Source organism: Oncorhynchus kisutch, linkage group LG12 (assembly GCF_002021735.2).
Source record: "Oncorhynchus kisutch isolate 150728-3 linkage group LG12, Okis_V2, whole genome shotgun sequence".
NCBI lineage: Eukaryota > Metazoa > Chordata > Actinopteri > Salmoniformes > Salmonidae > Oncorhynchus > Oncorhynchus kisutch.
In genome coordinates this window covers 44,072,339-44,144,427 of record NC_034185.2, presented here as the reverse complement: position 1 = coordinate 44,144,427, position 72,089 = coordinate 44,072,339, and the positions used below count along the sequence as shown (strand labels likewise).

At 41.7% G+C, this 72,089-nt stretch overlaps 1 protein-coding gene across 1 annotated transcript; it reads left to right on the top strand.

The window, feature by feature from the left end:
• The first annotated feature begins 25,856 nt into the window (after positions 1-25,856).
• Positions 25,857-48,457, top strand: map9 (microtubule-associated protein 9). The gene is made up of 14 exons (XM_031837608.1): positions 25,857-26,113; positions 26,413-26,489; positions 33,424-33,508; positions 33,695-34,207; positions 34,412-34,641; positions 36,013-36,124; positions 39,183-39,250; positions 41,545-41,615; positions 43,237-43,399; positions 45,085-45,174; positions 45,459-45,620; positions 46,395-46,540; positions 46,871-47,006; positions 48,207-48,457. The coding sequence occupies exons 2-14, from the start codon at positions 26,415-26,417 to the stop codon at positions 48,324-48,326; spliced, it is 1,971 nt and encodes a 656-aa protein (XP_031693468.1). The 5' UTR covers positions 25,857-26,113; positions 26,413-26,414; the 3' UTR covers positions 48,327-48,457.
• The last annotated feature ends 23,632 nt before the right edge of the window (positions 48,458-72,089 follow it).

Sequence of the window (72,089 nt, the reverse complement as noted above, 5' to 3'; positions counted from 1 at the left end):
GTGTTCTATTAGCACAGCAAAGCTGCCCTCTGCTGATCAGACCTGTGTTGAAATAGCATTTTCTTGAGCCTGCCTGACGTGCCAGATGGGTGGGGTTTTCACTTATGGGACTATTCTATAGGAAAACCGGTAGCACTTTATTTAACTGTACATAAATAACCAGATGACCAGAGGGAAAATGGCGCCAGAGGAGATGGCCGCCGTTTCACAGTCTCCTAACCAATTGTGCTATTATGTGTTTTTTTTTTTGCAACATCGAGAGCATCCTGACCGGTTGCATCACTGCCTGGTACGGCAATTGCTCGGCCTCCGACCCCAAGGCACTTCAGAGGGTAGTGCGTACGGCCCAGTATATCACTGGGGCAAAGCTGCCTGCCATCCAGGACCTCTACACCAGGCGGTGTCAGAGGAAGGCCCTGAAAGTTGTCAAAGACCCCAGCCACCCCAGTCATAGACTGTTCTCTCTACTACCGCATGGCAAGCGGTACTGGAGTGCCAAGTCTAGGACAAAAAGCCATAAGACTCCTGAACAGGTAACCAACTGGTTACCTGGACTATTTGAATTGTATGCCCCCAAACCCCTCTTTCACGCTGCTGCTACTCTCGATTTTTCTTATATGCATAGTCACTTTCACTATACATTCATGTACCTACTACCTCAATTGGCCCGACCAACCAGTGCTCCAGCACATTGGCTAACCGGGCTATCTGCATTGTGTTCCACTACCCGCCAACCCCTCTTTTTACGCTACTGCTACTCTCTGTTCGTCATATATGCATAGTCATTTAAACCATACCCACATGTACATACTACCTCAATAAGCCTGACTAACAGGTGTCTGTATATAGCCTTGCTACTCTTATTTTCAAATGTATTTTTACTGTTGTTTTATTTCTTTACTTACCTACACACACACACTTTTTTCTCCAAACTATTGGTTAGAGCCTGTAAGTAAGCATTTCACCTGTTGTATTCGGCGCACGTGACAAATAAACTTTGATTTGAGATATTAACTAACACAATGATATGATAAAATGGTAATTATATATGTGTAATAACCTATACATTTCATTAGGAATTATTAAAACATTGAATTCCCATTAGAAATAATGGTAAAACATATCATTACATTTTGTCTCTACGTGCTTGATAGTGTTGACTTGAAGATTAACATATCAGCAGTCATAAAATGTGATGCATAAAACTCTAAAGAATTTAGAAAGTTTAGATCAGCAATGTTTGTATTGTATCGGTCTATCAAACACACAACATATTATTGTCACTGTAAACAACAATGAAAGATGCTGAAATATCAAATCTTAGATAGTGTCATGTTTTTTTTCTTCACATCTGCAGCATAACTGCAAATACCCTAGATATGTAGAGTAAATATAATATTGTTATCGGCTGGCCATATCTTCATCACCAGGACGCTCCTTAGCTGCTTTACTGTAGCAGAACATATCTGAAACCCTGGGTCCATTTAGTCTGCATGGCTGCCATGGATAGGCCTGAAGCAAAACTGTGAAGACAGCGTAACAGAATGTTTGGATATTCCTTTGCAACAGTTCTGGCCCAAAATAAGTTACAGCATTTTTTGTACATAGTCCCTGCATTTTAATAAGGGACCAAAATGATTGGGACAAATTCACTTATATGCGTGTTATTAAAGTAGTCAAAGGTTTAGTATTTGGTCCTATATTCCTAGCATGCAATGATTACATCAAGCTTGTGACTCTACAAACTTGTTTGATCCATTTGCTTTGGAAATGAATGGTAAATAATGTATTGTGTCACTTTGGATGAACTTTTATTGTAATAAGAATATAATAGGTTTCCAACCACCTCTACATTAAAGTGAATGCTACCATGATTACAGTACGTTTAGTCCTAAATTAATCGTGAATAATGCTGAGTGAGAAAGTTAGATGCACAAATATCATACCCCCAAGACATGCTAACCTCTCACCATTACAATAACAGGAAAGGTAAGCATTTTTTAGGGGGTAAGATATTTGTGTGTCTGTAATTTGTAAACTGTTCACCCGGTATAGATGATAATACCCTCAATTACAGCTGACAGTCATCATTTTAACATCATTGTATCATTTAAAATCCAAAGTGTTAGAGGACAGAGCCAAAACAACAAAAATGTGTCACTCACCCAATACTTTTGGAGCTCACTGTATATATTTTCTATTTCCCCTCTCTCCATCTGTTACTCCACCACCACCCTTTCATTTTGTGCCCCCCAAAAATGATTAAAAGACAGAACATAAGTGAAGATTGACAATGTATTAACTGAGCGTAGGAACACAGAAAGTGGGGGAGACAACTGAAGCATGGTTTCAGGTACTGCATAAAGCTTTGGCATTTTATCTGGGTGACAGAGGATGGTGACTGATGCTGGAATAATTAGATAATCTATGCCTCAATCCATCAGCGTTTCTCTCAGTGCCCGGAGCCACAAGCACACTGAGTATACATGGCAGCAGTCTGCTTATGGAGGGAGGAGATGTCATCTTCATGCATGGGTAATGACACAAACACAGGCCCGTGCACACACACATAGACACACAAACAAAAGGCACACACATACAGTACCTACTCATTCAAGGGTTTTTCTTTATTCTGACTATATTATACATTGTATATTAATAGTGAAAACATCAACACTATGAAATAACACACATGGAATCATGTAGTAACCAAAAAAAGTGTTGAACAAATCGAAATATATTTTAGATTCTTCAAAGTAGCCACCCTTTGCCTTGATGACAGCTTTGCACACTCTTGACATTCTGTCAACCAGCCTCCCGCATATGCTGAGCACTTGTTGGCTGCTTTTTCATCACTCTGTGCTCCAACTCATCCCAAACCATCTCAATTGGGTGGAGGTCGGGTGATTGTGGAGGCCAGGTCATCTGATGCACTCCCAATAAGCGTAATCCAGATGGGATGGCGAATCGCTGCAGAATGATGTGCTAGCCATGCTGGTTAAGTGTGCATTGAATTCTAAATAAATAACCATCAGTGTCACCAGCAAAGCACCCCCACACCATCACACCTCCTCCTCAAAGCTTCACGGTGGGAACAACACATGCAGATATCATCCATTCACCTACTCTGCGTCTCACAAAGACACGGCGGTTGGAACCAAAAATCTCAAATTTGGACTCGGACCAAAAGGACAGATTTCACCGGTCTAATGTCCATTGCTCGTGTTTCTTGGCCCAAGCAAGTCTCTTCTTCTTATTGGTGTCCTTTAGTGGCAGTTTCTTTAAAGAAATCCGACCATGAAGGCCTGATTCACGTAGACTCCTCTGAACAGTTGATGTCGAGATGTGTCAGTTACTTGAACTCTGTGAAGCATTTATTTTGGGCTGCAATCTGAGGTGCAGTGAATTGCCGATTTCTGAGGCTGGTAACTAATGAACTTATCCTCTGCAGCAGAGGTAATTCTGGGTCTTACTTTCCTGTGGCGGTCCTCATGAGAGCCAGTTTCATCATAGTGCTTGATGGTTTTTGCGACTGCACTTGAAGAAACGTCCAAGTTCTTGACATTATCCTGATTGACTGACCTTCATGTCTTAAAGTAATGATGGACTGTCATTTCTCTTTATTTTTTGAGTTGGTCTTGACATAATATGGACTTCGTCTTTTACCAAATAGTGATATCTTGTGTATACCAAGCCTACCTTGTCACAACACAACTGATTAACTCAAACGCATTAAGAAGAAATTCCACAAATTTACTTAACAAGGTACACCTGCTAATTGAAATGCAATCCAGGTGACTATCTCATGAAGCTGGTTGAGAGAATGCCAAAAGTGTGCAAAGCTGTCAAGGCAAAGGGTGGCTACTTTGAAGAATCTCAAATATTGTTTAACACTTTTTTGGTTACTACATGATTCCATATGTGTTATTTCATAGTTTTGATGTCTTCACTGTTATTCCACAATGTAGAAAATAGTCTAAACAAAGAAAAACCCTGGAATGAGTAGGTGTCCAAACTTTTGACTGGTACTGTATGTAGACAATGGCAGAGTTCTAATAAACTAGCCTGGGTTGAGTCGGCCTGTGGCCTGTCATGTGACCGGGCGAAGCGTTATGCTCAAATCAAACAGCAATCTGCGCCACTTGGTTGTGTTGTCAACAAGGCAGCATGATCCATCGTTCAGAAACATGCATTTCTTTTCCATAAAATATATGGTTAAATTGTCATTAGGAAGGCAGATAAAGCGTTTTTATCAAAAAGCAATCACTTTTGCATGTGAAAACACAGAATCCTACTCATTAGTCCACGTGCTAACCTAAGACACGACTTCGCCATCGGCTAGAATTGGGCTGCCGGCTCATGCCCGGGAGGCAGCCCGGTTCCAAAACAAATGCAATCACTTTTCACCTGGTGCAAACTTCGCCTACCTGGGTGCCCTGGACAGGTTAATATAATCCCCTCACTGGTATGAAAATGTAAACGTCCCTTTAATATGTACATATATTGTTAATTGCAGGCTACATTATTTTGCATAGATGCTTCATGTGTGTAACTAAGGCTATGTTTAGACAGTCAGTCCAATTCTGATATTTTTCACTAATTGGTCTTTTGACCAATCACATCATTTTCAGATCTGATTGGACAAAATACAAATTAGTGAAAATAATATCAGAATTGGATTGCCTGTCTAAACACAGCCAAAGAGGTCTTTTCTGGTCTTACTTATATTAAATGGCTCTGGATATGTTTTGTTTCTCCTAAATGCTGTAGCCAACATCTTAATTGCTTCTTGACACATTGTTAGAAACATAAGTGACTTTAAACGTGTCCCCCACGATACATTAAAAAACAACTGAACTCACTTCCTATTGTGGTTTTTCCATAGTTGGCACAAATGTGATATTTGTCAAAAGAGTAACTGTTGGCAGAAAATTAGGTGATGGCACAGGTGTCGTTGAATCCATTAAAAAAAATGTTATGTATAAGGACAATATCAAGTGGGAACACTTAAACACAAAAAAAGAGCTAGGCACTTATTTTCCAGTTGAAGCGTGGAAAATGTCAGTCAAGTAATCTCACCCATTTTTTTTACAGGATGTGTAAAGTTCAAAATAGAACAATTCTTCTATAAGCAAGTCAGTTTGTTTTTAATGTGATTGGGAAGGAAAACAGGATGTTCATACCAGTGGTGAATTGTGTTGTAAGTGCAGGTATTGCAGAATCTACAGCAGGGAGAGAGGTAATCAACAGTAGTGAAAGATTGTTAGGTATTTGGCGTACTAGACAGTTAACATAAATATATTAATTTTCACAACAGAATAAACTCAAAACAAGTAGTGTTCAATATTCTATTGTTATGGTGTACACTCTTAGAAAAAAGGAATCCAAAATGGTTATTCGGCTGTCCCCATAGAATAATCCTTTTGGGTTCCAAGTAGAACTCTCTGTGGAAAGGGTTCTTCATGGAATCCCAAAGAGTTCTACCTGGAACCAAAAAGGGTTCTTCAAAGGGTTCTCCCATTGGGACAGCCAAAGAACCCTTTGGATCTAGATCACACATTTTTTTCTAAAAGTGTCATTTACAGTAGTTGCTAAAAGATATTGCAGTAACGCTTTGTTTCTAATTTACATGAATATGGATTACCTAGAAAAACAACATAATACTCATTTGATGACACTTACTGGTTCCTGTGGTCAGTCCTGTTGTGGGGTTAGCCAGGAGGCTCTTTAGTCTAAGCTAGACTAGCTAGCCTCATTGACCGCAGCACTGTCTGTTTTAGAATAACCAAGCGACTTAATGCCATGTGTACTGTGTCCTGACAGAGCTGGTGTAACCGAGTCAGGTTTGTAGACCTCCTTGCTCGCACATGCTTTTTCAACATTTTCTATAGGATTGAGGTCAGGACTTTGTGATGGCCACTCCAATACCTTGACTTTCTTGTCCTTAAGTCATTTTGCCACAACTTTGGAAGTATGCTTGGGGTCATTGTCCATTTGGAAGACCCATTAGCAACCAAGCTTTAACTTCCAGACTGATGTCTTGAGATGTTGCTTCAATATAACCACAATTTTCCTTCCTCAATTTTGTGAAGTGCACCAGTCCCTCCTGCAGCATGGCCAAGCAGTTCTATTTTTGTTTCATCAGACCAGAGGACATTTCTCCAAAATGTACAATCTTTGTCCACATGTGCACTTGCAAACCTTAGTCTGGCTTTTTTTAATGGCGGTTTTGGAGCAGTGGCTTCCTTGCTGAGTGGCCTTTCAGGTTATGTCGATATAGGACTAGTTTTACTGTGGATATAGATACTTTTGTACCTGTTTCCTCCAACATCTTCACAAAAATCCTTTAATATTGTTCTGGGATTGATTTGCACTTTTCACACCAAAGTACATTCATCTCTAGGAGACAGAACGCGTCTCCTTCCTGAGCGGTAGTACGGCTGCATGGTCCCATGGTGTTTATCCTTGTGTACTATTGTTTGCACAGATGAGCATGGTACCTTCAGGCGTTTGGAAATTGGTCCCAAGGATGAACGAGACTTGTGGTGGTCTACAGTTTTTTTTTCCTGAGGTCATGGCTGATTTCTTTTGATTTTCCCATGATGGCAAGCAAAGAGGAACGGAGTTTGAAGGCAGGCCTTGAAATACATCCACAGGTACACCTCCAATTGACTCAAATGTTGTCAATTAGCCTATCAGAAGCTTCTAAAGCCATGACATAATTTTCTGGAATTTTCCAAGCTGTTTAAAGGCACAGTCAACTTAGTGTATGTAAACTTCTGACCCACTGGAATTGTGATACAGTGAATTAAGGGAAGAAGAATTAAGTGAAATATTCTGTCTGTAAACAATTGTTGGAAAAATTACTTGTGTCATGCACAACGTAGATGTCCTTATCCACTTTCCAAAACTATAGTTTTGTTAACAAGACATTTGTGGAGTGGTTGAAAAACAAGTTTTGATGACTCCAACCTAAGTGTATGTAAACTTCCGACTTCAACTGTATTTATAAACTACTCCAAAACAATTCATTAAATATATTTGTTGTGCAAAGGTAAAGTGAAATATTTGGTTTGAAGTCATCTTGCAGTGTAGATCTAGAGGAGAAAAAATGTAACACCACAGAAACTCTAACAGAACATAAACCAAATGTACAGTGCATTCGGAAAGTATTCAGACCCCTCGACTTTTTCCACATTTTGTTACATTACAGCCTTATTCTAAAATTGATTAAATTGTTTTTTCCTCATCAATCTACACATAGTATACCTCATAATGACAAAGCAAAAACAGGTTATTCAAAAATGTTGCAAATGTATTAAAAAAATTATAACGGAAATATCACATTTACATAATTATTCAGACCCTTTACTCAGTACTTTGTTGAAGCATCTGATTTTTTACTGTCACTAGCTATTTTATCATCCAATTGGCAACACATTTGGTGCGTTTCCATCAAACTGACTTGTTGCAGATACTAAATCAGTGTGTTATGACGTAGTGCACACAGCATGTATTTTTAATGTATGTTTTCATGTACTGAATACAAATATAAAGTTCAATGTGTTTCCATCGCATTTTCAACTCTACCTATAGTCACAAAAACTGCAAATGTGCCTACTTTGGTCTTGGCACGTGGGTTCTAGCCAACAGCAAGTCATAGATACAATGCGGGTAGGCTGTGCGGGTTGGCTAGTCTACATGATAAGATTATTATAGATAAGAGCGAGAATATTACTACTTGTCAAACGGCAGTCAAGCATCGATCATCCCGTCACCAGAGTAAGACCCTTGATATTTATTGGAAAGGAGCATAATGATCATCATGCCCTTTTCCCACCCTGTAAAGTTCATCATAACTTATTTCATCCGTAGACTAATAAATTGCATCGTTTCTGGAGTCGTAGTGGGAGGACCACACACCAGATCATCAAGTGACTCCAAGTTTACTTTGATATGATGGTTTTTATATCAATATTTGCATAAAGGCTTTTCCACCACCATTTCTCGCATAATGAATTTTACTGACGCAAAAAGATCCCACCATGTCAAGTGAACAATTGATCTTTAAAATTGTACTGAAACAGGACCAGTGGAAGCAAAATAGCTCCCAAACATAAAGATGCACCACCATATTTTACCATAGGTATGAGCTACTTTTCTGCATATGCTTCTGTTTTTTTTTATATGCCAAACCCACCATTGATTTGCATGGCCAAATAGTTAGATTTTAATGTCATCTGACCATAGCACCGCCTGGAGTTTGATAAACGTCATTGGCCTCACAAATACACGCAGAAGAAAATTATAATGAGCCCTTCACAACATATTGTTGGGCCTGGGAGAAGGATAGGTCAAATAATTCTGTCGTCTCCTACTCTTGTGGGGAGAGTAGCATAGCACATGCAGAGCACTCTCGGTGCTATGTAAGATTACAGAAGGCTACATGCTCCAATTCACATAAAGGTCAGCAAGGGTTCAGTGGTGTCATGGTCTCCACGGTAACACAGCAGACATCAAAGCTATTGCAACAGGAAGTAGATTCCCTATTGGCCAAGATTCCCTAGATTCCCTATTCATATGATCCCTCCCTCAAAAACGGGTGAAGGACATTACGGTCAACATTTCCTGATTCCAAAGAAGGGTGGGGGTCTCAGACAGTTCCTAGACCTCCGCCGTCTAAACAGATGCCTAAAGAAGCTACCCTTTCGCATGCTTACATACTACAAACAGTTTGTCCAGAGTATACGTCAGGACAATTGATGTGTGTCAGTAGATCTGCAAACGCGTACTTCCACATTCCAATAGCAACGTGACACAGAATAATTGAAGGTTTGTTTTCAAAGACAAGGTAACATTTTGCCAAAAGCTGGTCAGCTGTCGCTCCATGGATGATGGCACACCTCTTTCTAGCAGAGAGGGTGCTGTTAGGTCCCATTCTGTGTTGTTGTGTGATAACAATGGACGGGGCTGGGGTGCAGTATGCAAGGGCCGGATGGCAAGTGGCCTGTGGAGAGGTACACAGGCACATCTTCACATACATGTGCTGGAACTCAAGGCTTTTCTCTTTCAGTCAACTTTGGTACAACATACTATGGGGAGTCGCATTCTCGTGACTTCAGTTGAAGGATTTACAATCACACCTGACAAGGTCAATGAAATCCACACCTCACTAGAAGTCCCACCTTCCACAGGTGATAAGCGTGAGGCTCAGATTCATTTCCCTTCAAATATTTCGCTATTCACCTCTGTGTGAACAAGAACAATTCACGCTACTACAACAAATTGGAACATGAAACTGTCTTACGTTGCACCAACTAAACTGTCCCTTAGTGGTAGAGGGTGCTCGCCCCCTGGACGTTGTGTGCTGAAGTTTGTATGGTACTCATAAATTTCCTAATCACAAACAATTAGTTATTTTTTTAATCGCTTGGCCTGGCTATAGCAATAAGTAAGATGGCTAACGCGACCGAAACGATAAAGGCTAACAAGCCCGGTTCTGGTTCATGACCATGTTCCAATGAATTAAAATATACACATGTTGGTTGTCTTGTAAGTCTCGGTTCAGGCGCAGGCTGCCCTCGCTCGAATCAGTTCACGTGTGAGACTAGGGGATGGATTGCATTGTTCTCCTACTAGTCCATGGTGCAGGTTCTCTTGACAATCATGTAGCATTCTTTAGGGGGCTTGGTGTTTCCGATAGTGACTTCAGCCGTACCTCGGCTGAGTTTCAGGAGATTTGGGTTTGGGTTGTTGGTATGGTCAAATGTCTCCCGGCTCCTGTGCGCTCTGTCACCGGTTACGGGAGGCTACTCGAAGAGAGAGGGTGACCAGGTTCTGTGGGTATCCCCCCGGCTGTGTCTGCCTTGGTTAAGCACAGCGTGCCTCTCTTCCCAGAAGTGTCTTGGTCCTACCTTGTTGTTCCGGTCCTAAGTAGACTTTCAAGACCAGACTTGCTAACAAACACATCGTAGCGTGCTAGCCAGGTTAGCTAACATGCCAAGGTGAGCTAGCTACTAGTAGCTATTCCTGCCTCCCCACAACTTAGTTTCTTGAGTAGCTCTCTTGTTTAGTACACATGGCATTAAGTCGCTTGGTTATTCTAAAACAGACAGTGCTGCGGTCAATGAGGCTAGCTAGTCTAGCTTAGACTAAAGAGCCTCCTGGCTAACGCAGGCTAGCATGCATAACTTCCGGTGAATGAAGCTTACTAGCGTTGCCCCTCCACTATCGCAACCCCATTCTTATTTTAAATTCCTGTAGTTGGAGGGAGTAGAGAAAGCAGGGTTTGCGTGCTCCTCTGATGAGGAAGTAGACCCTGAGTAGCTGTGCCACTCCACAAAATGATTGTTGTGACGACAGTGCCCCCACGTTTTGTTACGTAAAACAGGGTACTATGTCAGCCGGTGCCCATAAGGGGCCGGGCTTCATGCAGGCTATACAGTCTCATGGAAGCACAACATGTGTTGGAGGTTTGTCCATGTTATATGCCCTTCTGGTACCCTGTGTATTATGGTGTTCTCTCCAGGGTGGGAGTAATAAGTTGGGCGATTCACTCATTGTCCACAAGGGGGCACCCCTCCGCCACTGATGGCTCATTACTGGGATTCATTGCTGATTCCTGCCTATGAGTTGTCTAGTGATACACTTTATGGGCTCTTTAGGCGATTGGTGGTTGGTAGCAAGGTCGAGGGAACAAGCAGGGTTTGACATGTGTAGAGAAATGCTAATTCTTATGTAGGTGACCAAACTATTGTTAAGGGGGGGCTACAACTCAGAGTTGAGCCTGTGGGGTCCCCTACAGGATAGCTCCCGCATTACACTAATGGCCAAAACCAGCGCACACACACATGATCTCCGTTGTAGCTGAACGTTGAATGCCCGAAGAGGATTCTACGATGACGGACAGACTACTGAGCCAATGGCGGAAGACTACAGACTACACCCCAGCTGAACCAATCCAAAGATCCGATCTTCCAGAATCAACCTACTTTCTTTTCTATATAATAGTGGTGTACTGATTGTAACGGCCTCTTCTTCGTCTGCGCTTCCGTACGAACCAGCGGGAGAGCCGTAATTACGCTGTTCTAGATATCTTCACTCTGAATAAACTGTAGCTTGTCATACAATTTACCACCTTGTCTGAATCGATCCTTGACCGACTCGTCCGTCTACATATCCAATTACTAACACATGACCATGCTATTATCCCACACACAGTCTCTGTAGTTTATATGTACCCCGAAATGAGCTGTCTTCACCAGTTTAGACTGAGCCTTACCTTTCCTCGGAAGTTCTTGACATTGGCTTTATTAATTTGTTCGATGGCATTTACATACAACTTTACTGTATTATCCTGGAGCCATACTTACACACCCAGTCTCATTACTATGCATGAATGATATATCTGAACTTTAAACAATGCGATATTCTTATGCAAAATAATTGTTTCGCTTCTTTCTATTCTGTGGCTGCATGAAATAGCAAACAAAATTACAAAATTACTTCATCTTTGTGGCTACCCGATGAAACAGTAACATCCATTAGACCTACAGTAGTTAGGCAGTGAGTTGAAAATAGATTCCACGATCCGGACTTGAGCAAGTGCTTGGCTCCATGCTGTGCACACCTGTATGGGCGCTGAAAGCTACGCCCACCATGAGGTATAGCACCAACCATCCAGCGAAATGGTGTTCAAATCGTGTGTTCCATATAAGACAGTGACAGTGGAAATAACCTCATTCACCTTTCTTTCGCTGAAACATTACAGTGCAACTGGACTGGGTGAGGCTAAAGCGCAAATCATAGTCCACAGTCACTAGGACATGATTGTCCTGCGCCCCTTTATGACATAGCTACACGGATCTGAGACCACCATCTGAGGGGGATGCCCAGCCCGAATGCGCACCTCCCCAAAATTTCTAACGAACATGTCCTTTATTTATTTGTGCTGACAGCTGGACAAATAGCTTGAGCTGTGCTGAGAATTTGAAAAGTATGAAAGCCAACAGTCCAATATTCTAGAACACTGCTGTGCGTAAGCGTACACGTTTTGGACTATGAAAAAACCTTAACTGGGGTGATGTCTCACTTGAAAGATGGATATATGGACCATAAAGTAATGCTAGGCACAGTGTGTGAAGTCTGTGCTCTCTCTCAATGTTCTCTTACCAATGCAAAAGTAGGAGGGTAAAACACCACAACCTCTATAACTCTAGTCCTATAATGGGATTTAATAATCATAGGCTGATACCTCAATATTACCTTAGATTCCAAAGCAGGCATGATCGATTCATGAATAAAGCCATTAGATTCCCTATGCACATGTCCAATGCCAAAGCCAGTAACAAAGCAGTCTTGAGTGACATAACCTATGCCAGTGCATGGCTACTGGGGGATAACCCATCAATAACAACATGACTTGCCGATATGGCGGGAAGATCTACCTTAATAGTGGATGACGATCGGCCTTTATCAAATAGCTCCAGTAAAAATAGTAGTGTGACTCCGATAGGACACTTAAACGGGTACTGACCCTGAGTCCTACACCAATGCGCAAATAATCCCCATTTGAGAGTCTATAGCATCCTAGTAGAAGGTGCTCTAACACTCTGAATAGTGAAAATCTCTGAGAAAGGGATAGCTCACTCCGTCAGTCATTCCAGTTCAGGGGCCAGACCCTTAGCTTCAACCTGCCTGGGTCTGGGTGCCAGATTGATCCTGAGGCAACAGATCTCTGTTTAACACGCAGGACATGAATCAAGGTATCCCACTTTTCTTCCCTAACCTGTTGGAATGTGTGGGAATGGGGGAAACGCATAAAGGTGACAGGAAGGCCACCTGTGTGATAGGACGTCTACTCCTAGTCACTGAGCTCTAAATGCAGAGTTTGTCACAGAGAAGGTGAGTCTGCATGCAGTTTAAAGCAGAGAAGTCTAGAAAAAGGATGCCACAGGACAATAGTCATTCAGCTCTGCTGGATTGTTCTTCTTTGGAACTGGTTGGGTCTCAAATTCCAGAGTAAGGGAACCAACCATGTGTTCTGAGAGGGAGCTGTTAAAGAGAGTGCAGAAGATGTCTGCCAGCTCGTCTTGATAATTTTTTATTTTTTTATTTTTTTTATTTCACCTTTATTTAACCAGGTAGGCTAGTTGAGAACAAGTTCTCATTTGCAACTGCGACCTGGCCAAGATAAAGCATAGCAGTGTGAGCATACAACAAAGAGTTACACATGGAGTAAACAATTAACAAGTCAATAACACAGTAGAAAACGAAGGGGGGGTCTATATACAATGTGTGCAAAAGGCATGAGGAGGTAGGCAAATAATTACAATTTTGCAGATTAACACTGGAGTGATAAAAGATCAGATGGTCATGTACAGGTAGAGATATTGGTGTGCAGAAGAGCAGAAAAGTAAATAAATAAAAACAGTACGGGGATGAGGTAGGTGAAAAGGGTGGGCTATTTACCAATAGACTATGTACAGCTGCAGCGATCGGTTAGCTGCTCAGATAGCTGATGTTTGAAGTTGGTGAGGGAGATGAAAGTCTCCAACTTCAGCGATTTTTGCAATTCGTTCAAAATAATCAAAATTACAGTAAAAAGTATTGGGTTCATTGACACAACTGTTCCTCGTCCTTTATGTTTTTCCATTGAGTTTTCTTATTGGCTTGCCTGGTGGGGATTGCCAGGCTCTGCCAGGCCTGCCTGAGACTCCCTGTATGGAACATGGTTTCCACTTTCTTTTTGTAGTTGTCCTTAGCCTGGTCAATTTGTTGTTTTACTATCCTCTGCAGGGTTTTCACTTCCTCTTGGTTGCCAGCAGAAAAGGCTGTCTGTTTCATCTTAAGTGTCTGTTTAAGCTTCACAGTAATCCAAGGCTTGTTATTTGGATAGCATTTCACCATTTTTGCCCTTACAGAAATTGATATATGCAGTCACCGCTGATACTGACTTCTCAAGGTTATGGTCCATTATAAAAATGTCCCAGTTTGTACAGGAAAAACAACCTTGCAGGCTTTCTGTTGCATCCTCTGACTTTATCCTAGACTGTCTTTTCCTTAATGTTAGCAGTAATTGGAAGTATGTTGGCAGTAATTGAATTACGCAATAGTTTCTATGTTGTCTGATCTTATGAGTACATGTGAGTTCTCCACATATGGTAGAAAGTATTTTGGTGCCAGAAAAAACGTAACGTTATGAATATAACTACTGTTCCCTCAAAGAGGTAAACAAGGTAAACATATTATGGGGAGTCACACTTTCGCGACTTCGATTGAATGATCTACAATCACGACTGACAAGGCCAGTGAAATCAGCACCTTGCTGGAATCACGGACTTCCACAGGCTATAAGCTTGAGGTTTGATCTATTCCTTTAATTTAATACTGCTCTTCGACTGGCTTAGGTTGCGAGATGCGTCCAGGTGAGTGGCTAGTACTCAGAGCTGGAAGGGCCGCATCAACAATAGTCTGTCATCACTGTTCGTATGATCCAGGGCAACACTGCACATGCGCACCATTGGTTGGAGCAGACAGCTACCATCCCGTGAAGTGCCATCTGAATGGGTGGGACGCCACCTCGTGGACTAGGAGATATTTATTCTTCTTCCATTTCCACCACTCTTGACAACTGTGTGTCTGAATGTGGAGACAGGACACTTTTCATTGAACTCACATGTGGGAGACACAACACTTTTGACGCCAGTGAACACAGTGGAACTTGGGATTGAAAAAAAGTGTTTATGTGCCAAGGTCTGCCTAAAGCCCGTCCCAGTCTGGGTACAAGGTAAAATGCATTCTGGTAACCGTCTGCCACCCAGTATTGAACCCCACGCATTAAAATTAGAACCAGGGGGGGAAAACGATGACTACCCTACCGGCCAGTCATAGGTTATGGCGACAAAGCGCCTTGTAACGTACCTGGGAATGGGGCAGAGAGCTCTGAAAACGGTCCCCTTCTGTGGTAACATAGGTGATTCATAATCTAATATAAAGTATAAACCCACCATAGTGATGTCGGTGAAAAAATGATGAATGAGGAGGACGTGGACGCGCATTGGACAGTCCTTGCACTTCGAAACCCACACCTATCATGACTTATAGCACCGCCCACAGGGCGAAATGGCATGAAAGGAGTGTGTCCCATCTTATATCACCCGATTAGACTACAATTACTCAATTAAAGGGAGGAAATCATCATACCAATCACACCAAATATAGGCTGGTATGAAATAAGCTCTAGGGAGTAATTGACAGCGGGAAGCAGCCATTCTGGTGTGGTTTACAATAACTTATAAAATGACGCCCAAAGAAGGCGCATCCCATAAACCAGGGTAACGAGAGTAACCTATATGTTTAAATTGAAGAGGGCAGTACATAAGAGCAGACGAAGGTAATCAAGGATCTGGAAAGATTCTGTATTTAACTAGGCAAGTCAGTTAAGAGCAAATTCTTATTTACAATGACGGCCTACCAAATGTCCTGCGGGGACAGGGGCTGGGATTAAAAATAATAATAAATTAAATAACATATAGGACAAAACACACATCACGACAAGAGAGACAACACAATACTACATGAAGAGAGACCTAAAGACAACAACACAGCATGGTAGCAACACAACATGACAACAACATCGTAGCAACACAACATGGTAGCAGCACGAAACAGGGTACAAACATTATTGGGCACAGATAGCAGCACAAGGGGCAAGAAGGTAGAGACAACAATACATCACGCAAAGCAGCCACAATTGTCAGTAGTTTTGAAAATGGTGCTCACGAGCCAAAACACGTCCTCGTTTTTGGTGTACTATGTCATCCATTTCATGTGATATTTTACAAATTTTCCAATTCGTATGATATCATATGAATTTTGAAATTCGTGTGATATGTTACGAATCCAATTCGTGCAATATGTTGCACATTTCTTGAGCTTAAGTTCCCGGAGTGCATCAGTGCACTTTAAGTGCAGTTTAAAATGGGCAAACTATTTTTTTTATAGATGAGGCTGAGGCAATGTACTCTCAAATTCAAAGAGGGGGCAATGGATGCAGGGTCTGAGTCTGAGATTGAAATGTTAGTTTAAACATGCGTTCAAAGACTCAACCTTATATTTTGGTTTATGATGGGTCAACAGTTTTACTGTTGTTACCTCATGAGGTATTTATATTCTTACCATAAAGATTCAATGTGTGTATAATATTAATTCCACCACATGGGTGATCTTGGATGCCTCTTGGATGCTCACCAGTGTACTAGAGTTTCTTTTCACCTAGAACGAGGTGTATACTATACTTTTTCAATAGTATATCATTAATCAAAATGAAAATTGAACAACTGGAAAAGTATCGTACTTTATCTGACATACACTGAAAATTCACTGATATTCACAAAGAAAAAATCTTGTTCGTAAGGCTACTAAACCTTATACTGTATACTGTAAGAGTGAAATCAGACCAAAACTTAAACATACTATACTGTAAGCATATTTTAGGGTTGCAATTTCAAAATTTGCTTAAATCTTACCTTTTCTACTTCCCTGGTTGACACAAAAATGATCATATAACTCTAATGAAAGCTAAAGAATGGTTATGGTAAAGTCCACGTACATACATTCATGATCGACATACATTCTGATCTTTCATCTACATGGTGCACTGACAAAAAACAGGTCACACTTGGTCAACGAGGTTGTGAAAGGACACTGTATAGGAGGTATGCATATCATCATACACCATCACAGACAGGTAGCATAGTGGTTAGACCGCTGGGCCAGTAACCAAAAGGTTGCTGGATCGAATCCCTGAGCTAACAAGGTAAAAAATCTGTCGTTTTTCCCCTGAGCAAGGCAGTTTAACCCACTGTTCACAGAAGACATGAACGTTGATCATGGCAACCCCCTGCACCTCTCTGAAGATGTATTTAGTTGTAAAACTGACTAGGTATCTCCTTTTACAAATCATCTTATCACAGAAGGTGGCCTCAGGCATTGCCACCATCTTTCTTAGAAACTACATGATTTTGTACCAGACTTACTCGAACATGCATGATTCAACTAATAAGCTGCTCCCCAGCTAACAACAAATGTTCAAACAACTTTAGAGAATTGTTCCCTTACGAGGCTCGTTAATTTTCATAGGAATGTTCCAGTGATGTGAAAGGACTGTTTACAAGAGACCATTCCCTTAATGTCAAACAGAACTTACCTAAAACGTGTCATCATATTAAAGGAGAATTGTCCTATTTCTGAATTAAATATATATGTTTGATGTGAATGTCATGTTAAAGAAGGGTCCAGATAACTTTTTGTGATTCACTTCCTCATTGCTTGTTGTGCATTATAAGGGCACAAAAAGGACATGAACAAAATGTTTTAAAAAACACAAAGATACGTCATTTCAGAATCTGACACGCTCTCAGTATAGTGATGTACAGTGCCTTCAGAAAGTATACACACCCCTGGACTTTTCCACATTTTGATGTGTTACAGCCTGAATTTAAAACGTATTAAATTGACATTTAGTGTCACTGGCCTACACACAATACCCCATAAACGCCATAACGTCAATGTGGAATTATGTTTTCAGACATTTTTTTTGATTAATTAAAAATTAAAAGCTGAAATGTCTTGAGTCAATAAGTATTCAACCCCTTTGTTATGGCAAGCTTAAAACAGTTCAAGAGTAAAAATGTGCTTAACAACTCACATAATAAGTTTCATGGACCATATTGCACAATGTGTGTGCAATATAGGCCAAATCCTAATTTGAGATTTGCGTGTGTAATTAACAATGTCAATACATAATAACAGAAAGTATTCACACCCCTTGACCTTTTCTACATTTTGTTGTGTGACAAAGTGGGGTTAATATGGATTTAAACTGTCATTTTTTTGTCTATGATCTATACAAAATACTCTGTAATGTCAAAGTGGAAGAACATTTCTAACATTTGCAAAAAATGTATATATCTTGATTACGTAAGTATTCAACCCCCTGAGTCAATACATTTTAGAATCACCTTTGGCAGCGAGGACAGTGAGTCTTTCTGGGTAAGTCTTGAAGAGTTTGCACATCTGGATTGTACATCATTCTTTTTAAAATTCTTCAAGCTCTGTCAAGTTGTTTTTTCAAGTCTTGCCAAGTGGATTTAAGTCAAAACTGTAATTAGGCCACTCAGGAACATTCAATATCATCTTGGTAAGCAACTCCAGTGTATATTTGGCCTCGTGTTGAAGGTTACTGTCCTGCTGAAAGGTGAATTTGTCTCTGTTGGAAAGCAGACAGAACCAGGTTTTCCTGCTTAGCTCTATTCCATTTCTTTTTATCCTAAAAAACTCCTTAGTCCTTGTCAGTGGCAAGCACAACAATAACATAATGCAGCTACCACCATGCTTGAAAATATGATGAGTGGTACTCTGTGATGTGTTCTGTTGGATTTGCCCCAAACATGACACTTTGAATTCAGGGAATAAATGTCATTTATTTCCAAATGTTTTGCAGATTTACTTTAGTGCCTTAGTGCAAACAGGTTGCATGTTTTGGAATATTTTTATTCTGTACAGCCTTCTTTTAATTTTAGGTAAACTGTTTTAAAGTCACCATTGGCCTCCAGGTGAAATCCCTGAGTGGTTTCCCTCCTCTGCAGCAACTGAGCTAGGAAGGACACCTGTATCTTTGTAGTGACTGGGTGTATTGATACACCATCCAAAGTGTAATTAATAACTTCACCATGCTCAAATGGATATTCAATGTCTGCCCTTCTTTGCGAGGCATTGGAAAACCTCTCTGGTCTTTGTGGTTGAGTCTGTGTTTGAAATTCACTGCTCAACTGAGGGACCTTGCTGATAATTGTATGTGTGGAGTACAGAGATGAGGTAGTCATTCAAAAATCATGTTAAATACTAATATTGCACACAGTGAGTCCATTCCACTTAGTATGTGACTTGTTAAGCATATATTTACTCCTGAACGTAATTAGGCTTGCCATAACAAAGGGGTTGAATACTTATTGATGCAGGCTGTCACATAACAAAAAAGGCAAGGGGTGTGAATTCTTTCCAAAGGCACTTAGGGTTAAGTATATTAGTAGTAGACTGTATTGCCATCTCTCTTGATATAATCTGTTGTGTGGTTTTCCTTATAAACAGTATATTCTAGGCATTGAGTGACACATTACAATGACTGTTTGTTATGTCAGAACTGCAGAATTTTTTAGGCCATTCAGAATCCTCTCATGAAGAACCCTCTCCAAAGGTGACAGGGTATAACCACAGATGAAGGGGGGGAAACCTGAAGCATCCGGTGGAGGCTTCCACAGAGAAAGTCCAGTGGCAGGAAAAGGGAGAAGATGAGGCGAGATGAAACTGGGCCGACATTCTGCACATTTTCTCTTAGATGAAACATCCAATATCAATACAGTTTTCTGTTCCCAGAACTAAAATCAGTTGTGAATAGAGTGCAATACGTTTTCTACACTTGACCCTTTGCTAAAGTTTTAAAAAATTGCGTTGTTCAAGTTCCTTGACGGAAATATGCAAATACATGCTAAAATATGCCAATAGGATCTCATTAACTCATGCTCACCATAGTTTGCACACCTCCTTGCTTGTTCTTCCCACTGTCTCTCAGTGGTTCCCTATGTAAAGTTAGTATATCCTAGGTAGTTTATCTGGAGGTTGAGCATTTTAAATCAGCTGAGCTGGTTTTTTGTAGAGCAAAGGGTAATATAAGTTACACTTGGTCTTTATTATTACTGACTCCTGTGGAGGCTGCTGAGGGGAGGACGGCTCATAATAATGGCTGGAATGGAGCAAAATATTTGATACCATTCCACTTATTCCACTCCAGCCATTGCCATACGCCCGTCCTCCCCAATTAAGGTGCCACCCACCTCCTGTGACCTACTCAACCCCCAGGTACCTAACCTGGGGGCTGTCCACCAACATAACACCAGAGTCAGAGATTCAGATATTGCCTGTTAAAATAAGAACACCTTTTTATACAGTATACCAACGCTGTTGAGCGGAACAAACTACCATGCTGACCATAACTTCATTTTAAAAGAATGTCAAATGATCAAACAATATAAAAAATGTATGTCTGTAATTTAGAGTACCAGTCAAAAGTTTGGACACACCTACTCATTCAAGTGTTCTTCTTTAGTTTCACTATTTTCTACATTGTATAATAATAGTGAAGACATCAAAACTGTAAAAATAATACGTATAGAATCATATAGTAACCAAAAAAGTGTTCATCAGATTATTCAAAGTAGCCACCATTTGCCATGAAGACAACTTTGCACACTGTTGGCATTCACTCAATGCTTTTCCAAGTCTTGAAGGAGTTCGCACATATGCTGAGCACTTGTTGGCTGCTTTTCCTTCACTCTGCGGTCCAACTCATCCCAAACCATCTCAATTGGGTTGAGGTCGGGTGATTGTGGAGGCCAGGTCATCTGATGCAGCACTCCATCACTGTTCTTCTTGGTCAAATAGCCCTTACACAGCCTGGAAGTGTGTTGGGTCATTGTCCCGTTGAAAAACAAATGATAGTCCCACTAAGCGCAAACCAGATGGGATGGCGTATCGCTACAGAACGCTGTGGTATCCATGCTGGTTAAGTGTGCTTTGAATTCTAAATAAATCAACATTTATTTGGGCTCCAATCTGAGGTGCAGTTAACACTAATGAACTTATCCTCTGCAGCAGATGTAACTCTGGGTCTTCATTTCCTGTGGAAGTCCTCATGAGAGCCAGTTTCATCATAGCGCTAGCTGGTTTTTGCAACTGCACTTGAAGAAACTTTCAAAGTTCTTGAAATTTTCCAGATTGACTGACCTTCATGTCTTAAAGTAATGGGCTATCATTTCTCTTTGCTTATTTGAGCTGTTCTTGCAATAGTATGGAATTGGTATTTTACCAAATAGGGCTATCTTCTATATACCAAACCTACCTTGTTACAACACAACTGATTGGCTCATACGCATAAAGGAAATAAATTCTGCAAATTTACTTTTAGCAAGGCACACCTGTTAATTTAAATACATTACAGGTATTTCCAACCTTGTGAGGCTGGTTGAGAGAATTCCAAGCATGTGCAAAGCTGTCAAGGCAAAGGGTTGCTACTTTGAAGAATATCAAATATATTCTGATTTGTTTAACACTTTTTTGGTTACTACAATACATGACTCCATATGTTATTTCATAGTTTTGATGTCTTCACCGTTATTCCATAATGTAGAAAATAGTTAAAAAAAAAAAGAAAAACACTGGAATGAGTAGGTGTCCAAACTTTTGACTGGTACTGTATGCATCTATGTAATATAACTTATCTAAACAAGCATACAGTCAATAAGACAATGTACAAAAATCTATGTACAGTGTGTGCAAATGTAGAAGATTAGGGAGGTAAGGCAATAAATAGGCCATAGAGGTGAAATAATTACAATTTAGCATTAACACTGGAGTGATAGATGTGCAGATGATATGCAAGTAGAGATACTGGGGTGCAAAAGAGCAAGAAGATAAATAACAATATGGGGATGAGATAGTTGGGTGTGCTATTTACAGATTGGCTGTGTACAGGTACTGTGATCGATAAGCTGCTCTGACAACTGATGCTTAAAGTTAGAGGGAGATAAGTCTCCAGCTTCAGTGATTTTTGACGACGAATATGTAGTGAGGGCCAGCCAACGAGAGCATACAGGTCGCAGTGGTGGGTAGTATATGGGGCTTTGGTGACAAAACGGATGGCACTGTGATCGAGTACATCCTTTCTAAGGGAGTTTTTCCTAGCCACCGTGCTTCTACACCTGCATTGCTTGCTGTTTGGGGTTTTAGGCTGTGTCACGATCGCCCTATTGAGTAGACCAACGCGCAGCGTGGTGTGAATGCATGATTTAATGAAAAGACGGGAAAAAAACACGAAGTACACTAAAAACAAACGTGCCTGCTAAAGAACCACTGTGCTAACAAGCAACATAACATAGACAATAACCTACGAAATACCCAAAGAAGATGGCTGCCTAAATATGGTTCCCAATCAGAGACAACGATAAACAGCTGCCTCTAATTGAGAACCAATCTAGGCAACCATAGACATACATAAACACCTAGATAGTAAACAACCCCATAAACCTACAAAACCCCTAGACAGTATTAAAACACATACATCACCCATGTCACACCCTGACCTAACCAAAATATATAAAGATAACAAAGAATACTCAAGGCAGGGCGTGACAGGCTGGGTATCTGTACAGCACTTTGAGATATCAGCTGATGTAAGAAGGGCTTTATAAAAAATAAAATACATTTGATTTGATCCAGTTTGTTGAGTAGAGTGTTGGAGGCTATTTTGTAAAGGACATCGTCGAAATCAAGGATCGGTAGGATAGTCAGTTTTACGAGGGTATGTTTGACAGTATGAGTGAAGGAGGTTTTGTTGTGAAATAGGAAGCCGATTCTAGATTTAATTTTGGATTGGAGATGCTTAATGTGAGTCTGGAAGGAGAGTTTACAGTCTAACCAGACACCTAGGTATTTGTAGTTGTCCACATATTCTAAGTCAGAACTGTCCAGAGTAGTGATGCTAGTCGGGCGGGCGTGTGCAGGTAGCAATCGGTTGAAGTGTATGCATTTAGTTTTACTAGCATATAAAAGCAATTGGAGGCCACAGAAGGAGTGTTGTATGGCATTGAAGCTCGTTTGGAGGTTTGTTAACACAGTGTCCAAAGAAGGGCCAGATGTATACAGAATGGTGTCGTATGCGTAGAGGTGGATCAGAGAATCACCAGCAGCAAGAGCGACAACATTGATATATACAGAGAAAAGAGTTGGCCCGAGAATTGATCCCTGTGTTACTCCCATAGAGACTGCCAGAGGTCCGGACAACAGGCCCTCCGATTTGACACACTGAACTCTATCTGAGAAGTAGTTGGTGAACCAGGTGAGGCAGGCATTTGAGAAACCAAGGCTATTGAGTCTGCCGATAAGAATGAGGTGATTGACAGAGTCGAAAGTCTTTGCCAGGTCGATGAAGATGGCTGCACAGTACTGTCTTTTATCGATGGCAGTTATGATATCGTTTAGGACCTTGAGTGTGACTGAGGTGCACACATGACCAGCTCGGAAACCAGATTGCATAGTGGAGAAGGTACGGTGGGATTCGAAATGGTCGGTCATCTGTTTGTTAACTTGGCTTTCGAAGATTTTAGAAAGGCAGGGCAGGATGGATATAGGTCTATAACAGTTTAGGTCTGGAGTGTCTCCCCCTTTGAAGAGGGGGATAACCACGGCAGCTTTCCAATCTTTGGGGATCTCAGACGATACGAAAGAGAGGTTGAACAGGCTAGTAATAGGGGTTGCAACAATTTCGGTGGATGATTTTAGAAAGAGAGGGTCCAGCTGATTTGTAGGGATCCAGATTTTGCAGCTCTTTCAGAACATCAGCTGTCTGGATTTGGGTAAAGGAGAAGCGGGGGAGGGTGGCTTGGGCAAGTTGCTGCAGAGAGTGCAGAGCTGTTGCCCGGGGTAGGGGTAGCCAGGTGGAAAGCATGGCCAGCCGTAGAAAAATGCTTATTATCATAGATTTATCGGTGGTGACAGTGTTTCCTAGCCTAGCAAGTGGGCGGCTGGGGGAGGTGCTCTTATTCTCCACGGACTTTACAGTGTCCCGAAATATATATGATTTGTATGTCAATCTCTTATGGCTCAAAGTGGAAAGAGAACTTGACTTCATCACTACTTGTTTTTGTAAGAAGAGTTGACAGACTATTTGTATTGAGCTGTCTATTTAATCTGCTAGCACACAGCTTGTACACCCATGCATATCCCACAACACATGCCACCAGAGGTCTCTTCACAATCCCCATGTCCAGAACAGGCGAGGTGCACAGTCCTACATAGAGCCATAACTACATGGAACTCTATTCCACATCAGGTAATTGATGCAAGCGGGGGCTGTGAAAAGAAACACACAAAGGTGCAGACACACGTATACGCACATAGGCGCTAGCACACGAACTCTACACACACGCACATTGTAAAATTGTTGTGTACTGGTATTATGCATTTTGTATTGTGGATATGTAGTGGTGTGGTAATGTTTTATGATGTACTATTTTTAATTTTTATATGGTGTGTTTGTACCCCGGGAAGAGTGGCAACAGCTAATGGTGATCCTAATAAAAACAAATACAAATTCCCTGACTTGGAATAAGCAGTAAAGTTACATGATGAATGGTCAAGTCTTCAAATCAAGGCAGATACATGTAACAATGACAGTACGCTTGCAATATTCTAAGTATCCCAAATGGAATAATAATAACACTTTCCTGTTTATCCAAAATTATATTGATTGATTGGCAGAAAAGTGGCCACCACTTGACATGATGTAGTGTTTTGTATGGATCAGTGATGTCCCACACATTTTCCCTGAAAGTACTTTTTGAAAGTGATAAGAGACAATCACAAAAAGATCACAAAGTGTTAGAATTGCGTCAATTCGAATCTGGTATCAGTATAAATATGACAATGAGTCACCGATTGTATACTATGTATTTTTTATTAGCTAAGCAATAAGTGGTAAATGCAATTTTCGTATATACGGGCTCTCTGTCCCACCTCGCAGGGCAAAACAGAGAACTGACTTGTTCCTGACAAAGATATTATATTATACCCTGATGACAGTAGTAGTTCCGGCTTCCGAGCCGGCCTGTCAGAGTAGAGGCTGGGCGTGGTTTAAACTTGCTCAGCCTATTGCAGGCGCTCAGGCGGTTCCCCGCCTCTTGGCGCTTCTGTTGATAGATGTAACTGTTGCTGTGAAGAACATCCATGCTCCATACCGTTATCTCGCACCTGGCTCCTGTTATCTAACAAAAGACCGCTTGTTCTGCAACCCCACGCTCTGAATGTGCCCCCCCCCCAACTCATTGGACAGTTCCTGTGCTTCTGTATTTTTCCATCATGAGAAAGGCCCATGGCCCTGAAGCTTTTAAACAATGTTTCAAGTCAGCTATGTTGCATAACACATACATACATCCACACAAGCCAACAGCAGATAATATTCAATCATATATATGGTAATGGCTATAATGTAAAACACAGAAACCTCATAAAAGAGACTATCACAACGATAACAATCTACTATACATTAAACTTGCAATACTAGGTATAAGGGGACTTCGCTATTGTTGTCAATACTTCTAGAATTTGTATTTATTTATTCAATATCATGCATTTTATACTGATTTCTGATTCATCATATAGGGCTAGGATCCAATTTTCTATGTACAGTCCATGTATTGTGCTTAGGATACTTCGGGATTTTTTAAAATTAAACTTCCCCAGAGTTGGATGAACTCGTGCATACCATTTTTAGGAAGTTGCTAAGTAGCGTTAGAGCAATTGCTAACTAGCAATTAACTAACTAATGAATGAATGAATTTATGTATTTATTAAGTAACCAGCGCAATGATTGGAAGTCGATGGGAACCGATAGCATGCTAACTGTTCCTGTAGACTTCTAGTCATTGGACGAATGCCTGTTAGCGTTGGCTGACGAAACTACCTCTAACTTCCTTTATACTGGACGCAGAGACATGCAATGGCATCCACAAGTTTATCGGACTCTGGGGAAGTAAAATAGATCAAAGTACTTCATTAAGTGTACGTGTTTTCCTTTAAATTTCCTTTAAAAAAATGATTTTTTTATATAAAATATTGTTGCATGAATGTGTTTTACACTTATGTATAGGGAACCTTTATTATGAAATTCCAACCTTGAGGAAAAACGTGACACGGAAGTGATCCAGAAACAGTTCCTTAGTTACGGTGTATGACTTTGTGTTTATGGTAACTAGTGACGATCCAACAATTGCAGAGTTCTGTTAAATACCCTGGCCAGCGTTGAACCAGCCTATGGTTTGTCGCGTGACACGGGGGGTGGGGGCAGTCTGGTTCCAAAACGAATGCTATCGTTTTTTACCCGTTGCAAACTACGAAAACCCGGGCACCGAGGCCAGTTTAAGAGAATCCCCTCATTCAGTGAAACATGTTGTTTTAGCAACAAACTACCTTCTTGACAAACAAGATCAAATCAACTGAGGTATAAAGATTAAATAGCTAACGTTAGCATACAGCTAGCTAGTTGTTTTTCATGAGATAGCAGGATATTTCTTGCAGCTTTAGCTAAATCACGTTTTCCCTAGAAAGATAAAGTGGGCTGGGTGAGCTAGCTGACGTTAGCTTATTCAAAACCAGAGATAACCAAGGTCCCATTGATTTGTATGGCAATGCGTTTTGTCTAATACAAATAGCTACAGTAGCTTGCGAATTAAACTAGCTTGGCTAGCTAACTAAGCTATTCACATGGCTGGCATCTCAAAATAACTTTTTGATTTCCAGGAATGGCAGATAAAGACTTCAGCACAACACTGGCTTACACCAAGAGCCCGAAGGCGTCGAGGAGAACACATTTTCAGGTAGCTATAAACTGCTTATTCAACACCTGTTTTTTACTGTCTCTGCTCAGCACGCATTACTAACGTTCTCGTTGTATGCCTAACGGCCTATACCAACATTAAAAAATACTATATACCATGATATAAATACTATAGTATTCACTGTAGTATTTTTTGCTGTATTTACTGTATACTGTAGTATATACTGTAGTATTTACAGTTAACTATATTATAAATACTGTTGTAAAATAACTAGTATAGTAAATGTCATGTTTTTGCAGATTGTAGTATTTACTGGAGTGTTTTTGCTGATGTACTGTAGTGTTTTTGTTTTATTATCTTTGACATAGAAGTGATTCTCCTTGTGGAAACCTACTGGAGTTTTTAAATATGATCAACTTCATAGATAAGAACACTAACAATATGGCAGAAAATTAAACGTATTCTACCAGAATACCGTCTCCTGAGTGGTGCAGCAGTCTAAGGCACTGCATCTCAGTGCTAGATGCGTCACTACAGACCCTGGTTCGATTCCAGGCTGTATCAAAACCGGCCGTGATTGGGAGTCTTATAAGGCGGCACACAATTGGCCCAGCGTCATTAGGGTTTGGCCGGGGTAGGCCATCATTATAAAATCAAACAATATCAGTTCCTAAAAACACAACCTTAAGGAACAATCCTTGGATAGCTTTTTTTTTTTTAAACCTTTATTTAACTAGGCAAGTCAGTTAAGAACAAGTTCTTATTTTCAATGACGGCCTAGGAACAGTGGGTTAACTGCCTGTTTAGGGGCAGAACGACAGATTTGTACCTTGTCAGCTCGGGGATTTGAACTTGAAACCTTTCGGTTACTAGTCCAATGCTCTAACCACTAGGCTACCCTGCCGCCCCTAAATGATTTTTATATGATAGGGAAGATATACAACTGACAGTCTCCTTGAAAAAAATATCAACTATTGTAACCAAGAACTGATGTTGGAACATAACGAAATTACAGTTAACGAAAATGTACACTTAATAAGCAAATTTATTATACAAAAGAGACGGTGCTTGACTTGGGATGAAAGAAGTCTAGGAGCTGTCTTTTTCCATGTTGATCCATTAGAAAATGTTCACCAAAATTCACAAATGACATTATGCAATAGAGACTTCTGATTATTCACTGTTAAGGATTTATACCAATTTCCCATGACTTTTAACCAAATTTGAATGACTATTATATGTCATGTCTAATGTGCAAGTAAGCATTATTGACACTGGAAGGTTGTCGTGCCTGATCCCATCCGATGATAAGTATTTCTGTCTTAAATAAAGCCCTTTTGTGGGGAATAAGTCATTCTGATTGGCTGGTCTTGGCTCTCTAGTGGGTGGGCCCACACCCTCCCATGGCTGTGCCCCTGCCCAGTCATGTGAAATCCATAGATTAGGGCCTAATGAATCCATTTCAATTGACTGATATACTTACATGAACTATAACTCAGAAAAATAGTTGAAAATGTTGCGTTTATATTATTTAGGCTATCTACAGTGCTACAGTGCTGGTGGAAAGGCGACAATGACACCAATACTAATAATAATAGCTGTAGTTAACTAGCAAGAAATTGCTACAAGTTATGTTTTGAATTGGCTATCTAGTTCGACTGTTGTCTGTCATTATTTCATACCTAACTGCTGAAATGTCACGCTCTCTCTCCTCTGGCAATGGCCCACTCACATTAGTGAACCTGTGTTATTTTGTTTGTTTTTTCGCATATACATAATGTTGCTGCTACCGTCTCTTATGACGAAAAGAGCTTCTGGACATCAGAACAACGATTACTCACCTTGAACTGGACAAATAATTTTTCTTTCATGGGTTGGATGAGATGGATTTACTCGAGACACCCGACAAGGCCCTCATCCCCGTCATTCGCAGGAGGAAAAGAAGGAGATATCGTGGACGACGGTCCGGGTGCTTCGTAAAGATCTGTCGCCAAGAGGGTAATCTACCTTTACCATCGGTCCTATTAACCAACGTACAATTAATCGATAATAAAATAGACGAACTACGAGCATGTATATCCTAACAACGGGACATTAATAACTGTAATATCTTATGTTTCACCGAGTCGTGGCTGAATGACAACATGATTAACATACAGCTGGTGGGTTTTAAGCTTTTTCGGCAGTATAGAACAGCGGCCTCTGATAAGACAATGGGCAGCCTATGCATATTTGTCAACAACAGCTGGTGCACAAACTCTAAGGAAGTCTCAAGGTTTTGCTCACCTGAGGTAGAGTATCTCATGATAAGCTGTAGACCACACTATCTAACTAGAATTTTCATCTGTATTTTTTGTATCTGTCTACATACCACCATAGACCGATGCTGGTACTAAGACCGCACTCAATGAGCTGCACAGACTGGAATATGTTCCAGGATTCTTCCGATGGCATTGAGGAGTACACCATATCAATCACTTGCTTTATCAATAAGTGCATCAGTGACGTAGTCCCCACAGTGACTATGTGGATACCCCAACCAGAAGCCATGGATTACAGGCAACATCCGCACTAAGCTAAAGGGTAGAGCTGCCGCTTTCAAGGAGTGGGACTCCAACCTGGAAGCTGATAAGAAATCCCGCTATGCCTTCCGACAAACCATCAAACAGGCAAAGCGTCAATACAGGACTAAGATTGAACCATACTACACCGGCTCCGTCGCTTGTTGGATGTGGCAGGGCTTGCAAACTATTACAGACTACAAAGGGAAGCACAGCCACGAGCTGCCCAGTAACACAAACCTACCAGACGAGCTAAATTGCTTCTATGCTCGCTTTGAGGCAAGTAACACTGAAACATGCATGAGAGCACCAGCTGTTCTGGATGACTGTGTGATCACGCTCTCTGTAGCCGATGTGAGTAAGATCTTAAAACAGGTCAACAGACCGATTACCAAGATATGTACTCCGAGCATGCACTGACCAACTGACAAGTTTCTTCACTGATATTTTCAACCTGTCCCTGATTAACATTGTAATACCAACCTGTTTCAACAGAGTAGCATAGTCCCTGTGCTCAAGAATACTAAGGTAACCTGCCTAAATCACTACCGACCCATAGCACTCACGTCTGTAGCCATGAAGTGCTTAGAAAGGCTGGTCATGGCTCACGTCAACACTATTATCCCAGAAACCCCAGACCCACCCCAATTTGCATACCACCCCAACAGATCCACAGATGCAATCTCTATTGCACTCAACACTGCCCTTTCCCACCTGGACAAAAGGAACACCTATGTGAGAATGCTATTCATTGACTTACAGTTCAGCGTTCAACACCATAGTGCCCTCAAAGCTCATCACTAAGCTAAGGACCCTGGGACTGTACACCTCCCTCTGCCACTGGATCCTGGACCTCCTGTCAGGTCACCCCCAGGTGGCAAGGGTAGGTAACGACACATCCGCCACACTGATCCTCAACATGGGGGCCCCTCAGGGGTGCGTGCTCAGTCCCCTCCTGTACTCCCTGTTCACTCATGACTGCACAGTCAGGCACGACTCCAACACCATCAATAAGTTTGTTGATGACACAATAGTCGTAGGCCTGATCACCGACAATGACGAGACAACCTATAGGGAGGTCAGAGACCTGGCCGTGTGGTGCCTGCACATCAACCTCTCCCTCAAGACAAAGGAGAATGTTGTGGACTACAGGAAAAGGAGGACCGAGCACGCACACATTCTCTTCGATGGGCTGTAGTGGAGCAGGTTGAGAGCTTCAAGTTCCTTGGTGTCCACATCACTGACAAACTAACATGGTCCAAGCACACCAAGACAGTTGTGAAGACGGCACAACAAAACCTATTCCCCCTCAGGAGACTGAAAAGAATCTACAGCAGCACCATTAAGAGCATTCTGATGGGTTGCATCACTGCCTGGTATGGCAACTGCTCGGCCCTCGACCGCAAGGCACTACAGAGGGTAGTGCGTACAGCCCAGTACATCACAAGCTTCTTGCCATGCAGGACCTCTATACCAGGCATTGTCAGAGGAAGGCCCTAAAAATGGTCAGACTCCAGCCACCCTAGTCATAGACTGTTTTCTCTGCTACCGCACGGCAATCGGTACCGGAGCTTCTACCCCCAAGCCTTAAGACTCCTGAACAGCTAATCAAATGGCTACCCAGACTATTTGCATTGCACCTCCGCCCCTCTTTTTTTACAATGCTGCTATTCTCTGTTATTATCTATGCATAGGTCACTAACATGTACATATACCCCAATTACCTCGACTAACCGATGCCCCTGTATATTGACTTTGTATCTATACCCCCTGTATATAGCCTCGCTATTGTTATTTTACTGCTGCTCTTTAATTATTTTGTACTTTTTTTTGTGTACTTTTTTGTATTTTTCTTAACTGCATTGTCGGTTAAGAGCTTGTTAGTAAGCATTTCACTGTAAGGTCTGCAACTGTTTTATTCGGCGCATATGACAAATAAAATTGAATTTGAAATTCATAAATTCTACAGCACAATGGCAGTCACGTCTTAAGTGTAATAATCCATGGTTTCTGGGAATGGTAGTTTTGTGGGCGGAGCTAGAAAGTTGGCTGTCAGAAATATCACTATGTAAATGTACTTTTCATCCGTTTGTCTGCATATTTCAAGACATGCCATATGGGGGTGTAGTGAGATACCCGATGGGTTGGACGATTCTCTTCTCATAACTCATCTTGAAAAAAAACGTATACTCAAAACATGGAAATCAATCTGCCATCATTAACACAATGGAAAAATCAAATGAATTATTATTTAAATATTGAAAGTACTTGGGCTATGGAGAGAAACAAAATGGTGCAGTTTCAGGCCATGTGGCGGAAAGTAATGCGCACTCTGGAGATGGGGAGTGTGTGCTCGTGGGTCTGGGCAGGGGTGATGTATGATGCTGTTTGTTTGTGTATTGTTTATTGTTTAAAAAAAAAATAAGAACCTACTGGAGAAATACTAAAAGAGCAAATTTTCCGTAACCTGTAGGTAGGTAGGACTGGGATCTAAACAGATAGTTAAGAGCTTCTGCTCTTTTATAACCTGTAGGGAACACTATATGGTCTACACTTGGCATGTATGTAGGTTTCTCACTTATGGGTGGCACAAATTGGGATATGCGGGAGGGGAATGGGCAGGGTAGGCCTTTATACAAATTGTATACCATAGTATTTATAATACAAGTGTAGTGTTTTTGCGGACATTACTGTAGTTTAACTACAGTGATTTTTGAGTCGATAATACTGTAGTATTTACTTTAGTATTCTACAGTATACTACACTTTACTACAGAATTCTGTAGTACTATAGTATTCTATGGTAAACTGTAGTATTTTTTTCAAGAGGTTAAGTCATAGGCTAGAACAAAGAGAACCTTTCATCTGTGGCTTGAAGGTATAGGTATAGGCCTAGCTTAGTAAACACAACTCTATTATAGGCCCAAATCTCAATGGAGTTGCAATGAGTGTCTGCGGAGTGTACCGCTATCAGTCGATACTTATAAAAATGTCCATTATTTAATGCTTACCTTGTACCTATGTTTGTCCTGTGTAACTTTAAGCTTTTCTTTGGGTGCTGAAATAAAAGTTGCATTTTACACAAAAGAAAGCTAATTAGCACTAGTGGTCCCTCTGTCTTTCGGCTGTCTTCCGTAAACAGGCTGTAACATGGAGATATGGCCATGAGGGAACACTAACCACAACCCTATAAAGGTGTGAAGTAGTTTAAAATATATATCATTTATCGCTGATTTGAAAGTTAAGTTCCATATGTTTCCAAAACTGTATCAAACGCAAGGAGTATTTGGGTTTAGAAAGAGCTTTGGTTAATCAAACTGAACATGAAATGACTCAAAGAGTCATGACAAAGGCAAAATGATCTGTAATCTGTCAGAATGTTTGCATTAACGTGATACTGTTATGTGCACCAGGTGTTTGATGTGTACCTTGGAGACAGCAAACTTACTGGTTAGGTTTCGCCCCACTGAGACACATTAACATGGATAAAATTGTATGACGTACATCGTTGTCTGGTTTTGTCCATCAAAAGTACAACACAAATCGGACGAGTTGAAAGAGGGACCGTTTTTTTGGGTCGGTCAGTCATGATCCGTCATGATCCGTTGTCAATCATATGGCAACACATATGACTCCTATTTAAAAAGCTTTGTCTCCCATCCAAAATTCTCTGAATCAAAATCAGTGTCTTGGCACACTTTAAGGGCCAGCTCAGTCTCGACTCTAGTTGGCCAGCCCAAAAAGGTTAGAGTTCAAATGGTTGGTGACGAAATCATATATATAAAAAAGAGGTAGTGTGCTGTATATCTAAGCCTCAATTTTCAGCTGGCGCTAAGTAGACGCAAGTGTCAAATGCACGTTGGTTTTATAATTTCGTAATTTTCCAGCCCCAACGCCAAGTATGGTAATTTACCTGTCTAACATCAGCACGCTTGCGCTGAGGTAGCAGGGGTGGTAATATTTGAGGTGTCCTTACAAAGAAGCGCAAAAGGGACAATTTCAAGCAGCGCTAATGAGAAGTTAAGACCCACAAAAAGCAGGTCTTAACATAGTAACACAGTTGATAATGTCATGGATTTTGAGAGCAGAAGCGCAGCCTATCCATCCATGGCGCGCAGTGTCCATGGAAGGAGAGATGTGCCGGTGAATCTCGTATTTAGAAACATAACAAAACAATTGGTCCCCCCCCCCCCCCATTTGGTTTCTCCCCAAACCAAGCATAGCCTACCCTCCTCTTAATCAAGGCTGATTTAGCAGTATCGCATAGATGCGTCTTTTTTATCCTGGCCATTAGACAGAAGTAGCCTATGAACAAAAGGGTTTTTAAATGGTCTACTAGGAGTGCTTTGAAATAAACTGAGTGTACAAAACATTAAGGACACCTTCCTAATATTGAGTTGCACCCCCCCTTAGGATGAGCTGGAGGCAGCTGTTTCTGCTAGAGCAAGTAAAAAAAAGACTGACCAATACTCCTATTCGGATGACTTTGATGAAGATGGTAAGACATTAGTCATACTAATGAGTGGCACATACATCGATCACTTGAAATCTGAACTTCAGTGATCTTAAATCTCCCCTATTACACAATATCAGTTCATATTGGCAAGCTACATTTTACATTAGGCAACACTGTTATAAGTTGACCACCAAATTACTGACAGATGTGTTTGTATTATTTTCCTAGATGTGTTGAAAGAACTTCTCAATTCAAGAAAAAAGAGAATCGATACCTTCAAGGCTGGAAAGAACAAAGCCAAGATCAACGACTTTAACCTGTCGGACGATGAGGAGGAAAGCAAAAGGCCGACGAGAGTGTCGTTCATGAAGACGCGAAAGGCCACTTCCCCCTTACAAGATTTGGCGACACCTGACCCACATAAAAATGAACAAACAGACGGCTTTATTGGAGGTAGCAGCGACCAGAAGGATTCGGACTCCTCACTGCACTTTAAAAACCCTCATCAAGCTCCTCTTTCCCTATCCTCGCAACCAAGTCAAACAGAATCCCCATTACAATCAACTTCAGAGAACAACAGCCATTGGGATTCTCCCTTGCCCCTGCCATCTAATGGTGGTCTGTTGGAAACCCCATTGCCCTTGCCGTCTGAAAATAGTGTGGAGAGAAAAGAATCGGGGACTGGAGGAAAAGGAAAGCTAGCTACTCCACTGCCACTCATCAGATGTGCATCCTTGACAGGTTTCTTCAAATCTCCTTCAATTCCTAGCTTGTTCCTGTCATCAATATGCACAATGTTATGTATGATGTATTTGATATGGTCATGACACAATTTGTGGGCGACATTGGTTCATTGTTATCTTATTTGTGTCAGCTATCATATCTGTTTGTAGCTATAGTCTTAGGAATTATTAGGTATTATTGTCTAATCCCTTCCCCATTCAGACAGCGTTGTCGAGAATGAGCCACCCAGACCCAAACCCAGGCAGAGGACCCTGAGGGTGAGCAGTCAAACCGAGGCGGAGCCTGTCGCCGTGGACAAGGAAACTCCTCCTAGCAGACCCTCCACCTCCTCTGTGTCCATTTCTCTTTCCTCTATTGACCAGGGTGAAATGGCCAGCACCCCCACTACTTCATCTTCTAGCAAAACATCCGCCAGGAGTCATAGTCGACAAGTGAGTAACGTGATGTTGTCTTATTGATACTTTGACCTGGACCAGAAACGGGTAACTTGGTTCCAGGTTTGTTTGTGCCAGTTTGTGCCTGTTTGTGCATGTTGAAAGACCCAGCCATGTTTCATCTTCAATACCCTTGCTGATGGAAGGAGGTTTTCACTGAAAATCTCACGATACATGGCCCCATTCATTCTTTCCTTTACACGGATCAGTCGTCCTGGTCCCTTTGCAGAAAAACAGCCCCAAAGCATGATGTTTCCACCCACATGCTTCACAGTAGGTATGGTGTTCTTTGGATGCAACTCAGCATTCTTTGTCCTCCAAACACGACGAGTTGAGTTTTTACCAAAAAGTTATATTTTGGTTTCATCTGACCATATGACATTCTCCCAATCTTCTGGATCATCAAAATGCTCTCTAGCAAACTTCAGACTGGCCTGGACATGTACTGGCTTAAGCAGGGGGACACATCTGGCACTGCAGGATTTGAGTCCCTGGCGGCGTAGTGTGTTACTGATGGTAGGCTTTGTTACTTTGGTCCCAGCTCTCTGCAGGTCATTCACTAGGTCCCCCCGTGTGGTTCTGCGATTTTTGCTCACCGTTCTTGTGATCATTTTGACCCCACGGGGTGAGAACTTGCGTGGAGCCCCAGATCGAGGGAGATTATTAGTGGTCTTGTATGTTTTCCATTTCCTAATAATTGCTCCCAAAGTTGATTTCTTCAAACCAAGCTGATTACCTATTGCAGATTCAGTCTTCCCAGCCTGGTGCAGGTCTACAATTTTGTTTCTGGTCTCCTTTGACAGCTCTTTGGTCTTGGCCATAGTGGAGTTTGGAGTGCGACTGTTTGAGGTTGTGGACAGGTGTCTTTTATACTGACTTGCCTATTTAAATAAAGGTCAAATAAATCAAATGAATGTATAAAAATGCTGGGCAGGCCCAGTTGTCCATTATTTTTGCTACCATGGTGGGAAGGAGAGATCTCAGTGACTTTGAAAGAGGGGTGATTGTTTGGGCACGTTTGGCAGGAGCTACAGTGACAACGACTGTTTCACGATATGCCATGGCCGTCTCAGTCACCAGAGATCAACCCAATCGAACACTTATGCACCACCATCAACAAAACACAAAGTGATGGAATTTCTCGTGGAAGAATAGTTCCAGACACTATGCCAAGGTGCATTGAAGCTGTTCTGGTGGCTTATGGTGGTCCAACGACCTAATTAAGACACTGTTTGTTTCCTTTATTTTGGCATTTACCTATAGCTGGCCCTTATCACAACCTTTGGGTGATGACCATATGACAAAAATGCACATTTCGGACTCACATTGGACAATAAAGTCATATTGTATTTTTGTATTTCACCACAGGGCCCCGTAGGAGACCACTCCATCTCATCTAAACTCCGCAAATCGTCCTCTTCAACCGTAGGTCGGCAGTCAAACTCGCTGTACAAATCTACTGATGGCACCTGGAGTAGAGGTAAGAAGCATGGGTGACATTTTCTGCTCGCTAAACAGCACTTGTGTGCAAAGTAAAACAACTGATATGCCTACATCCAGCTGCAAGTATTGTTTAGCTATCTGTAATTTAAGCAGAAATAAACATTTGGAGCGGTTTCCTAGACACAGATTAAACCTAGTCCTAGACCGAAAAGCAAGTTTAGGTTGGTTTCCCAGGCCCAAACCTAGTCTATTGTACTAAAAAGCACGCTCAAGGGAGATTCTTTCATAAGCATGCTTTTTAGTCCAGGCATAGATTTATTCTGGGTCTGGTTGGAAACATCCCCTTAGTGTTTACCTCAGAGCCATATAGAGAGAGAGTTAGGCCAGGTTTTAGAATGGCCACCATGCTAGTGCCCATATAACCTTGAGAACTTTATTCTTGTAATGTTGATGATGCAATACAAGAGCGCCTCTGACAGTTCTCTTATGAAATGACCCGCTGTAAACAAGAAAAACAGAGCAGCGAATTTAAGACTTAAAAAATATATATATTATTGATTAGCATTCATGTGTTGTAGTGTCAACAGTGAAAGCATATCTGCTTTTACTGGACATCTTCATAGGTTTTGAAAACTATTAGAAATGAACAGCACAACGCAGAAGCGTTGAATATCACTTAGCAAGGGCTATGGAGGAAAAAGTGGCACTCGACACGTTCAGCCACATTGGCCTAACTCTATTTACAATGAGTGTACAAAACATTAGAAACACTTTCCTAATATTGAATGGCAACCCATTTTGGCCTCAGAACAGCCTACATTTGTCAGGGCATGGACACTACAAGGTGTTGAAAGCTTTCCACAGGGATGCTGGCCCATGTTGACTCCCAATATTTCCCACAGTTGTGTCAAGTTGGCTGGATGTCCTTTGGGTGGTGGACCATTCTTGATACACACATGATAGTTGAGTGTTAAATACCCAGCAACATTGCAGTTCATGACACACTCTAACCGGTGCGCATGGCACCTAGTACCATACCCCGTTCAAAGGCACTTTTTTTTTCTTGCCCATTCACCCTCTGAATGGCACACATACAGTGGGGCAAAAAAGTATTTAGTCAGCCACCAATTGTTCAAGTTCTCCCACTTAAAAAGATGAGAGGCCTGTAATTTTCATCATAGGTACACTTCAACTATGACAGACAAAATGAGAAGAAATAAAATTCAGAAAATCACATTGTAGGATTTTAATGAATTTATTTGCAAATTATGGTGGAAAATAAGTATTTGGTCAATAACAAAAGTTTATCTCAATACTTTGTTATATACCCTTTGTTGGCAATGACAGAGGTCAAACGTTTTCTGTAAGTCTTCACAAGGTTTTTTCACATACTGTTGCTGGTATTTTGGCCCATTCCTCCATGCAGATCTCCTCTAGAGCAGTGATGTTTTGGGGCTGTTGCTGGGCAACACGGACTTTCAACTCCCTCCAAAGATTTTCTATGGGGTTGAGATCTGGAGACTGGCTAGGCCACTCCAGGACCTTGAAATTCTTCTTACGAAGCCACTCCTTCGTTGCCCGGGCGGTGTGTTTGGGATCATTGTCATGCTGAAAGACCCGGCCACGTTTCATCTTCAATGCCCTTGCTGATGGAAGGAGGTTTTCACTGAAAATCTCACGATGCATGGCCCCATTCATTCTTTCCTTTACACGGATCAGTCGTCCTGGTCCCTTTGCAGAAAAACAGCCCCAAATCATGATGTTTCCACCCCCATGCTTCACAGTAGGTATGGTGTTCTTTGGATGCAACTCAGCATTCTTTGTCCTCCAAACACGACGAGTTGAGTTTTTACCAAAAAGTTATTTTTTGGTTTTATCTGACCATATGACATTCTCCCAATCTTCTTCTGGATCATCCAAATGCTCTCTAGCAAACTTCAGACGGGCCTGGACATGTACTGGCTTAAGCAGGGGGACACGTCTGGCACTGCAGGATTTGAGTCCCTGGCAGCGTAGTGTGTCACTGATGGTAGGCTTTGTTACTTTGGTCCCAGCTCTCTGCAGGTCATTCACTAGGTCCCCCTGTGTGGTTCTGGGATTGTGATAATTTTGACCCCACGGGGTGAGATCTTGCGTGGAGCCCCAGATGGGAGATGGAGGGAGATTATCAATGGTCTTGTATGTCTTCCATTTCCTAATAATTGCTCCCACAGTGGATTTCTTCAAACCAAGCTGCTTACCTATTGCAGATTCAGTCTTCCCAGCCTGGTGCAGGTCTACAATTTTGTTTCTGGTGTCCTTTGACAGCTCTTTGGTCTTGGCCATAGTGGAGTTTGGAGTGTGACTGTTTGAGGTTGTGGACAGGTGTCTTTTATACTGATAACAAATTCAAACAGGTGCCATTAATACAGGTAACGAGTGGAGGACAGAGGAGCCTCTTAAAGAAGAAGTTACAGATCTGTGAGAGACAGAAATCTTGCTTGTTTGTAGGTGACAAAATACTTATTTTCCACCATATTTGCAAATAAATTCATTAAAAATCCTACAATGTGATTTGCTGGTTTTATTTTTCTCATTTTGTCTGTCATAGTTGAAGTGTACCTATGATGAAAATTGCAGGCCTCTCTCATCTTTTGAAGTGGGAGAACTTGCACAATTGGTGGCTGACTAAATACTTTTTTGCCCCACTGTACACAATCCATGTCTCAATTGTCTCATGGCTTAAAAATCCTTCTTTAACCTGCCTCCTCCCCTTCATCTACAATGATTTGAAGTGGATTTAACAAGTGATATCAATAAGGGATCATAGCTTTGACCTGGATTCACCTGATCAATCTGTCAGGTTTTCTACTGTATATGACTCGTGTTAACCTGTGTTTACAAATGCACGCTATGCATTTGTGAGCTGCAGTATTCAAAAATGGTTTGAAAATATGAATTTGGACTTGATAGGTAATGTGTGTGCCCAGGCAGAAGGTTATAAGCAAAGACACTGCATAAACATTGCTATAGTGGGTTTAATTGTCTAAGTTGTTTCAAGAAGGACAACATGGACAACATCCAACACATTCTAAAAACTCAATTTCTTTTTAAAGATGGACATACTTCAGAAGACAGCAAGGCAAAGGATGGAAAATACTCCACATCATTTGAAGAATATCAAGTAAGTAATCTACTAGAGGTCGACCGATTTATGATTTTTCAACGCCGATACCGATTGTTGGTTGACCAAAAAAAGCAGATACCAATTAATCAATTAATTTTTTAAAAAGTATTTATTTATTTGTAATCATGACAATTACAACAATACTGAATGACCTCTTTTATTTTAACTTAATACATCAATCAAATCATTTTAGCCTCAAATAAATAATGAAACATGTTCAATTTGGTTTAAATAATGCAAAAACAAAGTGTTGGAGAAGAAAGTAAAAGTGCAATATGTGCCATATAAAAAAGCTAACGTTTAAGTTCCTTGGTCAGAACATGAGAACATATGTTAAAAGGAACCACCAGCTTTCATGTGTCTTCAATATTCCCAGGTAAGAAGTTTTAGGTTGAGGTTATTATAGGAATTATAGGACTATTTCTCTATACCATTTGTATTTCATATACTTTTGACTATTGGATGTTCTTATAGGCACTTTAGTATTGCCAGTGTAACTGTATAGCTTCCGTCCCTTTCCTCGCCCCTACCTGGGCTCGAACCAGGAACACATCGACAACAGCCACCCTTGAAGCATCGTTACCCATCGCTCCACAAAAGCTGCGGCCCTCCGCAAGGGGAACAACTACTCCAAGTCTGAGCGAGTGACGTTTGAAATGCTATTAGCGCGCACCCCGCTAACTAGCTAGCCATTTCACATCGGTTACACCAGCCTAATCTCGGGAGTTGATAGGCTTGAAGTCATAAACAGCGCAATGCTTGAAGCATTGCGAAGAGGTGCTGGCAAACGCACAAGTGCTGTTTGAATGAATGCTTACGAGCCTGCTGCTGCTCAGTCAGACTGCTCTATGAAATATAATTATAACATAATAACACACATACGAGCCTTAGGTCATTAATTAATATGGTCAAATCCGGAAACTAACATTTCAAAAATAAAACGTTTATTCTTTCAGTGAAATACCGAACCGTTCCGTATTTTATCTAACGGATGGCATCCCTAAGTCTAAATATTGCTGTTACATTGTACAACCTTCAATGTTATGTCATAATTATATACAATTCTGGCAAATTAGTTACGGCCTTTGTTAGGAATAAATGGACTTCACACAGTTCGCAATGAACCTGGCAGCCCAAACTGCTGCATATACCCTGACTGCTTGCACGGAACGCAAGAGAAGTGACAATTCCCCTAGTTATAAGAAATTCATGTTAGCAGGCAATAGTAACTAAATATGCAGGTTTAAAAATATATACTTGTGTATTGATTTTAAATGAAGGCTTTGATGTTCATGGTTAGGTACATTGGTGCAACGACAGTGCTTTTTTCGCAAATGCGCTTGTTAAATCATCACCCGTTTGTCGAATTTGGCTGTGATTCAATGAGAAATTAACAGGCACCGCATCGATTATATGCAACGCAGGACATGCTAGATATACTAGTAATATCATCAACCATGTGTAGTTAACTAGTGATTATGTTAAGATTGATTGTTTTTTATAAGATAAGTTTAATGCTAGCTAGCAACTTACCTTGGCTTCTTGCTGCCCTCGCGTAACAGGTAGTCAGCCTGCCACACAGGCTCCTCGTGGAGTGCAATGTAAGGCAGGTGGTTAGAGCGTTGGACTAGTAACCAGAAGGTTGCAAAAACGAATATCCGAGCTGACAAGGTAAAAATCTGTCGTTCTGCCCCTGAACAAGGAAGTTAACTCACCGTTCCTAGGCCGTCATTGAAAATAAGAATGTGTTCTTAACTGACTAGCCTAGTTAAATAAAGTTTTATTTTATTTTTATAATCGGCAAATCAGGTGTCCAAAAATACAGATTACCGATTGTTATGAAAACTTGAAATCGGCCCAAATTAATCGGCCATTCCGATTAATCGGTCGACCTCTATAATCTACTACTGTTTTAATTTGCTTTGTTATTGATGATGCCATCTGTTTGACTTAATCTGATATTTTTGTATTGCCTATCATATACCTGAAGTATTAGCTTCACCCCACTTTGTAATAATTTTGGAAAATTAACAATACTCACCAGTATAAAATTACATCCAACCACAGTTGCAGGTTTCGTTAAGGCTCCATCCAGTAAAAATCATAGACTGCATTGAGGGACATTTTAACCTAAAACTAAACTGAGCTATAACTTTCTCTTTCCTAAAACTCCTCACCACACTGTTTTAGCGAGTGGGATTTACAGAAAATTGAGTGATTAGAAAACTTATTGAGAGTGATTGTGATAAGGTCCAGGAGTTTTCATGTAGGTGATTCATGCTTCTTCTCAGGACGATTCAGAGGATCACCCAGATCATATAAGCAGACTCAGCCATGTGACTGAGAACTCTATCGACACCAGGTAAACACCATATTTCTCTCTACATTTATCTAAATCTTGCAGGGAAATCCTTCCTTTTCTATTTACCCGTGGCCTCAAACTATATTATACTTCGCAAACTATAGGATAGTAGTATGCTTAATGCAAAAAAATCTTCCATTATTGGTAGGTTAATAACTACTACACAGTACTGCAACATGATATTCCATTCTATTTTCAAATACTATGACATTGTTTGTAACTACTGCTTTTAATCAGGGCAAGGCGACCGGAAACATGACCGAATGAATACAAACAGTGTAGCTATTCCCTCCGCAAGGCAATCAAACAAGCTAAGCGTCAGTATAGAGACAAAGTAGAGTCTCAATTCAACGGTTCAGATACGAGAGGTATGTGGCAGGGTCACCTCCACCCTACCTGACACCCTAGACCCACTCCAATTTGCTTACCGCCCCAATAGGTCCACAGACGACGCAATCACACTGCACACTGCCCTAACCCATTTCGACAAGAGGAATACCTATGTAAGAATGCTGTTCATCGACTACAGCTCAGCATTTAACACCATAATACCCTCCAAACTCGTCATTAAGCTCGAGACCCTGGGTCTCGACCCCGCCCTGTGCAACTGGGTCCTGGACATTCTGACAGGCCGCCCCCAGGTGGTGAGGGTAGGAAACAACATCTCCACCCCGCTGATCCTCAACAGTGGGGCCCCACAAATGTGCATTCTCCGCCCTCTCCTGTACTCCCTGTTCACCCATGACTGCGTGGCCATGCACGCCTCCAACTCAATCATCAAGTTTGCAGATGGCACTACAATGGTAGGCTTGATTATCAACAACGACGAGACAGCCTACAGGGAGAAGGTGAGGGCCCTCGGAGTGTGGTGTCAGGAAAATAACCTCACACGCAACGTCAACAAAACAAAGGAGATGATCCTGGACTTCAGGAAACAGCAGAGGGAGCACCCCCCTATCCACATCGACGGGACAGTAGTGGAGAAGGTGGAACGTTTTTTTAAAGTTCCTCAGCGTACACATCACGGACAAACTGAAATGGTCCAACCACACAGACAGCTAGGTGAAGAAGGCGCAACAGTGCCTCTTCAACCTCAAGAGGCTGAATAAATTTAGCATGTCACCAAAACACTCACAAACTTTTACAGATGCACAATTGAGAGCATCCTGTCAGGCTGTATCACCGCCTGGTAGGGCAACTGCTCCGCCCACAACCGCAAGGCTCTCCAGATGGTAGTGAGGTCTGCACAACGCATCACCGGGGGCAAACTACCTGCCCTCCAGGACGACCTACACCACCCGATGTCACAGGAAGGCCAAAAAGATCATCAAGGACAACAACCACCCGAGCCACTGCCTGTTCACCTCGCTATCATCCAGAAGGCGAGGTCAGTACAGGTGCATGAAAGCTGGGACCGAGAGACTGAAAAACAGCTTCTATCTCAAGGCCATCAGACTGTTAAACAGCCATCACTAACATTTTGTGGCTGCTGTCAACATACTGACTCAAATCTCTAGCCACTTTAATAATTCAAAATTGGATGTAATAACAATAAATGCATGGGGATCATTTTCATTTCTGGTAAACCTTGGTCATTCCTATTTTGTTTTTATTTCCTTAGGCCCTCAAGTTCTCTGACAAAAAGCTCCCGAAAGTCGCAGAGTGTGTGTTCGTACACAGCAGAGTCCAAATACTTGGGGTCACTGAAAGTTCTGGATCGTAAAGTGCAGCTGAAGGAAGCAGAGCCCGGATCTGCAGATTCTCTCAGGGCGGCCATATACCAGGTATGGGCAGGATTTGATTGGATGACTTTGTATATATGCATGATTGTGATAAGGGGCAGGAGTTTTCCCTGACCGTGTGACCTGAGCAGAAAACCTTTGGGCCCTATGCAGAATATATGAGAAAGATGAAATGGTATCTTTTGTGTCTCCGTTATGATTATTAATTTACGATACAGTGCATTTGGAAAGTATTCAGACCCCTTGACTTTTTCCACATTTTGTTACGTTACAACTTTATTCTAAAATTGATTAAATCGTTTTTCCCCCTCATCATTCTACACACAATACCCCATAATAATAAAGCATAAAAAATGCTTTAATACATTTTTGCAAATGTATTAAAAAAAATTATAACGGATATATCACATTTATATAAGTATTCAGACCTTTTACACCTTTGGCAGTGATTACAGCCTGGAGTCTTATTGGGTGTGACGCTACAAGCTTGGCACACCTGTATTTGGGGAGTTTCTCCCATTCTTCTCTGCAGATCCTCTCAAGCTCTGTCAGGTTGCACAGCTATTGTCACGTCTGTCCAGAGAGGTCCTTGGGAGACTTGTCCTGAAGCCACTCCTGTGTTTTCCTGTTGGAAGGTAAACCTTTGCCCCAGTCTGAGGTCCTGAGCGCTTTGGAGCAGGTTTTCATCAAGTACCTCTCAGTACTTTGCTCTGTTCGTCTTTCCCTTCACCCTGACTAGTCTCTCAGTCCCTGCTGCTGAAAAACATCCCCACAGCGTGATGCTGCCACCACCATGCTTCACCGTAGGGATGGTGCCAGGTTTCTTCCAGACGTGGCGCTTGGCATTCAGGCCAAATTGTTCAATCTAGGTTTCATCAGACCAGAGAATCTTGTTTCTCATGGTCTGAGAGTTCCTTTATGTGCCTTTTGGAAAACTCCAAGCAAAGTGGCTTCTGTCTGGCAACTCTCTGCAGAGATGGTTGTCCTCCTGGAAGGTTCTCCCATCTTCACAGAGGAACTCTGAAGCTCTGTCAGTGACCATCGGGTTCTTGGTCACCTCCCTGACAAAGGCCTTCTCCTGTGATTGCTCAGTTTGGCCAGGTAGCCAGCTCTAGGAATTGTCTTGGTGGTTCCAAACTTCTTCCATTTAAGAATGATGGAGGCCACTGTGTTTTTGGGGACCTTCAATGCTGCAGACATTTTTTGGTACCCTTCCCCAGATCTGTGCCTTGACACAATCCTGTCTCGGAGCTCTACAGACAATTCCTTCGACCTCATGGCTTGGTTTTTGCTCTGACTTGCATTGTCAACTGTGGTATCTTCTATAGACAGGTGTGTGCCTTTCCAAATCATGTTCAATCAATTAAATTTACCACCGGTGACTCCAAGTTGTAAAAACATCCAACTCAAGAATGATCAATGGAAACTAGATGCACCTGAGTTCAATTTTGAGTCTCATAGCAAAGGATCTGAATACTTATGTAAATAAGGTATGTGTTTTATTTTCAATACATTTGGAAAAAAATAAAACAGTTCGCTTAGTCTTTATGGGATAATTGTCTATAGATTGATGAGGAACATTCTTTATTAAATCCATGTTAGAAGAAGGCTGTAACATTACAACATTTTGAAAAAGTAAAGGTGTTTGAATACTTTCCGAATGCACTGTATCTACCCTATATATATATATATACACACACACCATAACCATTTTCTGAAAATAACAGGAATGGCTGAAAAAAAAAAGGGAGAAGTTGCAAGAGACAATGCAAACAAGGAAAGAGGAACAAACATTAAAGGAAGAGAAGAGGAGAAAGGTAAAGATGAAAATGTTGGCACTGCATCTTAAAAGTTGTATTTATTTGCAGAATAATATTTCTATAATCAATTTATAGATTTTTTCAGTTGAATGGACACTATTAAGATAATTCATTTTAAGAATGACCTTTCCGCCCAAGGTATGCATTATACATCATTTAAACTACAAATGCAGCCGTTTTAGGTCCTGTAGGTCTTAAGAGCAAACTCATGTATTAATAGTAAATGATACAAGAAGAAAACAGCTAATCATCAAATAACACATTATTACCTCTGTCCACAGGATGAGCAAGCTAAAATGGACGATGCCAAGGCCTCTTATGAGGCTTGGAAAGAAAAGAAAACCGAAGTCATCAAAGCAAAAGTCAAAGAAAAGCAAGATGTGATCAAAAAGAAGCAAAGAGAAATTTATGAACAAGAAGAGAAAAAGGAATCTGCTAAAAAGGTATATACTGTGTGTACAAAACATTAAGAACACCTGCTCTTTCCATAACATAGACTGACCAGATAAATCCCTGTGAAAGCTATGATCCCTTCTTTTATGTCAATTGTTAAATCCACTTCAATCCGTGTAGATGAAGGGGAGGAGACGGGTTAAAGAAGGATTTTTAAGCCATGAGATATTTGAGACATGGATTGTGTATGTGTCCCATGGGCAATACAAAATATGGAAGTGTGTTTTGAACGGGGTATGCTAGTAGGTGGCTAACGCACCAGTTTGTGGTCCAAGGTCCAATGCAGCCATTTTTTTATCTCAATATAGAATCATTTCTGAGTGACAATTTAGTATCCAGGTCAAAAAGCTTCTTAGCAAAGAGCAACATTCTGGGAGGGGTCTGAGTGGGGAGGGGAAAGCTGAAAACTAGGGGTTATTGGCATAGAGGTTTGGAACTCTTTCTTATTGGTCTAATAACTAATTTACTGACTGGTGATGTCAGGCCAAAACTCCATCCCACCAAAACAGGCTGACATTTCAGGCATTCTTTTCAAACCGCTCTTACACTAAAAGGGCATTATCATAATTTTCTCAATTCCACAGTATTATTCCAACCTGGTAGTGTGGAAATATGTATATATAAAACAGTCAAAACTCATTTTTGATTGCGTTGGGCCTTTAAGTAGTTATTAAGCGTCACAGAATATATCTCAATGCATTATCTGCATTTATGCAAACATTATCTGCATTTATTCCTATCTTTCTGAATGTATGTCCCTGCAGGTTTTTGAAAAGTGGAAGCAGGGACATGATGAACTTCTCAAAGAGAAATACACGAAACAGAAGGCGGTTGAAAATAAACTAAAACAGAAGAAAGAAGAGAAGGAAGAGGAGAGAAAGAGAGATTCCATATCTGCCATTTCTAATTGGTGAGAGCATCAAATGGTGGTCCTTGGTGGCCCAATTTGGTTAAGGTGTGGCACTAGCAATGTCAAGGTCGTGGGTTCAATTCCTGCAGGGATCACAAACATATTAAAATGTATGCTGACTACTGTAGACTAAGTCACCTTGGGTAAATTTGCCTGCTAAGTGGCATATTATTTTCTAAAGTAACAAGCTTGGATGAAAGCTCTTTAAAATCACAGATAGAAATGTATTGGTCAGTTACACTAGAGGGTGTTACAGTATTGGCATAGATACAGGATATGAATGAATCAAACTATACAATTGCCTTTTTTCTTCCCCTGGAAATTACATAGGAATGAAAGGAAGAAGGATGTTGTCCATGAAAAAGTGAAAACGGAGCGTCGGAAAGAGAAGATCAAAGAGGAAGAGGAGAGATACGAAAAAGAAGAGAAGGATAGGATGGCCTTGGAGATGTATGAAAAATGGCTGGTATGTACACTACCATTTTCTTGTCCATTAAAATAACATCAAATTGATCAGAAATACAGTGTAGACATTGTTAATGTTGTAAATGACTATTGTAGCAGAAAACGGCAGATAAAAATAATAATAATAATAAAAAATTATGGAATATCTACATAGGCCCATTATCAGCAACCATCACTCCTGTGTTCCAATGGCACGTTGTGTTAGCTAATCCAAGTTTATAATTTTAAAAGGCTAATTGATCATTAGAAAACCCTTTTGCAATTATGTTAGCACAGCTGAAATGGTTGTCCTGATTAAAGAAGCAATAAAACTGGCCTTTAGACTGGTTGAGTATCTGGAGCATCAGCATTTGGGTTCGATTACATGCTCAAAATGGCCAGAAACAAAGACCTTTCTTCTGAAACTCGTCAGTCTATTCTTGTTCTGAGAAATTGAGGCTATTCCATGCGCAAAATTGCCAATAAACTGAAGATGTTGTACAACACTGTGTACTACTCCCTTCACAGAACAGAGCAAACTGGCCCTAACCAGAATAGAAAGAGGAGTGGGAGGCCCCGGTGCACAACTGAGCAAAAAAACAAGGACATTTCTAAGTGACCCCAAACTTTTGAATGGTAGTGTATGCACACAGACCACATTTAAGCGGCTTTATAGTCCCCGTCGGTATTCACATAATAATAAGGAATTCCCCTCGGCCACGCCCACAAATTGGGGAAAACCAACATCCTATTGGATCCCCTTGTAAAAGAGGCAACTTTGTCGTCAACTTTTTTGTTATACAGAAATAACAAATCAGATCAAATTTTATTGGTCACATTCACATATTTAGCAGATGTTTTAGCTGGTGTTCCACATTTTGTTACGTTACAGCCTTTTTTCTGAAATTTATGTTTTTTTTTTAGATATGTTAGTTTTTTTTATCAATAGTGAAGACATCAAAACTATGAAATAACACATGGAATCATGTAGTAACAAAAAAGTGTTAAAAAACTCAAAATATATTGTATATCTTCAAAGTAGCCACCCTTTGCCTTGATGACAGTTTGAAGTAGCAGTTTTTATTTTTTTACACTTTACATTGACAAATTCAAGGCACTTTCTGAATTTACTGACTTCAATTCGAATTGAACCCAACCCGCCATGTTGACAATTAAATGTTCTGCCAATTGAGCTACTATGTTGTCTGCAATTCTCCTACAGAGAAGGAAAGAACGCCAACAGACAAGACAGAGGAAGGAGAGACAGATACAAGCTATTCTACAAGACGATCCACCGCCCCCTTGGAGTCCACCTAGTAAAACTGTGCCCTTTGGAAAATAATCCCTGCACAGCCTATGGATTTATGTCACTAAATATGGAGTTTGCCTATTTAGATTGTTGTATGTTTTTATCATGACTGAAATTGTGTAATTTATGAAATTGTACAAAATTCAATTGAATGATTTTTGGAATTCTGTGTACTTTTTGCAAAATTTAATTTTGCATGACACATTTCTTCATGACTTCATACATGGAGAAACTCAACACAACAGAGCCATACATACTATGTATATATATGTATATATGTGTATGTATGTATGTATGTATGTATGTATGTATGTATGTATGTATGTATGTATGTATGTATGTATGTATGTATGTATGTATGTATGTATGTATGTATGTATGTATGTATGTATGTATGTATGTATGTATGTATATATATAATATATATATTACAGTTGAAGTCTTAAGTTTACATACACTTAGGTAATTTAAAACTCGTTTTTCAACCACTCCACAAATTTCTTGTTAACAAACTTTAACTATTTATTTCACTTATAATTCACTATCACAATTCCAGTGAGTCAGAATTTTACATACACTTAGTTGACTGTGCCTTTAAACAGTTTGGAAAATTCCCAAAAATTATGACATGGCTTTAGAAGCTTCTGATAGGCTAACTGACATCATTTGAGTCAATTGGAGGTGTACCTGTGGATGTATTTCAAGGCCTACCTTCAAACTCAGTGCCTCTTTGCTTGACATCATGGGAAAATCAGCCAGGACAAAAAATTGGAGACCACAAGTCTGGTTCATCCTTGGGAGCAATTTCCAAATGCCTGAAGGTACCACATTCATCTGTACAAACAATGGTACGCAAGTATAAACACCATGGGACCACGCAGCCATCATACTGTTCAGGAAGGAGACGCGTTCTGTCTCCTAGAGATGAACGCACTTTGGTGCGAAAAGTGCAAATCAATCCCAGAACAACAGCAAAGGACCTTGTGAAGATGACCTGAAAGGCCGTTCAGCAATGAAGAAGCCACTGCTCCAGAACCGCCATACAAAAGCCAAGCTACGGTTTGCACCTGCACATGGGGACAAAGATCGTACTTTTTGGAGAAATGTCCTTTGGTCTGATGAAACAAAAATGGAACTGTTTGGCCATAATGACCATCGTTATGTTTGGAGGGAAAGGGGGGAGGCTTGCAAGCTGAAGAAAACCATCCCAACCGTGAAGCACGGGGGTTGCAACATCATGATGTGGGGGTGCTTTGCTGCAGGAGGGACTGGAGCACTTCACAAAATAGATGGCTTCATGAGGGGGAAAATTATGTGGATATATTAAAGCAACATCTCAAGACATCAGTCGGCAACTTAAAGCTTGGTCGCAAATGGGTCTTCCAAATGGACAATGACCCCAAGCATACTTCCAAAGTTGTGGCAAAATGGCTTAAGGACAAGAAAGTCAAGGTATTGGAGTGGCCATCACAAAGCCCTGACCTCAGTCTTATAGAAAATGTGTGGGCAGAACTGAAAAAGCGTGTGCGAGCAAGGAGGCCTACAATCCTGACTCCGTTACACCAGCTCTGTCAGGGGGAATGGGCCAAAATTCACCAAACTTATTGTGGGAAGCTTGTGGAAGGCTACCCAAAATGTTTGACCCAAGTAAATCATTTTAAAGGCAATGCTACCAAATACTAATTGAGTGTATGTAAACTTCTGACCAAAAGGGAATGTGATAAATGGAATAAAAGCTGAAATAAATAATTCTCTCTACTATTTTTCTGACATTTCACATCCTTAAAATAAAGTGCTGATCCTAACTGACCTAAGAAAGGGAACTTTTACTAAGATTTAATCTCAGGAATTGTGAAAAACTGAGTTTAAATGTATTTGTTTAAGGTGTATGTAAACTTACGACTTCAACAATATATATATATATATATATATATAATGTGTGTGTGTGGACACCCCTTCAAGTGCGTGGATTTGGCTATTTCAGACACACTGTTGCTGCAATCTCCATAGACACACATTGGCAGTAGAATCTTACCGCTACAGCATACAAGGACATTCTAGATGATTCTGTGGTTCGAACTTTGTTGCAACAGTTGTGGAATGCCCTTTCTTGTTTCAGCAGGACAGTTAATTACTGGCCTTGTAGTAAAAATCCATCCACGTGGCGGCGCTGTGACATGTTTATTGAACTAGTAAAAGTGGGAGCTGTCTTGTTTATTTTGTAGTGATGGGCATTTCGGTTATTTTCAGTGAGCCGGCTCGTTCTGCTCAGCTCACCAGAAAGATCCGGGTCCTTTGGCTCCCAAACGGCTCTTTAAAAATATATATTTTAGTATTTTTTAAAGTCAAACAGTTTGCGATAGTTTGACTATGATTGGTGTTAAAACAGTTCTAATTAAATTATTAAATGAAATCATACTCTACCTTAACCACAATGTATTTAAAAATGCATTGGTTTGATATGAAAAAGAATGCTATTAAACATTTGCATTTAAAGTATAACTTTTTAATGTATATAAACAAAGTGCATACAAAAGTAACAACTCAAAACTAATACATTCTGAACAACAATAATAGAATAGTGCACCATATCAAAGAAAAATAAATAATGTGCAAAACTGCAGCATCCCACTTCAAACATTAAACTGGTCCTTCTTTTCTCTCTCTTTATTGCCATGTTATAACCAGCAGCACACAGCAATGCTGACCATATTTAGCTTTTATGAGAGATTTGCATTCAGAAATGCAAGCTGGCTCACTTTCGAGGGGCTGATGCGGTTTCTTCACTCAGTAATTATTTGTCCCGTTTTCAAGAAGACCCTCTCAGAGGGACGGATGTGGCCAGAGGTTCTGCAGATAGGATCGGACCTCCATTATGGCATCTGCTGAGGGATTCCTTCGTGCTGCATCCCCAGTTTCTCTCATCAAACAGCAGACGTTTGTGGCACTACTGCTGGTGCTTCTGCTCCATTTGATCCCTCTTCTTCCTGTTGCCCTGGTGCCTGAGCCAACTGACTGCTGGGGATGCCCCTCCCTGCTGCTGAGGTTATTCTTTGAAGAGGTTCATCAATCGCTCTGGCATCACTGAAGGCTCACTTCAAGTGCAGCGGTTTCTGATAGCAAGTGATTATATTCCATTCTGTAGCACTTTCTGTCCATTGATGAACATAGGGTGTCCATCAACTCTGTCACATATCCAGTGGTTACATTTGGTTCTCTCTGGCGGCTGGCTGTAGACCCTTACACAGGAGTATAATTTGTTAGGCTGTCACATAGCTGAAAAGAGAGAACACTAACTTATTAGTTCAGGTTCATGTTTTGTCTACTGATACTACATTCTCATCTACTGCTCATATACATATATAATACTGGATTAAATAATGATGTGTTAATAACTGCTTACTGTACCTCTCTCCACTGATCTCCACAGTGACCTGCTCAAAGGGTTCCAGGACTCTGCACACCTCCTCCACCACCTCCCATTCCTCTTGGGTCAGAGCATCAGGAGGTATATTGACAATGGCCAGGGTAGAGATGATGGCGTCCTTAGACTCAAGAAACCGCTTCAACATATAACATGTTGAATTCCACCTTGGAGTGCAGTCTTGTTTAGGCCTCAGCTCAGGCATCCCCATCTGGTGTTGTGTGGACTTTAGTTTTTCAGCACCTACTGTGCTCCTGTGGAAGTATTCCACAGCTGCTTTCACTTTATCCCCAGTGGGCTTCATCACCTTCAGAGCATCTCTTACAATCAGGTTGATTGTGTGGGCAAGACATGGATGATGGGTCCATTTTAACGGCTTTGGTTATGTTAGCTGCATTGTCGCTAACACAACAGACCACTTTTCCATCTAACTTGCCATTCTCTGGCCACTCTCAACAGTTCCTCTACCAAGTTCTCTGAGGTTTGTCTGTCGTTGAACTCAAAGCAGTCCAGAAGACATCTAAAAATCTTCAATGAAGTGACATGTAACCGACATGTAAGAAGTGGTTACCCTTGATGTCCAGCAGTCAGTGGTAAGGCAAACTGCAGTAGCTTTTTCGACTCTTTCCCGCACTGAAGCCTGTGTGCTCTCGTACAGTTGTGGAATAAGTGAGTTTGAAAGAGTTTTCCTGCCTGGAATTGTGTACATTGGATTTAGGCTATTGCTATAATTTCTAAAACCTCTGTCCTCCACGATCGAAAATGGCTGGAAATCGGTGGCAATCATCTTAGTCAATGCAATATCAATTTGGCTACAGACATAGACTTTGGCATAAACTGGTCCACAGGAGACTGTGTTGCTGTGGGTCACGGAGTAGGCCTACTTGACTGAGTGGATACATCTCAACACTATCACTAGCAGGCCCACTAGTTTCTCGAAGCTCCCGCAACACCTAGCTTCAAAGTTGGGTGCACAGTTCACATTTACCGGTGTAGGTTGTTCGTAGAACCGGCTTTATATGATATTTTGTTTTGGCAAATTCTACACTGTGCTCTAACATTGTCTACATGACTAAAATGCATCCAAATGCTACTGCGCTTCCGATTCATTTTCCAGCTGTTGTTTTCACAGCTGTCCTTCCTCTCTCTCCTCGGTTGCTAAGTGTGTGACTGTGAGTGAGCTGGCTCGGCCCTCCCTCACGCATCTTTGGGTCATTGGTTGACACTGCGTTTCTGATTGACAAGAACAACAGGTGAGGCTGTTAGTCTGAGAAGACAGTCAGAACGAATGTGAGCATTTAGGCCTATATTATTTTATTTCTTTTTCGTTCTTTGAATGAGTTAATTATATTAATTTAAATCTTTTGATTATTCAAAGCTTATTTTTGTTATATTTTATAAATAGATTTGGCTCTTCTGATATGGAGCCGGCTCCGAATGTTCACCTACAATAGCCAGCTCTTATAGCCGACTTGTTCGCGAACGACCCATCACTATTATTTTGTGACTACAATTCTTTCCTCGTGAACGAGAACACTGAAAGAAATGTCTAAACTACGGTCATTGCATGTATTTTTAAATGAGTGTTTAAAGGCGGCTACTTTGGAGATGTTTGGTGTAGCTGAGAATGGTAGTGGAGTACCAGGACGAGAATGATCGGGTAAGGAGACTGGTGCAGATCACACCGGAAATAAAACTATGTAGAATAGGTATGTAGAATAGGTTTGTTAATCTAGATCTACTAATAGCTAGCTATATATACACACTAACTATACTCATTATAGCTAATTAACTAGCTAGGATTATTACTAATGTTGCTGGGTTCTGGAACGTTTTTAGATTTGAGTGCGTCTGATTGATTAAAACTTTGTTTGTCACAGCTATGTGCACGCAGGCATGTCTAAGGCTATAGATCACATCTGCCCCCCCCCCCAGAATACATGGCGATTGTCGCCTGTGCAAGAAAGCGTTACAACTCAACCTGTAAATTGAAGGCCCATGTCTGACTGTCACGGCGGGAAACCAAGCACCTGTACCGTTTTTGACAAAACCTTCAAATGCAAAGGAGATTTGTTCAGATACATGAGGATTCACACAGTGGATAATTAATTTAGCTGTGGTGACAGTGTTAGGGTTGCGTCAATCGAATCTGGTATCAGGATAAATATGACAATGAGTCACCGCATTGTATGCTATGTATTTTTTATTAGCTAAGCAGTAATTGGTAAATGCGGGCTCTCTGTCACACCTCGCAGGGCAAAACAGAGAACTGACTTGTTCCTGACAAAGATTTTATAATATACTCTTGACAGAAGTAGTTCCTGCTTGTCAGAGTAGAGACTGGGCGTGGTTTAGACTCACCCAGCCTATCGTTGATTGTTGGCGCAGAGCTGGTCCCAGCCCCCGGGCACTCCAGCGGTCAGTCGCTGTAGTTGTGAAGAATATACAGTTATCAGGCACCGTTTGTTCTCGCAACACTACGTTCTGAATGTGCCCCCCCCAACTCATTGCACAGTTCCTGTCTTCATGTTATTCTGTATTTTTCCATCATGAGAAATGCCCATGGCCCTGAAACTGTTAACAATGTCTCAAGTCATCTATGTTGCATAACACATACATCCACACAAGCCAACAGCAAATAATATTCCATCACATATGATATGGTAAGGGCTATAGTGTATAACACAGAACCTCACAACAGCGAGGAGAGCTTCTGTCACAAGCAAACCTTAAACTTCCATAAACTGACTCACAAAAAGCTTCAGTTATAAGTGGGACCTAACGAAGCATATACAGACTCGTAAAAGAGGATAACTATTTTGTACAGTCCAAAAAATATAAACACAACATGTAAAGTGTTGGTGCCATGTTTCATGAGCAAGAAGTAAAGGATCCCAGAAATGTTACATAAGCACAAAAAGCTTCTCTCTCAAATGTTGTTAGTGAGTATTTCTCCTTTGCCAAGATCATCCTTCCAATGTCATGATCATTACACAGGTGCACCTTGTGCTGGGGACAATAAAAGGCCACTCTAAAAGGTGCAGATTTGTCACACAGATGTCTCAAGTTTTGAGGGAGCGTACAATTGTCATGCTGAATGCAGGAATGTACACCAGAGCTGTTGCCAGATAATTGAATGTGTATTTATGTCTGTAATAAAGCCTTTTTGTAGGTAAAACTAATTCCGATTGGCTGGGCCTTGCTACCCAGTGGGTGGACCAGTCACCCAAGTAGGTGGGCCAATGCCCTCCCAGGCCCACCCATGGCTGCGCCCCTGCCCAGTCATGTGAAATCCAGAGATTAGGGCCTAATGAAATCATTTAAATTGACTGATTTCCTTATGAAGTTAGGAAATTGTTGCATGTTGCGGTTACATTTTTGTTCAGTATAGTTGTGGAGACTGGGAAAAATGTACTCTCAACTTGTCCTTTAACAGGCATACAGTATACTGACTCACACAGGAGAGAATCCATTTAGCTGTGGTAACTGTGGTAAAATATTCAATCGGAAGTGGCTCCTAACTAATTATATACAGACTCACACAGGATAAATAACATTGCTGCGGTAAAATGTTCATTCAAAAGTTTCCTACTGAGGCATGTGAATAATGTCCACAAAGGAAGAAAAAAAGATGAGGACATATCTTCTATCCGAAGATGGTAATGAAGAGGCAGGATGGAAAGCAAAGCAAAGCAACTTTTAATGTTCTATGTAAGCCTAAAAACAGTTTGATTTAAGTTAAATTATGGTTCAAATGCTTCATCTGGGATTGGTACATCCATTTTTGGACTATTAAATTAATGATTATATATACATAATATATGTATATATTAATGATATGTGTATATAGACATTTTTATTTTGTGTAACTTAGAAATGCTATTGTCTTACCCCATCAAATATAAGCATGCTTGTGCTTCTAGTTCCGACAATGCAGTAATATCCAAAGAGTAATCTAACCTAACAATTGTTGTGAAATTGTTAGGTTAGATTACTCGTTGGATATTACTGCATTGTCGGAACTAGAAGCACAAGCATTTTGCTACGCTCGCATTAACATCTGCTAACCATGTGTATGTGATAAATAAAATTGTATTTATTTTGATTTGATGTTTTACTCCATTGTTAATGCTGTAATTTAACCATACACTGTATGTATTTCATCAAAACATGGCTAAAACTATAATGTTGATCTCCTGGATGGTCAGTACTTGCATTCTTAGCTCAGTATTTGAATTTGAGAGTGGTTACATTTCCTCAGCTTAGCTGTTTACCAACAAAAGTGGTGGGGTGTCAGATTTGTTGCTCTTTCAATTCCTGATTGCCCCTTTAAATTGTAATAATAATGTTAATCACAGGTCTGCTGTTCAGTCTATTGATGTTTTCAGGTTATTAGAAACAGTTTCCTGGTCTTTTGTTTTGGAATGTCTCTCAAGGTGATGAGAGAATGTTCAGACTGATATTATTGATATTATACTTTAGTCTCTATTTTATGTTCAGTTTACTGCTGCTTAGAGAATAGAGAGAATGTATGGGACAGGGACTGAATGTTCCATACATTTTTCTTTTGGTTTGTAAGCTTCAGAATGTAATGGAAAATTTGTGGGCATATTCACACCAGTCCAAAGGCATTGCAGTGGTCAGGAGTCTGTGTTACAATGTGGTCTTTCAAAATGTGTAGAATTGCAGGAAATTAACTCTAAAACATATATTTTTTTATCTCCACTCACATTGGGGCCGCTAAAATGTTTTGCTCACAGGGTGCCACCCCCACACACACACACAAAACATTGTTAGCCATATTAAAATCACACAAATACTTTTTTTGAAACTCTTGTTTTAGAAATAATTGTGTTTGATTTAGTATATGGTAGATAATTGTACAATTTTTCCATCATTTTGCCTTTTTTATTCATTTACAGTTTCCCCCCAAAAAAGGACTCTTATTCTGAAGGATAAAAAAAAATCCTGTCGTCACTAGTTACCACATCCACAAAGTCATAACTCAAATCATGAATCCCACCTATTTCTACAATAATGTTCTTCTTAAGATGAGATGTGATTTTGAACCTACCTCTCAACTGAATCACACTGTTAACCTTATGCCTACCCCTAAATTTGTTTTCCTGAATGTCTAGAATATAGCCTTTGTGGCTGTGATAACTGGAAATGCTTAGGAAGTGTTAATGATGCTATCACTTTCGTGTCAAAGACACTAGAAGAAAATGAGAAGTAAACACGAACGTTAGATCCTTAACTTAAAATAATGTATAAAATACAGTTCAGTGTTTTTCTCAACAAGAGATTAACAGCTGCTGCTGAGGAGATATTTGTTTTAGTTGAGAAAACGATAGCAGAGATTCAGGACGCAGTTTTTCGTTCAAAAGAAGAAAACCACCGTCTACAAAGGCTACTTGACATAAATCTACTGAAATGCGGATCACGTTTGTTATACCCACTACGTTTGTCTATTCAAACTTTATTATAGGAATCTCAACCTGTAAGGTAGTCTATAATTAAAGAGCTACAATCTGGTATTCAATGATAGGCCTATCAATATAATAAAACTGTAGGATATATTTTGGGTTATGATCAGGCTTTGACGATAGGGTAAAACGGTTGAGTTTAGCTCATTAGCCATTCAATTTAAGGAGATGTTAGATAAAAAATCAATCGGTACACAGTGCACTCCGTTACAGTAGGCGTATTTGGACACTTATCTAATAAATCAGTTTTGATTTGAGATCAAATGATGAATATGGGGCAACAATACAGAATGGCACTTTTTATTTAAGGTTAATTTCATGCATATGTTTCACCATTTAGAAATTAAAGCACCTCCCCCATTTTAAGTAATCATAAGTATTTGGACAAATTAACTAAGAGATTGAATAGAGGTTTTGTATATTTTTAAGCCAGTAGTTCTGAAAGTATTGCCCAAAAGCCTAAAAGGGTCCCTGAACCACTGATTGTTCTCCAACCCCTGTAGCTTCTGCATAAAGACAGTAAAAAAAATTAACTGTGGTGTCCTTGGCCCACCCTCCAACCTCACTGGACAATACTGGGCCAACCTGACCCCATCTCCCACTTTAAACTTGCTTAAACTTGCAACCTCATGGGACATCATTCCACCTGCCAATCAACATTCTCCATCATGTTCGATAGAAAGCATGGTCTCATCAGACTAGTATGGCAAACAATCAAGTGATTGTGATAATGTAATTTTATACAATATTTTGAGAGAGCATGCAATTGGTATGCTGACTGCTGAAATGTCCACCAGAGCTGTTGAGACAGAATGTAATGTTAATTTCACTACAATAAGCCGCCTCCAACATCGTTTTAGGGAACATGGCAGCATGCCTCACAACCGCAGATCACGTGTAACTACGCCAGCCCAGGACCTCCACATCCGGCTTCTTCACCTGCGGGATCGTCGGAGACCAGCCACTCAGACAGCTGAGGAAACTGCATTTGCACAACCAAATTTCTGCACAAACTGTCAGAAACCATCTCAGGGAAGCTCATCTGCGTGCTCGTTGTCCTCACCAGGGTCTTGACCTGACAGCAGTTTGGCGTCGTAACTGACTTGTTTCAAATTTTAGAGAAATAAGCTTTGTGCGTATGGAACATTTCTGGGATATATTATTTAAACTCAGGACCAACACTACATGCTGCGTTTATATTTTTGTTCAGTGTATTTTCAATGTTATCAAAATAACTAAAGTGCATGCAGCCAGGCAATCCCTGTTGCTTCAGAGCGTGCGTTCACTACATGAGACAGGAATGAGTGTGCCGATCTTCTGCACTAAATTATGCCATGTTAGAATGTAAGGATTCTGTGCCTTTCTCTGGCTCTGAGAGCCAACATATATTTACAGGGTAGTCAGTTTCTAGGCCACAGCATGTGCTTCAGAAGTAGCTCAAGTTCATATAGGCCCAATATAGGCTATATCTCAAACAAATTAAAAAATCCTCTTTTCTGGTGGTCCTCAATGTTATGTTGTGCTCCTAACTTTTTAAGTTGGGAGAACCTGTGCTTCCAATGAAAACATGCCATTTATAGCCCAAATTAGATGTTTAACTTCATTGTCCAAATACAGTGTATATCAATAATTTAAAATGACCATAAACAAATTCCTAAATCCCAGATTGTAGCTCAGCATTGAGGTTTTGTTTAATCCTTTCCTCCAGAACTCCAGCAGTTCACCCTCTCTGTCTCTGAAGTGGAGGTACCCCCTGAGCAGGAAAAGAGCCCCAGCCTGGGGCAGGAAGACACAGAGCCCACACAGATAAAAGAGGAACAGGGGGAACTCAGGCCCAGTCAAGAGGAAGAGCAGAACCCACATACCAGAGTTTATATTCACTCCTGTCCTTGTGAAAAGTCACTGTGATGAGGACCCAACTCAGCCCTCAGATCTCTATCAAGCCCAAGCCCCAAAGGAAAGCAACCGAGAGGGTAAACACTCTGCCCTACAACTGAACAGAACAAAACAGAACCGGATGGAGAAGACTACAGAGAATGCGAACCAGTGATTCTCAGACCCTCTCTGCAGTACATCCAGACTGTTCTGAGGATCAGAGTGAGAACTCTGAAAGTGTCCATAGTATTAAAAATGCAGGATCTCCTTCAGGTTTTAATCCAGTCAAATCAAAGAGAAAACGGATTGTAAAACTACAACATTCCTGTATTAATACTAAGGTTAGAAAATCTATAGAGTTATCTAAAGTGAAAACACCCAGTCAAAGTAATGCTGCTGTTTCTTGTTGTAAGGTGTGTGGCAAGTCTTTTCTTTATATGGGTTCATTAATGAAACATGTGAAAACTCATGTAAAAGATCAATAACATCTTTGTGGAGTGTGTGGAATGTGTTTTCAGTCACAACAAAGTATGACAGATCACCAACAAACTCACATCGGAGCTAGGTTTTCTTGTCAGGTTTGTAGTAAATGTTTCACTACAGAATATGATATGTCAGTGCACATGAGGATCCACACAGATGAGAAACAATATCAATGCTCTGATTGTGGCAAAAGCTACACTCAGTTTGGATATCTACAAGTACACATGAGGAGCCACACAGGGGAGAAACCTCCATACCCCTGCCCTGATTGTGACAAAGGATTCCACCGAAGTGACCATCTAAAGAGACACATTAGGAGCCACACAGAAGAGAAGCTATACCAGTGCCGTGATTGTGGCAAAGGATTTAGCACTGCTAGCAATCTGAAAACCCACTTAAAGATCCACATAGGGGATAAGTCATACCACTGTCGTGAATGTGACAAACAATTAATTTCCAATGGTGAACTAAAAAGGCACATAAGGATTCTCACAGGGGAGAAATCATTCCGCTGCCCTGATTGTGGAACAGGCTTCAGTCAGAATCACCATCTGAAAAGACACATGGGGAACCACACTAGGGAGAAAGCAAAGGGTTATTCCAGAAAGCAAGATTAATGAGTTACCAAGCTTTTACCAAGCTTACTTTAGTCAGATCTCAAATCAACTCAGAATTTCCCGCTCCAGAGAAGTATGTCACGAAGCAGGATAGGGGATTTAGCAAGCAAACTTTGGTAAACATTTAAATTAAACTCAGAATAACCTTTTAACCATTACTATGGCAATGCTGATTTTTGTGGGGGGTCGTGTTAAGGACCAATTAATTCTGTTTTTATGTCTAGAAAGGAGTGTGCAATTACATCCCCTTCCTATGGATTGTTTTTGTTTGTTGTAAGGGGCAATATGGTATTGGAAACATCCATTTTAGGACTTTCACATTTGTGATATATTGACTCTTTAAAAAAAAAAAATTGCCCCATGAACTTACTTCAACTGAGCTTAGTTCAACTTTAGAATCCAAAATCTAATCCATTGTTTGTAAAAGGAATTAAAAATAAAATGTATATTGAACAAAAATATAAATGCAACATGCAACAATTTCAAAGACTTTACTGTTACTGTTCATAGAAGGAAATCAGTCAATTGAAATAAATTAATTTAGGGTTTATTTATGCCCTCCCAGGCCCTAATCTATGGATTTCACGACTGGGCAGGGGTGCAGCTATGGGTGGGCCTGGGAGGGCCCAGCCAATCAGAATTAGTTTTTCAGCCACAAAAATGCTTTTTTACAAAGACTCCTGAGCACTTGTGGGATCCTCAAATGATCCCACAGGTGAAGAAGCCAGATGTGGAGCTCCTGGGCTGGCGTGGTTACAAGTTGTTTTCGTTGATAGGTCGGTTTAATTTACTGCCAATTCTCTAAAGTGATGTTAAAGGCTGCATATGGTAGAGAAATGAACATATTAAATTCTCAGGCAACAGCTCTGTTGGACATTCCTGCAGTCAGCATGCCAATTGCACACTCCCTCAAAACCTGAGACATCTGTGGCATTGTGTTGTGTGACAAAACTGCCAATTTTAGTGGCCTAATATTGGCCCCAGCACAAGTTGCACCTGTGTAATGATCATGCTGTTTTAATCAGCTTCTTGATATGCCACACCTGTCAGGTGGATGAATTGATTATCTTGGCAATGGAGAAATGCTCACTAACAGGGATGTTATTTTTGAACAAAATCTGAGAGATATAAGCTTTTTGTGCATATTTTGTGCATATTTCTGGGGTCTTTTATTTCAGCTCATGAAAAATGAGACCAATACTTTACATGTTGCATTTATATTTTTGTTCAGTATATTTGTAAACAAACTCCATGAATTTGAAAGTGCAATTGCTCTAGCCCTATCCCTCAGCTGTTTACCAAAAATAATGGTGGGATGACCCCTTTGTTGTTGTTTAAATCCCAAATTGCCCCTGGGTTAAATTCAATTGTTGCAATCAAAATGTTTATTTAGACTTAGTAGAATATTAAGGCCATTCATTGATGGCTGAAATGTCATGTTTGTAACTTGTAAAAATAATAAAACGCCAAGCTTTTGAGCTGCATGGTTCTTGTCTGTTGTCTTCAAATGTTCTTATGATTTGATTGTAAATGAGAACTTGTTCTCAACTAGCCTACCTGGTTAAATAAAGGTTAAATAAAAATGATTTGGGGCTGCACAGGCAGCATTTAACACTTTCAGCCATGGTAATATTTCGAAATCATATTCAATCAAATAAAACCCATTTACAATAATATAACATATTAAAATTGCTTTTACCACATTCATAAGCATCACTGTCCTTGTCCTGAGTGACAGATTCACATTCACCCTAGCACAACACACTGAATACACCCTGATGCCATCCAGCCCATGTTTCCTAATGCCTAAACTAAGGACAAATGGGTCATATTCATAAAGTAGTAGAGCCGATCTCGGATCAGGTTCCCCTGGTCCACATCCTTTTATCTATTTAATCTGTACAGCAAAACTGATCCTAGATCACCACTCTTATCCTAAGACGCTTTATGAATATGGGCACAGGAATATTAATTAATTTGTAGCACTGAGTGGCAAGAAGTTAGAACCATCAGACATCTCAACATGCACACACCAAGTTAGTCTGGGACTGAAGAGTCCTGTTGTCACGAGTCCGACTGAGGGTGTTTCCTTTTCCCGGACGGGTGGCGCTCGGCTGTCGTCGTCCCCGGCCTATTAGCTGCCACTGATTGTTTTTCCTCCCCCTCCTTGTATGTTTAGTGGTAGCACCTGTGTAGGGTTAATTAGTTTGTCTTTATTAGACAGCCGGCCCGCCTGGTTGTTGTGCGGGATTATTTCTATGTAACCTTCGGCTCTGTTGTAGAGGTACGTGTTTTGTGCCTGGTCGTGATTTGTTCCATTGTACATTTTGATTCCCTGTGTTTGGGAACGTTACTTTTGTGAGCACCCTGTGGTGTGTTAGGCGCTATTAAAAGACGCACAGCATTGAACTCTCTGTCTCCTGCATTTGACTCCACACCCACGACACCCGGAGCATTACAGAATCCCGCACCTATCAAATTGAATGGAGTCAGCAGGAGCAGCAGCCAACCCTCTCCCATCGATGGAGGAACGGGTTCTCCACCACACCACCGTCCTCCATCGGATCGGATCCGCGATGGATCAAGTGATGATTAGAATGGACAGAAGGGAGAGGAGTGGTCTCCTCTCTCCACCTTCGGCACCCACGGTTCCGGACTCTCCATCTCCCGACTCCAGCACCCTCCGTCTGACGCTACCGAAGGCTTATGATGGAGCTGCGGCGGGTTGCCAGGGGTTTCTGCTTCAGCTGGAGCTATACCTGGCCACCATCAGACCCACTCCCTCAGGAGCAGAGAGGGTGAGTGTCCTCATCTCCTGCCTCACGGGTCGTGCTCTGGAGTGGGCGAACGCAGTCTGGAATGGCCCAGACTCAGCGCGGGAGCACTACCCAGAGTTTTCCCGCCGTTTCCGTGCCGTGTTTGATCACCCTCTAGACGGCCGAGCGGTGGGAGAACGACTATTTCATCTCAGGCAGGAGAGGAGGAGCGCCCAGGATTACGCGCTGGAGGTCCGGACCTTGGCAGCCGGATCTGGGTGGAACGACAGGGCCCTCATGGACCACTACAGGTGTAGTCTCCGAGAGGACATCCGCCGGGAGTTAGCGTGTCGGGACACCACTCTTGTCACTGGATCAGCTGATTGACATGTCCATTCGACTGGATAATCTGCTGGCTGCCCGCGGGCGTTCAGAGAGGGTCCTGTGCGTTCCACCACCCAGCCCCTCCGCTCCCATTCCGATGGAGTTGGGAGGGGCTGCGCCGAGGGGTACCGGAGGAGGAGGCCTTCCCTGCACCAACTGTGGTCGGAGAGGACACACGTCTGATCGGTGCTGGGGGGGTCCGTCTGGGAGTAGAGATGGCAGGCGGAACGCTTCTCGGTCACCCCAGGTGAGTCAGCATCAAACTCACCCAGAACCCCTTGTTGGCCACATGTTTGTCTTAACCTTTTTCCTTCACTTTTTTCCCTCTTCCCAGCATAGGGCGCTAGTCGATTCAGGCGCAGCTGGGAACTTTATGGATCGCGGACTCGCCCTTAAGTTAGGGGTTCCGCTGGTGCCGATAGATTCTCCTTTCCCCGTGCACTCCCTAGATAGCCGGCCATTAGGGTCAGGGATGGTCAGGGAGACCACGGTCCCACTGGACATGGTGACGCAGGGGAATCATAGTGAGCGTATCAGTTTCTTTATTATTGATTCGCCTGCGTTTCCAGTGGTGCTGGGGACTCCCTGGTTGGCCCGGCACAATCCTAAAATTTCGTGGAGACAGGGGGTTCTCCAGGGGTGGTCAGAGGAGTGTTCTGGAAGGTGTTTGGGAGTTTCCATCGGTGCCACGTCGGTGGAGAGTCCAGACCAGGGTTCCACGGTGTGCATTCCCCCCGAATCGCTTTCAGTAAAGTGAAAGCGACTAAATTACCACCTTATCGACCGGGAAGGGATTGTACGATAGATCTCCAGGTAGACGCTGCGCTTCACAAGAGTCACGTGTACCCGCTGTCCCAGGAGGAGACGTTGGCAATGGAGACATATGTCACGGAGTCGCTGGGACAGGGGTACATTCGGCCCTCCATTTCACCCGTCTCCTCGAGTTTCTTTTTTGTGAGGAAAAAGGAGGGAGGTTTGCGTCCGTGTATCGATTATAGACGTCTAAACGCCATCACAGTGGGGTATAGTTACCCTCTACCTCTCATCGCTACGGCGGTGGAATCGTTCCACGGAGCGCAGTTCTTCACAAAACTGGATCTCAGGAGTGCGTATAGTCTGGTGCGTATTCGGAAGGGAGACGAGTGGAAAACCGCATTTAGTACTACATCAGGCCACTATGAGTACCTCGTCATGCCGTATGGGTTAAAAAATGCTCCAGCCGTTTTTCAATCCTTTGTAGACGAGATTCTCAGGGACCTGTGCGGGCAGGGAGTGGTTGTTTATATCGATGACATTCTGATCTACTCGGCCACTCACACCGCGCATGTGTCTCTGGTGCGCAAAGTGCTTGGTAGACTGCTGGAGCATGACCTATACGTCAAGGCTGAGAAATGCGTGTTCTCTAAACGAGCCGTCTCTTTTCTGGGATATCGCATTTCCACCTCGGGGGTAGTGATGGAGGGTGACCGCATTAGTGCCGTGCGTAATTGGCCGACTCCGACCACGGTAAAGGAGGTGCAGCGGTTTTTGGGTTTTACCAACTACTACCGGAGGTTTATCCGGGGTTTTGGCCAGGTAGCGGCTCCCATTACCTCACTGCTGAAGGGGGGCCCGGTGCGTTTGCAGTGGTCAGCAGAGGCGGACGGAGCATTCAACAAGTTGAAGGCGCTGTTCACTGATGCGCCGTGTTGGCGCATCCGGACCCCTCTCTAGCATTCATAGTGGAGGTGGACGCGTCCGAGGCTGGGGTGGGTGCCGTGCTATCACAGCGCTCGGGTACGCCACCAAAACTCTGCCCCTGCCCTTTCTTCTCAAGGAAGCTCAGCCCAGCGGAGCGTAACTATGATGTGGGGGACCGGGAGTTGCTAGCGGTGGTTAGGGCTCTGAAGGTGTGGAGACACTGGCTTGAGGGGGCTAAGCACCCCTTTCTCATCTGGACCGACCACCAGAATCTGGAGTATATTCGGGCAGCTAGGAGACTTAACCCACGTCAGGTAAGGTGGGCCATCTTCTTCACCCGGTTCCGGTTTACTTTGTCTTATAGACCGGGCTCCCAGAACGTAAAGGCTGACGCACTGTCCCGCCTTTACGACACGGAGGATGGGTCCACCGAACCAACTCCCATCCTTCCCGCCTCAAAGTTGGTAGCCCCAGTGGTATGGGAGGTGGACTCGGACATCGAGCGGGCGTTACGGGCTGAACCCGCGCCTCCTCAGTGTCCAGCGGGGCGAAGGTACGTGCCGCTTGGTGTTCGGGACAAACTGATTCGGTGGGCTCACGTCCTACCCTCCTCGGGTCATCCTGGGGTGACGAGGACAGTGGGGAGCCTTCGGGGGAGGTATTGGTGGCCTACGTTGGCTAAGGACGTTAAGGGTTATGTCTCCTCCTGTTCAGTGTGCGCTCAGAGTAAGGCTCCTAGGCACCTTCCTAGAGGGAAGCTACAACCCCTCCCCGTTCCACAGCGGCCATGGTCACATCTGTCCAAAGATTTCCTGACCGATCTTCCGCCGTCTCAGGGGAACACCACGGTTCTAGTGATTGTGGATCGGTTCTCTAAGTCCTGCCGTCTCCTCCCGTTGCCCGGTATCCCTACAGCCCTACAGACTGCGGAGGCGTTATTCACCCATGTCTTTCGGCACTACGGGGTGCTGGAGGACATCGTTTCTGATCGGGGCCCCCAATTCACGTCTCTGGTATGGAGAGCGTTCATGGAACGCTTGGGGGTCTCCGTCAGCCTGACCTCCGGTTATCACCCCGAGAGTAATGGGCAGGTGGAGAGAGTGAACCAGGAGGTAGGTAGGTTTCTGCGGTCGTATTGCCAGGATCGGCCAGGGGAGTGGGCACGATACATTCCCTGGGCTGAAATGGCTCAGAACTCACTACGCCACTCCTCTACTAACGTGTCCCCTTTTCAGTGTGTGTTGGGGTACCAGCCGGTCCTGGCACCATGGCATCCGAGCCAGACCGAGGCTCCTGCGGTGGAGGAATGGGTACAGCGCTCCAAGGAGACCTGGAGGGCCGTCCAGGACTCTCTACGACAAGCGAGTGGACGGCAGAAGAGGAGTGCTGACCGCCACCGCAGTGAGGCCCCCGTGTTTGTACCGGGGGACAGGGTCTGGCTCTCGACCCGAAACCTACCTCTCCGCTTGCCCTGCCGGAAGCTGGGTCCGCAGTGTGTAGGGCCCTTTAAAGTCCTGAGGAGAATAAACAAGGTGTGTTATCGATTACAACTCCCTTCCTATTATCGTATTAACCCCTCGTTTCATGTGTCTCTCCTCAGGCCGGTGGTGGCTGGTCCCCTGCAGGACAGTGAGGTACCGGAGGTCCCTCCCCCCCCCCCCCCCCCCCCCCCCCTCTGGACATCGAGGGGACCCCGTCGTACACGATCCGGGCCATTCTGGACTCAAGACGCCGGGTGAGGGGCCTGCAGTACCTCGTGGACTGGGAGGGGTACGGTCCGGAGGAGAGGTGCTGGGTACCGGTGGGGGACATCTTGGATCCTTCCATGTTGAGGGATTTCCATCGCCTCCATCCGGATCGCCCTGCACCTCGTCCTCCGGGGCGACCTCGAGGCCGGTGTCGGCGCGCTGCGGGAGCCGCGCGTCAGGGGGGGGGGTACTGTCACGAGTCCGACCGAGGGTGTTTCCTTTTCCCGGACGGGTGGCGCTCAGCGGTCGTCGTCACCGGCCTATTAGCTGCCACTGATTGTTTTTCCTCCCCCTCCTTGTATGTTTAGTGGTAGCACCTGTGTAGGGTTAATTAGTTTGTCTTTATTAGACAGCCGGCCCGCCTGGTTGTTGTGCGGGATTATTTCTATGTAACCTTCGGCTCTGTTGTAGAGGTACGTGTTTTGTGCCTGGTCGTGATTTGTTCCATTGTACATTTTGATTCCCTGTGTTTGGGAACGTTACTTTTTTGAGCACACTGTGGTGTGTTAGGCGCTATTAAAAGACGCACAGCATTGAACTCTCTGTCTCCTGCATTTGACTCCACACCCACGACACCCGGAGCATTACACCTGTTGACATTCTTGACATTCTCTTGACTTTTTCACTGTATGATATACTGTCAGGTCCATTTTTGGCACCCTTGATAAAGATTAGCAAAAAATACTCTAAAATTAATACAAATACTGAGCTATATTGTATGCATTTATTTTTTATTATTTTATACTAATGGGTTCTGACTTCTAAACTTGAAATATGAAATATTCTTATTCATGTTACTGAGGGAGAGAGGGGAATGCAGAATGTTTACATTCTGTCAGAACATGTTATTGTTAGACAATTCCTATGGAAAGAAGGGCCAGAGTCTGGTTTCAGTTGTTGGGTTGTAATTTGAATTCCTTGCTACTCCAGAGGTTAATGGTTATCTGTAGGAGGAATGTATATGGTTGGGTTAATTAAGGTTGGATATGAGTCAGGGGCTTGGAATGTTACTAAGGGAAAGGCAATCACATGGTTGTGGTCACTTGTCGTGACTCATTAACTATCATTTTATCAAATCAATTCTTTGTGAAATTTTTACGTGATTAAACAAATCATGTAACCTTTAATTAACTACGAAATCGGGGCACCACGGTATAATGTTGAGTCTCTATTTCAGATATTTTCATATCTTATCGATTAGTCTTATATTAATGTATCATTACCTCATCAGTTCCCATTACAGAACATCGCAAACCCTTGGATATTTGCATGAACCCTAGTCTCCAAAATGAATCAGTGATATACAAATTGGCCTAATTATTTATTTACTAACTAAACAAATCACACAGAATTACATAAAACAAACAGATATTGGTTACTAACACAATGCATTGATAAGTCCCTAGTGGGCTAAACCGATATGATGGCTTGGTAGACAATGGAAAGAGGTGGGGACAGAGAGCGGGAAATACAAAATGGATTAACTACACAGTTAATTATATTCATTGAAATGCTAATCCTTTACACATGAACGGCTGCTCATTCGAAAATAATTGCAATATATATATATTTACACCCGTATTTCGTTGTCTTCTCTGTTGGAATCGCCGGTCCGTCTGCTGGAGAGTTAGTTCATCAGAGAGTCTCTGGTTAACTTCCCCAGACTACAATGTCTTTTGTGGTTGTAGCTTCCCCAGCCGCTCTGGATAATGTCTGTTGTAATGGATACGTCAGGCGTATAGATGGTTGTTGTATAGAATAGATTATTCCGCGGTTGTCGGTATTCTCGTACTAAACTTACGTAATTTCCAGCTGCAGACCAGTAATTCTACGTCTAGGATTTGCTATTATTCTGTAGTGATCGATAGTCTCAGAGTTTAACCATTTCCAGCCGTGTAGCCAAGACTACACGCTGTATGGTCTCCGTGGCCTATAGAGTTGTAGTTCTTAACCATTTCAACATGTAGCGTCAGCTCTATGTTTTCTAGTCTTCTTAACCATTAGAGACGTCCGGCTTAGCGTGGGTCTATTTGGCATGAAATGTACATTTCTTCACGGGTGGTTTTATACTCTGGAGTAGAAAAGGGCGGCTCCATGATGCCTGATGTACTGTCTGGCTCACGGGGGTGTGGCCACTGACTATTTAAACTTTTTTTGAAAATTCATACTCTCGTTTAGAAGGCTAACATCACATTACATCTTTTCACAAATTGTTTATTACCCATATCACATCCTCCCTAGCAACAGAAATGTATTGGCTGTCCAGACGTGTAAGAAGGAGACTCAGTATAGGGGGAAGGTTTAAATACCAGTGTTGTGTAAATGTATTTTTGTCTCATGCAGCTGTGTGACCAGTGGGTGAATAAACTCGATTTGAGCTTTACTAGTTGTCTGTGAGTTTTTACTCCGCTTATTTAGAACCTAACAGTACTAACAATAGCTCAGAAAAAGAGTAAGGGTACAAGAGTAAGGGTCCAAGATAAGGGTCCAAATTATGCTGTTTATCACACTCCAGGCACTGCTATGTCTCCGGACTTAAACCCCATTGAAAACCTGTTGGCTTGAATTGAAGAAGGCAGTCCATAAGAGCAGATGAAGGATATCAAGGATCTCTAATGATTCTGTATGGAGGAATTATATAAGATCCTTCCCAACATGTTGTCCAATCTCATAAAATATTTTAGAAAAAGAGCTCAGTGTTGTTATCCTCGCAGGGGACCATTTCGTTTTTGTTTTTCTTTGCAAACACAAATGTAAAGTGTTGTCCCATGTTTCTTGAGCTGAAATAAAAGACCCCAGACTTTTCTCCATATGCACAAAAATCTTATTTCTCTCAAATTTTGTTCACATATTTGTTTACATCCCTGTTAGTGAGCATTTCTCATTTTCCAAGATAATCCATCCACCTGACAGGTGTGGCATGTCAAGTACACTACATGACCAAAAGTATGTGGACACCTGCTCATCAAACATCTCATTCCAAAATCATGGGTATTAATATGGATATTGTCCCACCTTTGCTGCTATAACAGCCTCCACTCTTTAGGGAAGGCTTTCCACTAGATGTTGTCACATTGCTGTGGGAACTTCCCCAGCCAGGAGTATTAGTGAGGTCGGGCACTGATGTTGAGCGATTAGGCCAGGCTCGCAGTCGGCGTTCCAATTCCTCCCAAAGGTGTTTGATGGGGTTGAGGTCAGGGCTCTATGCAGGCCAGTCAAGTTCTTCCACACCGATCTCGACAAACCATTTCTGTATGGACCTCGCTTTGTGCACGGGGGAATTTTGATGCTGAAACAGGACATTTACCATTAATTTCTATTGGGCACAAAATAATCTGAAACACAACCAAAACAAACAGCAAATGCATCCAACAAATGTGTAGAGCCATTAGCTCGATGTAATCATTGTGTGCTATAGATGTGGAACTAAATACTTAACCTTGTACTACTTTAATACTGTACACATATAGGTGAATATGTCCCAATGCTATTGCTCCCCTAAAATGGGGGGACTAACAGTATTCTCCAAAAGTGCTATAATTTCAAAAAAAATTCACCTGATATGAATGAAAATACCCTCAAATTAAAGCTGGCAGTGTGCACTTTAACTTTATAGTTATTGTTTGATTTCAAATCCAAACTTTTGGAGTATAAAACCAAAAGAAGAAAAAAATGCTTCACTGCCTAATAGTATTGTAGAGCTCTTTTTACTTGCACACAAATGCTATTATTCTTATTTTTAACAATATAGATGGATCGCCATCCCACCCCTAGGGGTCCACAACCCTGCAGCGCCCCAACACACCCCACTCAGCTTTAGGATCTTAGTGAAACATTAATTTCAGGTGTGTTCTAGGCCTGGTGAGAATATTATCAAGTGCTTGTCAAATTGTGAATGAGAGACTGATGAAGTGTGTGCAGCCTGCACAAGAAACAAAACAGTCCTCATGTCTTTAATGCAACTTTTTTTCATTAAGTATATACTGTAGGAGGACCTGTTTTCTTTCTTTGGTAACCGCTCAACACAGAATAGCCGCATGCTGCCTCTGTTCGTACGCTCTGTGGTGTTCGCAAGGTCCTAAATCCAATCGGCTGATACCGCCAAACAGCGTAAGCATGGTCCTTTTTGATTCACAGTGCAATGGTAAAACTGGGGGGGACATAAATGTAATTTCAGAATGTGGGGGTGTCATGTCCCCCCTGTCCCTAGTGGAAGCTGCGCCCCTTGATTCAGTGTGATTGCAGTAAAAACAAAAACAAGGAACTTGTATGTCTGCCTTGTATTAAAGAACATAAATGGTTAAAGAAAAGTGTGATAAATAAAAACATATACCAATTTAATTTAAGGACCAAAAATCTGACAGCTGTGCCATATAAATTGCAAAATAGTTGGGAAGAGATTTGCGATGTACCCATCCCATGACATATGGTTTATGAATTGATACGCAAAACAACGCCGGATTCAAAACTTCAAATTTTTCAATTAAGTTACTATACAAACTTATTGCAACCAATTGAATGTTATACAGTATATATGGGGGATCCTATCTTCCCAGCTCTGCAGATTTTGCAGTGAGGAGGCAGAGTTATTAGATCATATATTGTCTATATGTAGCTTGTTTTTGGTCACAGGTCCAGGAATGGCTGAAGAGGAATGGCTGAACATTTGCCTCGAACTAACGCTGCAGATAGCAATGCTGGGTGATTTTGAAAAAGCCATAGTCAATCAATCAATAATAATTATTATTTTGAAAAAATGTTTATTTTTAATTTACAATCTGTAGAAGCTATGAGAATAGAAAGGTTCAGTACTTTTGTACTCAAAATATATGGCAAATAGAAATCTAGAATGGATGGTGTTGAGAGATAGATGGGAGGGGTTGAATGGAGCTGAAGGATGGGACTAATAACATAACCAATGTAAAACATACGGGGTTTGTAAAATGTATATAGGTTCAGAAATGTTGTGAAATAACACAGTTACAAATATAAATCAAACTGGATGCACATCAGAAATAGAGGAAGGACTAAAAAAAAAATATATATATATATATATAACTATTGTAAAATAGATTGTGTCTAAAATGTGTATAATATGTATAAACTGAAGGTAGAAGCCTAAGTGTTATTGTTTATTAGTTTACTCCAATTGGGGGAAGGGTGGTAGGGTTTGCGGGGAATCATAAAGGTATACTCATTTTTTTTGTTGGTATATATAGGTATATTTATATATGGATATATATATAAATATATATTTGCCCCAAAAAATATATGGGGATTGGAAATGATGCAGACAATTACATTGATGGAAGCAGCAATCTTTCCGCAATACTAAAAAAAATA

Excerpts from the sequence above, each read along its gene's own strand:
- map9 (XM_031837608.1), top strand. The coding sequence starts at position 26,415 with ATGGCAGATAAAGACTTCAGCACAACACTGGCTTACACCAAGAGCCCG. Across the intron at positions 36,125-39,182 it reads TGATGGCACCTGGAGTAGAG|ATGGACATACTTCAGAAGAC; the intron begins GTAAGAAGCATG and ends TTCTTTTTAAAG. Across the intron at positions 41,616-43,236 it reads GAGAACTCTATCGACACCAG|GCCCTCAAGTTCTCTGACAA; the intron begins GTAAACACCATA and ends TTATTTCCTTAG.